Source organism: Papio anubis, chromosome X (genome assembly GCF_008728515.1).
Source record: "Papio anubis isolate 15944 chromosome X, Panubis1.0, whole genome shotgun sequence".
Classification (NCBI taxonomy): Eukaryota; Metazoa; Chordata; class Mammalia; order Primates; family Cercopithecidae; genus Papio; species Papio anubis.
Window position 1 is genome coordinate 79,173,410 of NC_044996.1, and position 72,089 is coordinate 79,245,498.

The 72,089-nt window shown below is 40.8% G+C and overlaps 1 protein-coding gene and 5 pseudogenes across 2 annotated transcripts; all 6 read right to left on the reverse strand.

Moving 5' to 3' along the window:
• Positions 1–1,787: 1,787 nt before the first annotated feature.
• LOC100998856 lies at positions 1,788–4,323 on the reverse strand (annotated as a pseudogene). Its single transcript, XR_001898520.3, has one exon. The product of XR_001898520.3 is annotated as a high mobility group protein B1 pseudogene (transcript).
• Positions 4,324–9,934: 5,611 nt separating this feature from the next.
• On the reverse strand, positions 9,935–12,816 carry LOC101002017 (annotated as a pseudogene).
• Positions 12,817–25,178: 12,362 nt separating this feature from the next.
• On the reverse strand, positions 25,179–26,351 carry LOC116271800 (annotated as a pseudogene).
• Positions 26,352–32,867: 6,516 nt separating this feature from the next.
• Positions 32,868–33,135, reverse strand: LOC108583710 (40S ribosomal protein S29). The gene is given in 2 exon segments (XM_017953887.3): positions 32,868–33,096; positions 33,099–33,135. Coding segments are annotated over 2 exon segments (168 nt in total). The 5' UTR covers positions 33,121–33,135; the 3' UTR covers positions 32,868–32,950.
• Positions 33,136–41,084: 7,949 nt separating this feature from the next.
• On the reverse strand, positions 41,085–44,836 carry LOC116271801 (annotated as a pseudogene).
• Positions 44,837–53,860: 9,024 nt separating this feature from the next.
• On the reverse strand, positions 53,861–57,263 carry LOC100998509 (annotated as a pseudogene).
• Positions 57,264–72,089: the final 14,826 nt, after the last annotated feature.

Genomic DNA, 72,089 nt, shown 5'->3' on the forward strand with positions numbered 1-72,089 from the left:
TCTCTCTCCAGTCCTCATTTTTGGTAAAAACAAATTATGATAAGACTGTGTGTGTTGTTTGTAGAATAAACTTTAGTCTTATACTTGGCCTGATTATTTGCATAAAATGCAGCAAAGCAAGAATGGTTATTTCTACATAGGCCTTTTAGATTGACCTTGATGGAACTCTGTTCCACAAGGAATCTCAGGTAAGACCTTTAAAGCCAAGCTCAGCCATGGGTTTGTATCCTCAAATACCTGTGAGTTAAGTGATCCTCTCCTCTTGAGGTCCTAAGATAAACTTGGAGCTCCTGGACTTGTTAGAAAGTGACATTCTTTACTGACCACAGGTTAAGAACACTGTGTGGGGACTATGTAGACAGTGTATGAGGCTGCTTTTCTCCAAGGGGCTCTTATTGGCTCTGCATGTCAAGCTTGATTCCTTAAAGGGAAGCACACCCTTTTAGTCAAAGCCTTGGTAAAATAACCAGATTTTCCAATTATGTCCTGTTGAAAAAGAAAAATGGATTCTTATTGCACTCACTGATGCAAACAACTATATTGCCATAAGCTAAGAGTACTCACAGATAGTTTCCGAATTCTAGATGAACCAGGCAGAGAAAAACAAACATGCTTGAAATTTTGTTCACAGGAATATACCTTATTCAATTATTAAAGGTAGTAAATAGTTCAAAATAAGTTTCCTTGACTCTGAAAATCAAAACAAGGATCAGCAGTATTCCAAGCAAAAGTCAAAAAGGTTGCTTTAACTTTCTAAGTGCAGTCTATTTAGTTAACTCTTGTTTTGCTTGATATTTGTGAACGTGTCAGTTCTTTATGAGTCCTGTACATTCTTTCTCTCTTCCAATGTTACAATCTTTAAGGATGTTAAAAACCTGCATTTGAGAACACCTGTTGAAGTCCTTAATATAACTTGAATATAAACTGTAAAATACCATATAATATCCTTTTTGAGTCTAATGTTTACAGATTTTGCAAGATTAATATTTTCAATCTTTCTGTAACTTGTTTAAACCTCTAGCTCTATCTTATCAAATTTAACATAATCCCTCATCCCAGGGCAAAATTTACATTTATCTGCTTTCTTATAATCTTTTACTGAAAAAAAAACCCCACATTTTACTTTTTTTATATGCCTTGCATATAAAACTGTTTGGTGATCTCAAATACATGTTGCACTGTTAACTTTTAACAACTTCTCTTTTTGGTGAAAAAACCTGGTTGGTAAGTGATTTTAAGTATGTACCAGGTGTGCATCCTAGGACCCAGACAGAAGTGCAGATAAAGTCTGACTTTTCAACATCTAGCTCCTTGTGTCCCAGGCCTTACTTATCTGTAAAGCAGGCAGTGTACAACCTTGAAACATTTAGCAAACCTAGTATCTAAGTTGTATGATTTATACCACCTTTTTGCATTTTGATGGCACTTTCATTTTACCAGTAATCCTTAAGACTATTTTTATTTCTTAAAGTCATGTGAACTGAAAAGCATTTGATTTAAGGCACTTATTTTTCTTTCTTTTTTTTTTTTATTATACTTTAAGTTCTAGGGTACATGTGCATAACGTGCAGGTTTGTTACATATGTATACTTGTGCCATGTTGGGGTGCTGCACCCATCAACTCGTCAGCACCCAAACTGGTGGAGGTGCCGGGGTATTTTTCTTTAAGCCAATCAATTAGAGCTCTTTTTATAGACATTACACACAACACATATACAGCAACATGAACAGACAAAAGATTCAGTACTTGTAAGTTTTTTTTTTTTGCCAGTTTCTTTCTTTTTTTTTTTTAAACCTCTGCAATTATTAGTTTATTAGTATCATCCAGGTCTCAGATGTTCAGTATTCCTCCTGAAATTACATAAACAAATGCAAATGGAAAGAATCCAAGTCAAAATTATATAACAAAACAGCACTCCATCACAAAAGCGTGTAAAATTACAAGAATGCTATTTTAAAATACTGACACTTTAAGAAAACGATAATCTCAAAAACCACAAAATTCCCAAATTGTTCCCTAAACTGCTAAGCAGATAATGACTAGTGAATGAGTTTGTTTTGTAAAGAAAAATCATTCAAATAAATTGAATAATTCATACTGAGATGCAAAGTTTCAGTGTCTTCTTTCCTCCTATCTACTTGGATTTATAAAGGGGCAAACCATAATATAGGAAAATATACCCTATTTTGAATGTGGCATCTTCATTTTAAAAGCTGGCCCAATTAATTAAAAATTCTTGTAATGGAAAGTCTCGTTTCCTGAGCAGTCCATATTTAGATAAATGGGAAAAGACATCTATAGCCAGCATTTTCATAGTCTTCACTGAGACTAATGTCAACAAAATATTTAATATGGCAGTCTTGTATTTTAAGCTCACGCTTTTGGGGATACATTCTCAGGTCGTCTTTAATGTGGGAACTGCAAAATATAACTGCCATTACATGGTAATGGGAGTTAAAGAATAGAGTCCTCATATAAATGTTAGAACATACTTTTCTATTAGTCCTTCAAGGACAGACTTTAAAAATGTTTGATTCTAATAATCCCATGCTTTGAGTAGATTGATTACTCTTCAGTTTGTAAATGTAAGTGGGCTATGTGAAATTTCTTAACTGATCAAGATTTTGGATGTTCAGTTATGGATGAAAACTATCTCAACTTAACTTTACCCCATTATGGTATGCAGGGTGTGTAGACAAAAGCTTTTTATTAGCTAACTATATGAAAGGATAAACGCTGTAATAATTCATATGATTCAAAATGGGCAAAAGCAAAACACTAGCTTCCCCTCAAGAAGAAAAATTTTAGACCTATGAAAAGCACAACAATACTAATAAAAATAATTGTATTTACTTAGAAGCATTCAGAATGTCAACTAAACAGCTGCAACTTTTTTTTTTTTTTTTTTTTTTGCAATTACAGAGTGGTATTCAGTTAACAGAACAACAATTATTTCGCATGAGCTGCGTCAGAGACAACCGAAGATGAAAAAACTACCATCCCCATATATAACTAATTTGTGCTGTGCACCAACAAGAACCTGCTTTAAATTTCCATGCCAATGTACAACCCCCATAATGTACCAGGCAAGGTTAGTGGCTATTGAAAATACCACCAGGAGAGGGCTATCTAAAGACACATTTGGTAGTGTGTTAACTATACAAAAAAAGACACTGTACAGTTTAAAAACAAACCTTACACAGCCTTACGTTTCAATTTTTTTCTTTAAAAGGGGTGAGTTGTGTACATGGGGGTTAAATGCTTTATAGACAAGAAAGAAACTGCGCTAGAACCAACTTATTCATCATCATCATCTTCTTCATCTTCATCTTCTTCACCTTCTCCTCCTCCTCATCCTCTTCATCCTCCTAATCTTCCTCCTCTTCCTTCTTTTTCTTGCTTTTTTCAGCCTTGACAACTCTCTATTTTGCTGCATCAGGCTTTCCTTTAGCTCGATATGCAGCAATATCCTTTTCGTATTTTTCCTTCAGCTTTGCAGCCTTCTTTTCATAAGACTGCTTGTCATCTGCAGCAGTGTTATTCCACATCTCTCCCAGAGTCTTTGCAACATCACCAATGGACAGGCCAGGATGTTCTCCTTTGATTTTTGGGCAATACTCAGAGCAGAACAGGAAGAAGGCTGAAGGAGGCCTCTTAGGTGCATTGGGATCCTTGAACTTCTGTTTTGTCTCCCCTTTGGGAGGGATATAGGTTTTCATTTCTCTTTCATAACGGGCCTTGTCCACCTTTGCCATATCTTCAAATTTTCCTTTCTCTTTAGCAGATATGGTCTTCCACCTCTCTGAGCACTTAGAAAACTCTGAGAAGTTGACTGAAGCATCTGGCTGCTGCTTCTTATGCTCTTCCCGACAAGTTTGCACAAAAAATGCCTATGATGACATTTTGCCTCTCGGCTTCTTAGGATCTCCTTTGCCCATGTTTAGTTATTTTTCCTCAGCTAGGCACAGAGTCGCCCAGTGCCCATCCGACTCTCACTTGCCCCGGCACTGTCTCTATGGAGCTCAATGTACTGCAATCTTATTTGCCATTTTTTTAATTGGATTACTGGCTTCAGGGTGGAGCCCTTGGATGAACAGGGCCAGGTAGCATGCATTAAGAGTGGTAAGACAAAAAAAATGGAGAAAAGTAATTCCGTTGACTGAGAAGAAAAGAGTTTTCCCAGAAAAACAAGATCCAATAAGAGAAAAACATAAAGACTTTAAAAATATACTTATAACTTGAATATCCACTTTTAATTAAGCTGAGCATGCTTTAAGAAAATCCTTTGAAATCCTTTGTTACTCGACTTTAGCCATGCCAAGCACTTAAGATTTTTGGCTTTTGAACTTTACAAAAAATAACATCACGGGTGAAACCGACAAGACTTAATTAGGTTATGACTTAATCACGAGCATACAAGGCATTTTCAAAGGGGTGATAGGCAGCTTTTGAAACTGTCATTGCAAAATTTTGACAGAGACAGTGAAAGAGATCTGCCCCAAACAACTCCATTTCATTTTCAGCCCCCAAGCTGTCCTTGCCCATCCCTGGGGGTAGGCTGAACCAACTTTGGGAGAAGCCTGGTTTACAGTTTATAGTCTAAAACAAAGATAATAAGAGCCCCTTTTTAAGATATACTCCCCTCTTTCCTGGGGACCAGACTAAGAAACTAAACTAGTCATAGAATTAGAAACCATGGCTTAGGAGTCATGCAGTTGGAGACTACAAGATTTTGACCCTCCCTAAACTGCTCTCAAGATCAGTGCTTAAGATATTTTGTAAGCCCTGCCCTTGATGGATTAGCTGGCACCACCCAGATTGACAAACTGGCTTATCTGATTTTGTGGAACTGACTTAGCACAAGAAAACGGCCACCATTGTAAAATGGCGGAGACTGAAAGAAAGCATTGCCACGTGGTTGCAGGTCATGTTCCCAAGGACATGAAATAAGATGGAGACCTGTAACCAAGTTTGTTACTGACCGTTTTGTTGGGCTGGCTCAAACAGCAGGCTTATGGGGTCCTGGTCCTGCATCGTAACCTAAGATACCCTTTTTTTTTTTTTGACAAAACCATACAGAAAGACCTTCAAAGCACACCAGATTGTCTACAGCTTAGGACCAACTTTACTTTCCATTGATTATAAATTTACAGAGAATAGAAACAATGATTCTTTTATCCCTTTTACTGGTTTGCACAGGGAGAGAGTAGCCAAAAGCCCAACTGGTAAGACATTTTTACCTTTTGCCAGCATGTCAGGCTTCTGGGCTCCCTTTCCCCTTGTTCAACTCTAAGCCAAGCATTTTAAGGTTTGGAAAATTAACTTTTTCTAGGTTGGAAGAACATTATAAAAGAGAAAAAAGTCATTTTATACCATAAAAGAAGGAAAAACACCATAGAAAGGAGTTCCAATTAGGGTTGTTAAGAGGTATTACCTCTCTTCCTATTGGGAATGGTGTTTCCCTTATTTTTTTGCCCTCCCTATTTTCTCTTTTCCCTTTTGGCCTACTATAGGAGACACATTGCTCATCTCCAAAATTATTTTCTGCTTGCAGAGCTGCCTGTTTTAGCTGCAGTTAGGGTTTGGCTTAGGAGCAGTGTAACATTCCTCCATGAGAGGTCAAATACCAGAGTTAAATTTTAGAAAACTTCTATATACCTATCAGGGTTGTCAGAAAATCAGCCTAAGTCTCCCTTTACTTGCCTAGGATTCTGCAATAAGAAGGGAACTTGAAGGGGCCCTAAATAAGGGAATCCTCAGATGGTTCCCCTGGAACTTGCTTCTCTAATTTGGGGGAATAATTTTCCCTGGGCCTGCCTGATATGATTACTAAAAGAGCTGGGTTGATTTTACAGTGCTTGAAAAGATTTAGTAGAAATGCCATGCCCTTGTGCAAAAAAGAAAAAAAAAAAAGAGCTTTTTCTTTAAAGTTCTGAGGTTAAGGAAGTTCCAGTGTTTCAGAGTGCACTCCAGAGGGGTGTAAGCTGAAGATAATTTATTACCCATTGTGGAAAAGTAAAAAGTTCCTCTTCAAAGTTTCCCTTCTTATTCAAGAATAAATAATAAATGTTAAAAATAATCTTTCTTTCTTTCTTTCTTTCTTTCTTTCTTTCTTTTCTTTTCTTTTCTTTTCTTTTCTTTTCTTTTCTTTTCTTTTCTTTCTTTTTTTTCTTTTTTGAGATGGAGTCTCACTCTATCACCCAGGCTGGAGTGCAGTGGTTTGATCTCAGCTCACTTCCACCTCTGTCACCCAGGTTCAAGCAATTCTCCTGCCTCAGCCTCCCAAGTATATGGGATTACAGGCACCTGGCACTGCGCCCAGGTAATTTTTGTATTTTTAGTAGAGATGGGGTTTCACCATCTTGGCCAGGCTGGTCTTGAACTCCTGACCTCGTGATCCACCCGCCTGGGCCTCCCAAAGTGCTGGCATGAGCCACCACACCCAGCAAAAATAATCATTTTCTTTAAAGACTAACTTCCTCCAAGCCTCCTTGCCTTCGTGCTAATAACTCTTTGTTAAGCTTTATCCTATGTAACTGTTCGATATAAGGGAATAAGCACATTCTAAGTCCTTGTACTTTAACAAAGATACTTGTTCTGGACATGCTCAGGCATATCCCAGCTCGCAGCCTATGCCCCTTCCTTATTTGGAAATGTTATTACTTTTCTAAATCCTTTCTCAAGCAACTTCCTCTTTTCCTTTTGTTCTCCATTGCCTTTACCTATTTAGGAAAGTTTTAAGTTGTTAGCCAATCGAGTTTAGCTTAGACTGTGAGGTCCAGCTCCAATCAATGGAAATAGGATGCAGCAGTAACGACCCAATGCATAAAGGATAAATATTCCTGCCTTTCTTTGTTCATTGTGCTCTTGTGACAAGATTGGTGATGAGCAACACCCTTTCTGCAGAAAGTAAAATTGCCTTGCTGAGAAAACTTTTTGTCTGAATCCTGATTTTTCCTTGAGGCACTGAGAAACAAGCATTTTGTTTCTAACACCCATTTAGGAAAAGAAGCAAGAATAGAAGCGTCCTCTTAGTCTCCTTTCTGTATGAGCCAGAGTGGAGAAGACAGGGAGCATCCTCCAAATGTCTCCCCTCCCTGGTTTCTGGATCCTGACACCATGTTAAATATGCCCCCCATGGTTGTAGGCATGGTCCTCCAAGCCATGGAACCGGATGAGCTAAGTGATGGGGCTAACCACGCTTACCCATGCAGCCTTAGTTTATCCACCTTGTGTGATTTCCCTTTGACTTTCTAGAACCTGTGTGATTTGCCTGGCTGTCTGAAAAATGGATCTCCAGAGAGACTGTGTCACTTTTGGGCAAGGCTCCTTTAGTGGAGGCAATGTGCTAGATTGCCTGCTATTACAGCCCATGCTAAAGCACTTACCCTTAAAAAAAATGGTTCCGGTTAACTTCTGAATTTAAAATTACCTTACTAATTAAGTACTGTTTTAATCAGAGACATAGTAGGTGCCTTAAAAGAACGTAGGAACCGAATGGCCATTTTTCTGCTGATGGGACAATAGTGGGAATAAAATCTGGCTGCGGAAGACTTTTTTTTTTTTTTTTTTTGAGACAGAGTCTTGCTCTGTCGCCTGAGTGCAGTGGCGTGTTCTTGGCTCACGGCAAGCACCACCTCCCGGGTTCACACCATTCTCCTGCCTCAGCCTCCCAAGTAGCTGGGACTACAGGCGCCCTCCACCGTGCCCAGCTAAGTTTTTTGTATTTTTAGTAGAGACGGGGTTTCACCGTGTTAGCCAGGATGGTCTCGATCTCCTGACCTCGTGATCTGCCTGCCTCATCCTCCCAAAGTGCTGGGATTACAGGCGTGAGCCACCGCGCCCGGTCCCTAGGCATCTTACTCCTAACTGCTAAAGGCAGAAACTTCCCATTTCCAGAAGAAGCATAGAGTCTGATTTTTAATGGTGTAAAAAGAAGCTGCAGTGTTACTATAAAAGAAAAAGGAAAAAAATGTGTCTCATCTAGAGGATTCCTATTTCCACCAGGTGGCGTTGTTAGCTTAGAAATACTATGTGCTTGCCAGAGACGCGGTAGCGAGTAACTTCACTGCAGAGGAATGGGGAAAACTGTTCCTAGAGGCATTTTCCTGATCTTGCCTAACAGGATTTCTTTCCTAGGCTGTAAAAATACCTGCACATTTAAATCAGAGAAAGAGTAAGACGCCACGGATAGAGAAGGAAGAAGAGTTTTGCAGCAGAATAGTTGAGGGTTCTCTGCCAACACCCGGAACAGGCTATTGGAGGCTGGGTCTGGTCCACAGGCCTGTGAATCATGCCAGGATGTCCCCTGGCCAGAAATTCACAGTTACCTCAGAACTTTTCCCAGCCTTACTCAATGGCGAGGTCTCCCCGTGAAAAGAAACTAGTTCAAAACATGGCCAACATTCCCAGTACTCATGGGTAATGGCGGGGGGGTTCTCCATGTTCTCACCAGCAAGCCTCACATCTGAGTCTGTAGTAGGGCAGCCAATGCTAAGTGTATGTACTAGGCTGATGCATGCCTGTTCCTAAGGAAATACAGATGCTTACTCATGACTTTTTAGATGAGTATATCTTTTTGGCTGCAGGCAGAGTAGGCTCTACATCTGAGAATATCACACAGAAAGTAGTTTGGGTTGATCTATTTGATTTTATTTTAATATAGAGGCCAAGAGCACCTTGTGAATGATGGAACAGATTTTAAGCTTGCTCTCATACTTACCGCTCCAACAAAGGCTGTACCTCAGTTTCCCGGCCAATGGATCAAAATGATATGGCTCCGATAACTGGAGGAACACCAGGGTCCTTAATCTTGTGTCAATTTAGATAAAATGACACAGACCCACGTGGAGTGGTTTTAAAGAGCGGAGAGTATAATAGGCAAGAAAGAAGGAAGGAAGAAGAAAACAGCTCCCCCGTACAGAGACAGAAGGTAGGGGGATTGGAACAAAGAGAAAAACCCCAAGTGTGACAGAAAAGTGGCTGCTTATATGAGGAGGCTGGAGGAGGTGGTGTCTGATTTGGATAGGGCTCAGGGGATTGGTTTGACCAAGCATGTCATTCAAGTAGCAGGAGAAAAAAACTGGCCCTTCCACCCTAGCCTTTTAATATGCAAATACAGGGCACCAGGATGTTTTACACATGTGTGGATATGTGGGGGTGGCCGTGTCGCCAGGCACATGTGGAGGCCAGGGCAAGAATAAGACTGCAGGAATTGCCATGTTTGGGTGGGCCAAGTTTCTGATGGCTGGTATTTGCATATCAAAGCTTGCTGGCCCGGCCTTTAAGAGTCAGGGCTTTCCGGCTAGATAAGAAACCATCTCACGAATTTCTGGAGTTGCTCTAAAAGAAACAAAAACTTCCCAAGGACCCCTTTTCCTATCTGCCTAAAATAATTTCTTTTTTTTTTTTTTTTTTTTTGAGACGGAGTCTCGCTTTGTCACCCAGGCTGGAGTGCAGTGGCCGGATCTCAGCTCACTGCAAGCTCCGCCTCCCGGGTTCACGCCATTCTCCTGCCTCAGCCTCCTGAGTAGCTGGGACTACAGGCGCCCACCACCTCGCCCGGCTAGTATTTTGTATTTTTTAGTAGAGACGGGGTTTCACCGTGTTAGCCAGGATGGTCTCGATCTCCTGACCTCGTGATCCGCCCGTCTCGGCCTCCCAAAGTGCTGGGATTACAGGCTTGAGCCACCGCGCCCGGCCCAATAATTTCTTAATAACTCTTTTTTTTTCGAGACGGAGTCTTCTTCTGTCACCCAGGCTGGAGTGCAGTGGCACGATCTCGGCTCACTGCAACCTCTGCCTCCTGGGTTCACACGATTCTCCTCCTCAGACTCCTGAGTAGCTGGGATTACAGGCACACACCACCACGCCGGACTAATTTTTTGTGTATTTTTAGTAGAGACAGGGTTTCACTATTTTGGCCAGACTGGTCTCGAACTCCTGACCTCGTGATCTGCCCACCTCGGCCTCCGAAAGTGCTGGGATTACAGGCGTGAGCCACCATGCCTGGCTCTTAGTAACTCTTATAACAAGAGTTATAATTTCCTACACATCCATCACTGTTGTAGAAGCCTCCATAGCCACCTCTACCACATCTGCTGCTGATGTCATGACCACCTCCACCACTGCAGCTGCTGCTTGTATGACTACTACTAAAGCCAGAACTGCCGGAACCACTACGTTGTCAATAGTCTCTGGCACCAAATGCTCCACTGAATCTTTTAGATCACGCGCGAATACCACCCTTGTAGTGATGTTTATCAGCTATGTTTTCCAATCAAGCAGGCACTTCTTGTTTAAATTCTACAAGAATATCCAGCAAATCCTTTGTAATATTCATATTTCTTTCATTAAAGAATGAGATGGCAAGGCCCTGGTTTCCCACACATCCTGTACAGCCAATACAAGGCACATATTCTTCAATATCACTTGGCAAATCAAAATTGAAGCATGTTTCACATTTGAAATGTCTAGTCTTCATGCTGCCACAGCTGTAGCCACTAGAATTGGACTTTTCCCCAAGGAAAACTGGTGAAGGGCCTCTGTCTTGATCTCTCTGTGATTGGTCTCCATGAATACTAGTACAAGGATATGTTTCATGGTATAAGAAATTCTCCAGAGAATCTGCTCCCTTTTTTGTCTCCACAAACTCTAAAGTCAGTGAATCCTTCCCTGGTGCATTTAAGAGATCAAGCAGAAATGACCGTTTATCTGGCTCTTCCACCCAAACTACTTCCACCCAAACTACTTCAGAGGTAGAGCCTACTCTGCCTACAGCCAAAAATATATATTCATCCAAAAAGTCATGAGCAAGCATCGTATTTCCTTAGGAAAAGTGGCACTAAACATCATGATGTGATGAATGCCCTTTGGTGGCATAGTATCTTGTTCAAGTATACAATGTATCTGAGGTCCAGATCCCGTATCCAACATCCTATCAACTTCATCCAACACTAAGTATTTGCAGAAGTCTAATCCAATCTTTCCTCTTTCCATCAAATCCACTAGACGTCCTGGCAAGGCTACTAACAAGTGGCATCCATGTTCCAAGACCTGAATTTGTTGACCAATATCAGCATCACCATAAACTACACAAGGATGAACTCTACACTGGTATGAAAATTTTCTGGCTTCCTCATATCTGTACAGTCAATTCTCTTGTTGGGGCTAAAACCCAGGAGATTGGGTATTGTTCATGGCACCCATACCTTCCATTTTCCTTCACAGCCTTCAAAGCTTTTCCTGGACCATCTACATATATCTGACTCAGTACGGGTAAAAGAAATGCTGCAATTTTCCCAGACCCTGCTTGGGCACAAGCCATTAAGTCTCTTTTTCCCCCAATAATAGGAATGGCATGTTTTTGCAGTGGAGTAGGATGAGTATAGTGAGTAAGCTCTGTAAGGTCCTCTGAGCTGGCCGCACCGTGGTCAAGCCATTGTGACATTCCCCCACCCTTGTGATAATATGCTTTGTGATATTCCCCATCCTTGTGAAGGTAGTTTCTAACATTCCTCCCCACCCTTGTGACAATACATGCTCCCCGCCCTTGTGAATGTACTTTGTAACATTCCTCCCTGCCCTTGTGAATGTATTTGTAACATCTATCCCCTGCCTGCAAAAAATTGCTTCTGACTCCACCGCCTATCCCAAACTTATAAGAATAAATGATAATCCCACCACCCTTTGCTGACTCCTTTCTCGGACTCAGCCCACTTGCACCCAAGTGAATAAACAGCCTTGTTGCTCACACTAAGCCTACTCAGGTGGTCTCTTATACGGACACGCATAATATTTGGTGCCAAAGACCCGGGACAGGGGAACTCCTTCGAGAGACTGGTCCCCTGTCCTCACGCTCCCTCTGTGAGGAGATCCACCTATGACCTCGGGTCATCAGACCAGCCAGCCCAAGGACCATCTCACCAATTCCAAATCAGTAAGCAGTTCTTCACACTCGGGTGAGCGGTTTTTTCGCTCTCTACCTAACCTCTCTCACCTCCCTTCAATCTCTTTCCTTTCAATTTCAGTTCCTCTCCCTTCCTGGTAGAGACAAAAAGGAGATACACTTTATCCGTGCATTCAAAAATTCCAATGTTGGTCATGGACTTGGGAAGACAGTCTTCCCTTGGTGTCTGATCACCATGGGGACACCTGCCTTGATCATTCACTCACATTCCCTTGGTGGCAGGTCAATTGTGGGGATGCCTCCTTTGGCTGCTCACCCACATTACAGCCCAGGACTCAGTCAGGGACGCCTACTGGAAGTCTGTAGCTGCCACCTCCATTTCTCCATGTCTCTACCTTCCTTTTTAAACTTACCTTCTCCACTATGGGTAACTTTCTGCCATCCATTCCTCCCTCTTCCCCCTTAGCCTGTGTTCTTAAAAACCTAAAACCCGTTCGACTAACACCTGACCTAAAACCTAAACATCTTATTTTTTCTGTAATACTGCTTGGCCCCAGTACGAACTCAACAATAGTTCCAAGTGGCCAGAGAATGGCACTTTCGATTTGTCTATCCTATAAGACCTAGATAATTTTTGTCAAAAAATGGGCAAATGGTCCAAGATGCCTTACGTCCAGGCATTTTTTTACACTTCATTCCCTCCCTAGTCTCTGCTCCCAATGCAACTTGTCCCAGATTTTCCTTCTTTCTCTCCCATCCGCTCCTCTGGTCTCCACCCCAAACTCAGAGTCCTCTGAATCCTCCTTTTCCACTGACCCCTCTTACCTCTCTTCTCCTCCCCTGGCCACTCCTCGCCAGGCTGAATCAGGTCCCAATTCTTCTATAGCCTCCACTCCCCTACCCTATAACCCTTCTATTACCTTCCCTCCTCACACCCGGTCAGGCTTACAGTTTCATTCCATGACTAGCTCTCCCCCACCTGCCCAACAATTTCCTCTTAGAGAGGTGGCTGGAGCTGAAGGCATAGTCAGGGTACATGTGCCTTTTTCTCTATCAGACCTTTCCCAAATCAGACAGCATTTAGGCTCTTTCTCATCAGACCCCAATAAATATATACAGGAATTTCAATATCTAACTCAGTCCTTCAATTTAACCTGGAGTGAGATAAATGTCATCCTGACCTCTACCCTCTACCCAGATAAATGAGAAAGAGTTTATTCTCTAGCCCAGTCCTATGCAGACACCTGCCAGCTTCATGAGCCAGGTCTCCAAGAGCGCACCAGGGCAGTTCCCTGAGAGGATCCCTGTTGGCAATACCACACAGACTCCCCAGGTATAGCTAGGTGAGATTACATGGTCTCCTGCCTAGTCTAGGGGCACAAAAAGGCAGCATACAAAGCTGTTAATTATGACAAGCTAAAGGAAACTACCCAAGGTAAAAATGAAAACCCAGCCCAGTTCATGGCCCGCTTAGCAGCTACCCTTAGATGCTTTACAGCCCTAGACCCAGAGGGTCCAGAAGGCCGCCTTATCCTTAATATGCATTTTATGACCCAATGCAATCCTGACATTAGAAAAAAACTCCAAAAGTTGGATTCTGGCCCTCAAATCCCACAATAGGATTTAATCAACCTGACCTTCAAGGTGTTCAATAACAGAAAAGCAGCTGCAAAGTGGCAACGTATCTCTGAGTTATAGCTGCTTGCCTCCACTGTAAGACAACCCACAACCACTTCTCCAGCATACAAAACCTTCAGAACATCTAAGCCGCAGCTTCCCGGGGCTCCTAACACACTGAAACCCCTGTGTGGGCCCCCACTGGAAGTCAGACTGTCTGACTCACATCGCTGCCACTCTTAAAGCTCTTGGAGCTCAAACCCAGCGTTCCTTGCCTGACTCCTTCCCAGATCTCCTTGGCTTAGCGGCTGAAAATTGATGCTGCCTGATTGCCTTGGAAGCCCTTGAACCATCACGGACGCCGAGCTTTGGGTAACTCTTACAGTGGAGGGTAAGTCCATATCCTGTTTAATCGATACAGGGGCTACCCCCTCCACATTACCTTCTTTTCAAGGGCCTGTTTCCTTTGCCCCCGTAACTGTTGTGGGTATTGACGGCCAGGCTTCTAGACCCCTTAAAACTCCCCAACTCTGGTGCCAACTTGGACAACATTCTTTTATGCACTCTTTTTTAGTTATCCCCACCTGCCCAGTTCCCTTACTAGGCCAAGACATTTTAATTAAATTATCTGCTTCCCTGACTATTCCTGGACTACAACTACACCTCATTGCTGTCCTTTTACCTGATTCAAGGCCTCCTTTGAATTCTCCTCTCATGTCTCCCTACCTTAATCCACAAGTATGGGATACCTCTACTCCCTCCTTGGTGACTAATCAGGCACCCCTTACCATCCCATTAAAACCTAATCACTCTTACCCCGCTCAACACCAGTACCCCATCCCACAACAGGCTTTAAGAGGACTAAAGCCTGTTATCACTCACCTGTTACAGCATGGCTTTTTAAAGCCTACAAATTCTCCTTACAACTCCCTTATCCTACTAGTCCAGAAAGCGGACAAATCTTACAGCTTGGTTCAGGATCTTTGCCTTATTAACCAAATTGTCTTACCTATCCATCCTGTGGTGCCAAACCCATGTACTCTCCTATCCTCAATACCTCCCTTCACAACTCATTATTCCATCCTTGACCTCAAAGATACTTTCCTCACTATTTTTGCACCCCTCATCCCAACCTCTTTTTGCTTTCACATGGACTGACCCTGACACCCACCAGTCTCAGCAACTCACCTGGACTGTACTGACACAAGGCTTCAGAGACAGCCCCCATTACTTTAGTCAAACTCTTTCTCATGATCTACTTTCTTTCCGTTCATCTGTTTCTCACCTTATTCAATATATGGACAACCTTCTCCTCTGCATCCCCTCTTATGAATCTTCCCAACAGGATACCCTCCTGCTCCTTCAACATATATTCTCAAAGCGGTATCATATATCCCCCTCTAAAGCCCAAATTTCTTCCCCATCCATTACCTATCTTGGCAGAGTCCTTCATCAAAACACACATGCTCTCCCTGCTAACTGTGTATGGCTAATCTCCAAAACCCCAACCACTTCTACAAAGCAACAACTCCTTTCCTTCCTAGGCGTGGTTGGATACTTTTGCCTTTGGATACCAGGTTTTGCAATCCAACTAAACCACTATATAAACTCACAAAGGGAAACCTGACTGACCCCATAGACCCTAAGTCCTTTCCCCACTCTTTTTTTGTTCCTTAAAGACAGCCCTAGAAACAGTCCCCACATTAGCACTCCCTAACTCATCCCAATCCTTCTTCTTACATACAGCTGAAATACAAGGCTGTGCGGTCAAGAGTTTTTACACAGGAACCAGGCCCACGACCTGTAGCCTTCCTATCCAAACAACTTAACCTCACGGTTCTAGGCTGGCCCTCATGTCTACATGCGGCACCAGCTGCCGCTTCAATACTTCTAGAGGCCCTCAAAATCACAACCCATGCCCCACTTACTCTCTACAGCTCTCATAAGTTTCAACATCTATTTTCCTAATCACGCTTGGCGCATATACTTTCCGCCCCCTAACTCCTCCAACTGTACTAACTATTCATTGAAACTCCCACAAAGTCTGTGTCCTGGCACAAACTTCAACCCATCCTCTCACCTTATACCTAGCACCAAATCTGAACTTCATGACTGTATCTCTCTAATCCATATGGCATCCTCCCCATTTCCCCATATTTCCCTCTTTCCTGTTCCTAATCCAGACCACACTTGGTTTATGATGGTAGTTCTTCAAGGCCCAATCATCAGTCACCAGCAAGGGCAGGCTATGCTGTAGTGTCTTCCACATCTGTCATTGAAGCTACTGCCCTGCCCCTTTCCACTACCTCTCAACAAGCCGAACTCATTGCTTTAAACTGGGCCCTTACCCTTGCAAAGGGACTACGTGTCAATATCTACACTGATTCCAAGTATGCCTTCCACATCCTATATCACCATGCTGTTATACGGGCAGAAAGAGGTTTTCTCACTACACAAGGGTCCTCCATCATCAACGCACCTTAATAAAAATCGTCCTTAAGACTGCTCTACTGCCCAAGGAAGCTGAAGTCATTCACTGCAAAGGGCATCAGAGGTCACCAGATCCCATTGCTTGAGGCAACACTTATGCTGATAGTACAGCAAAAGAAGCAGCTAGTATTCGCATATCTGTCCCTCACGGCCAGTTTTCTTCCTTCTCATCTATCACTCCCACCTATTCTCCCATTGAAACTCTTACCTGTCAGTCCCTTCCTACTCAAGGCAAGTGGTCCTTGGATCAAGGAAAATTCCTCCTTCCTGCCTCACAGGCTCATTCTATCTTATCATCCTTTCATAACCTCTTTCATGTGGGTTACAAGCCAATGGCCCATCTCTTAGAACCTCTCATTTCTTTTCCATCATGGAAATCCATCCTCAAGGAAATTACTTCTCAGTGTTTCATCTGCTACTCTACCACCCCTCAGGGATATCTCAGGCCCCCTCTCTTTCCTACACATCAAGCTAGAGGATTTGCCGCCACCCAAGACTGGCAGATTGACTTTACCCATATGCCCTGAGTCAAAAAACTAAGATATCTTTTGATCTGGGTAGATACATTCACTGGATGGGTAGAGGCCTTTCCCACAGGGTCTGAGAAGGCCACCACAGTCATTTCTTCCCTTCTGTCAGACATAATTCCTCTGTTTGGCCTTCTGACCTCTATACAGTCTGATAACGGACCGGCTGGCCTTCATTAGTCAGGTCACTCAAGCAGTCTCCCAGGCCCTTGGCATCCAGTGGAAACTTCATACCCCCTACCATCCTTAATCTTTGGGAAAGGTAGAAAGAACTAATGGTCTTTTAAAAACACACCTCACCAAGCTCAGCCTCCAACTTAAAAAAGACTGGACAGCACTTTTACCATTTGCCCTCCTTAGAATTAGAGCCTATCCTTGAGAAGCTACAGGGTATAGTCCATTTGAAAATTTACATGGACGTACCTTCTTGCTGGGCCCCAACCTCATGCCAGACACCAGCTCTCAAGGAGGACTATCTTCTGGTCCTCCAGCAGGCTAGACAGGAAATTCACCAGGCTGCTAATCTTTTCTTCCCTACTCCAGATTCCCAGCCATATGAAGACACCCTAGCTGGACAATCAGTTCTTGTTAAGAATCTGACCCCTCAAACTCTACAACCTCAATGGGCTGAACCCTATTTAGTCATCTATAGTACCCCAACTGCTGTCCGCCTGCAGGACCTTCCCTATTGGATTCACCGTTCCAGAATAAAGCTGTGTCCGCCAGCCAGCTTGATCTCTCCTCTTCCTCCTGGAAATCGCAGGTACTCTCCCCTACTTCCCTTAAACTCACTCGCATTTCTGAAGAACAGTAATAACCCTTATGAGCCTAATACATTCCTTCATTCTATTAGGTCTATTCATCCTTACCTTACTTTTTATAACAGGGCTTTATGCAGTCACCCCCACTACTTGGACTGTGCCCCAAAAACTTGTCATCCCTACTATCTTCAGTCTAGTCATACTTCCTATTCACCATTCTCAACTACTCATAAATGCCCTGCCCTTGTTTACACTGCCGGTTTACACTTTTCCTCCAAACCATCATAACTGATATCTCCTGGTTTTACCTCAAACCGCCACCCTTAACTCGCTCTGGGAGTGGATAGAAGATCTTCAGTGGAAAGGTACACAATTCTTCTATCCTGATGAAGTCCTTTTTTTTTTTTTTTACTTTTCTATTCACTAATCCTTGACCCCATTCTCCAGTCACTCTTACCTCTTCCTAGGTACCCCCAGCATACTATCAATCTCACCCACTCTCTCTTCACTGCCTCCAATCCTTCTCTAGCAAAGAATTGTTGGCTATGTGTTTCCCTTTCTTCCTGCTCTTACACAGCCATCCCGGCTCTACAGGCCGACTGGGCTACCTCTCCTGTCTCCCTGCACCTCCGAACCTCCTTTAATAGCCCTCATCTTTACCCGCCTGAGGAACTTCTTTACTTTCTAGACAGATTTGGTGAGAACTCCCTAGACATTTCGCACCAACAAGTTGCCACACTTCTCCGCATCTACTTGCAGCACCTTTCTCCTTATGTCAATTCCACCCCCCTCCCCCCGCCAATATTTGGACCCCTAATCACACAGACAACTATCCCTGTTGCTGCTCCTTTATGCATCTCCTGACAACAGCCTACTGGAATCCCTTTAGGCAACCTTCCACCTTCCAAATGTTCCTTTAGTCCTTATCTCCAGAACCCAGCCACACACATTACCAAACAGATGGGAGCATTCCAACTTCGCATTCCTGATAAGCCCTCTATCATTACTGACAAACTAAAAAAACATTGGCAGTCACTATTGTTTAGGAAGACACCTACCCTGCATCTCACTCCATCCTTGGCTACCCTTTCCCTGCTCATCTGACTCTCCTCCTGACCCCTCCTCTTGCTTGCTTTTACCCAGCCCCATCAATAGCAGTGAAAGGTTACTCGTAGACACTATGCGCTTTCTCATATACCATGAAAACCAAACCTCTCACTCTACACAATTGCACCATCAATCCCCATTACAACCTCTAACAGCTGCTGTCCTTGCTGGATCTCTAGGATTTGGAGTGCAGGACTCCTCTCAGTACACCATCTCACCTTTTCACTTTACATTTCCAGTTCTGCCTAACACAAGGTTGTTGGGAGCAAGCCCCGCAAAAACTGGCCATAAACAAAATCTCTGCAGCAATGTAACATGCCCATAATGGCCATAACGCCCAAGCTGGAAGATTGTGGGTTTATCGGAATGAGGGCAAGGAACACCTGACCCGCCCAGGGCGGAAAACCGCTTAAAGGCATTCTTAAGCCACAAACAAAAACCTGAGCGATCTGTGTCTTAAGGGCATGTTCCTGCTGCCATTAATTCAGCCCATCCCTTTGTTTCCCTTAAGGGATGCTTTTAGTTAATTTAATATCTATAGAAACAATGCTAATGACTGGTTTGCTGTTAATAAATATGTGGGTAAATCTCTGTTCAGGGCTCTCAGCTCTGAAGGCTGTGAGACCCCTGATTCCCCACTTCACATCTCTATATTTCTGTGTGTGTGTCTTTAATTCCTCTAGCACCGCTGGGTGAGGGTCTCCCCCACCGAGCTGGTCTTAGCAAGAGGCGTCCATTCATGGGGGCTGGAATCCAGGTCGAAGGGGTGCCGGAGCGATGGTTGGAATGGAAAACAAGCTGGAGGACACCCCAGTACTCTTAAAGCAATCCCCTGGTGAGTAAGAAGAGGAGCTCAGAAGCTTCAGGGTAACAATGGAGCAAGTTTGGGTCTGGTTCATTTCACCTTGGAACTTTTTCACACTGATAAGGAGAAGGAACAAGAGTATAGCGAAGTAACAGAAGAGGTTACAGAGCATGTTTATTTGCCAGCTGAAGCTAAAGCGGCAAAGGAAGGAGAGGTTCATCCCTACCCTTCTGCACCCCCTCATTATTATTTTGAAGAAAATGACCCCCCAGATCTTTCTTTTCCAGAGTACACTGGGCGAAAAGTAATTACCCCAGTTACTGTTCGAGCAGCGCCTCGAGCGACTGCTCTTAGTTTGATTCAGGCAGGAATTCAGCAAGCTAGACAAGAGGGTGATTTAGAGACTTGGCAGTTCCCTGTTAGAATACACACCCCAGATCAAGAGGGGAATATTATAGCTACATTTGAGCCTTTTCCTTTTAAATTACTCAAAGAATTAAAACAAGCAATAAGTCAGTATGGACCAGGTTCTCCTTTTGTAGTGGGACTGTTTAAGAATGTTACTGTTTCTAGTCGAATGATACCGACACCTACTGACTGGGACGCTCTGCTGGTAGTGCCGCAGTAGATTTATGCTGCACGAAAGCTGTGAGTCTTCTGCCTGGGGAACCCTCGCAAAAGGTCCCAACAGGAGTCTGTGGACCCTTGCCAGCAGGGACACTAGGATTACTTTTAGGAAGGTCTAGTGTAAGTTTAAAAGGCATACAAATACATACAGGAGTCATTGATTCAGATTACAATGGGGGAAATTCAAATTGTTGTATCTACTTCTGTTCCTGGAAAGCAGAGCCAGGAGAGCGCATAGCACAGCTCCTGATTGTGCCATATTTGGGAATGGGGAAAAGTGAAACTAAACTAAAGAAATGGGAGGATTTGGAAGCACAAATAAACAAGGCAAAGCAGATTATTGGGTAAATCAAATTACTGATAAACGTCCTACCTGTGAAATAACTATTCAAGGAAAGAAATTTAAAGGTTTGGTAGATATGGGAGCGGAAATTTCAATCATTTCTCTACAGCACTGGCTGTCCACGTGGCCAATTCAACCCACTCAATTTAACATAGTTGGAGTTGGTAAAGCTGCTGAAGTATATCAAAGTAGTTATATTTTGCATTGTGAGGGGCCTGATGGACAACCTGGGACCATTCAACCAATTATAACTTCTGTACCTATACATTTATGGGCAAGAGATTTATTACAACAATGGGGAGCACAAGTTCTAATTCCAGAACAATTATATAGCCCTCAAAGTCAACATACAATGCATGAAATGGGTTATGTCCCTGGTATGAGACCAGAAAAAAATTTGCAAGGTTTAAAAAAACCGCTTCAAGTGGAAAAACAGAGTTCCCACCAAAGATTAGGAAAAAAATTTTGATGGCGGCCATTGTTAAGCCTCCAGAACCTATACCTTTAAAATGGTTAACAGATAAGCCAATTTGGATAGAACAATGGCCACTAAGTAAAGAAAAACTGGAGGCTTTAGAGAAATTAGTTGCTGAACGATTAGAAAATGGGCACATAGCTCCAACATATTCTCCTTGGAATTCTCCAGTTTTTGTAATTAAGAAAAAAATCAGGTAAATGGAGAATGTTAACTGACTTAAGAGCCATCAATTCAGTTATACGACCTGTGGGAGCATTACAGGCAGGATTGCCTTCGCCTGCTATAATTCCAAAAAATTGGCCTTCAATAGTCATAGATTTAAAAGACTGTTTCTTTACTATCCCCTTAGCTGAGCAAGACTGTGAATGGTTTGCATTTACAATTCCTGCAGTAAACAACCTGCAGCCTGCTAACCATTATCATTGGAAAGTGTTGCCACAGTGCATGTTAAACAGTCCAACTATTTGCCAGAGGTATGTGGGATAAGCCATTGAACCTACTCGTCAAAACTTTTCACAGTGTTACATTATTCACTATATGGATGATATACTTTGTGCTGTCCCCACTCAAGAAATACCACTCCAATGTTATGATCACTTGCAAAATTCAATTTCTCATGCTGGTTTAATTACAGCTCCTGACAAAATTCAGACTACTACTCCTTACTCCTACTTGGGGACCTTAGTAAATGACACTACCATTGTCCCACAGAAAGTAACCATACATAGGGATAAATTAAAAACGTTAAATGATTTTCAAAAATTACTAGGGGATATTAATTGGATATGACCTGCTCTCTACCTATGCCATGAATAATCTGTTTTCTATCCTTAGAGGAAATCCTAATCTCACTAGCCCTTGGCAATTAACAAAGGAGGTGGAGGCAGAGTTACAACTGATTGAAAAAAAGTCCATAAAGCTCAGATAAATAGAATAGATTCAGAGAAGACTCTAGATTTGCTAATCTTTTCAACTCAGCATTCACCTACTGGTGTTATTGTCCAAGAACAGGACTTAGTAGAGTGACTTTTTCTTCCACATACTAATTCACGGACTCTAACTCCTTATTTAGATCAAATTGCTACTATGATAGGGATTGGGAGAACTGGATTGTTAAATTACATGGATATGATCCTGGAAAAATTATTGTCCCTCTCACAAAGGCACAAATACAGCAAGCTTTTATAAATAGTCTTGCCTGAACCCATTTAGCTGACTTTGTAGGTATTCTCGATAATCATTTCCTAAAATGAAGCTGGTTCAGGTTTTGAAATTTTTTTTTTTTTTTTTTTTTGAGGCGAGGTCGGCTCCTTAAGCCCAGGCTGGAGTGCAGTGGCCGGATCTCCAGCTCACTGCAAGCTCGCCTCCCGGTCCACGCCATTCTCCTGCCTCAGCCTCCCGAGTAGCTGGGACTACAGGCGCCCGCCGCCTCGCCCGGCTAGTTTTTTGTATTTCTTAGTAGAGACGGGGTTTCGCCGTGTTAGCCAGGATGGTCTCGATCTCCTGACCTCGTGATCCGCCCGTCTCGGCCTCCCAAAGTGCTGGGATTACAGGCTTGAGCCACCGCGCCCGGCCTAGGTTTTGAAATTAACTAATTGGATTCTCCCTAAAATAACTAAATTTAAACCAATTGAAGGTGCTGAGAATGTTTTTACAGATGGGTCTAGTAATGGTAAAGCTTCTTATTCTGGTTCAAAAAGTAAAGTTTTCCAGACTTCCTATACTTCAACTCAAAAAGTGGTGCTTGTAGCTGTAATTGAGGTATTGACTGCTTCTGATATGCCTATTAATGTGATTTCTGATTCTTCATACGTGATTCATTCCACACAGTTAATTGAAAATGCTCAGTTACAATTTCATATAGATGAACAACTGCTGACAAAAACAAAAAAGGAGGAGAAATAGGGATTACAGGACAGCCCATATACAATTTAATCTAGCATTATTTGGTGAAAAGATCCAATGACAAAAAGTTGGGAAATAGGTAAAATAATAACTTGCGGTAGAGGTTATGCTTGTATTTCTCCAGGCCAAAACCAACAGCCGATTTGGGTACTATCAAGACACCTGAAACCTTATTATGAGCCAGATGCCGAGGAAGAGACTGGGAGGATCCCGAGGACCCCCCAGTTGCAGACATGTTGAGACTGACGCTGAGGAGGACCCCTACTGTCATGGCCCACACCCGTCGAACACAGCCACCCACCTGGGGGCAGATCAAGAAGCTGTCACAGATGGCAAAAGAAAACCTGAGGAAAGTGGGACAACCAGTCACAATGAATAATTTAATGGTAGCTATGATAGCAGTTATCACCACTGCCGTGAGTATTCCTTCAATAAGGGCTGGTAATAATGCCTGGATGCAATCACTATGACACAGTTACACATGCTTTCTGATCTCAGTATTTACCATAATAAATCTGATCCTATAATTGAGGCATACCACCCTCAAAAACCTATTTGTAAACAGGATTGGACCCAGTTAGAAAAAATGAATGTACTTGTTTAGGAAGATTGCTCTGCAGAACAGGCAGAGGTGCTGCACAACGATTCCTATGGAATCATTATTGATCGGTTCCCTAAGGGGATGTTTAGCTTAAATTGCACCTCTCAGTCTGCGTGCCATGGCCATACTATGTTCAGATGATCTGAACAAATCAGATGGTAAAAATGATAAGTACAGCAAAAGTTCCTATTATCTGGAACCATGGCGGTATAGTGGCACCTCAACCTCAAATGATATGGCCCGCTGTAGGAGCTAAACATAAGGATTTGTGGAAACTATTTAATGCTCTTAATAAGATCAAAATTTGGGAAAGAATAAAAAAAAATCTAGAAGGACACTCTACAAACTTGTTTTTGGATATAGCAAAATTAAAAGAACAAATATTTAAAGCATCCCAGGCACACCTGACCTTAATGCCAGAAACTGGAGTGTTTAAAGGAGCTGCAGACAAATTAGCAGCTAGTAACCCATTTAAATGGATAAAAACACTTGGAAGCTCTGTGATTTCAATGATGATTGTGCTTTTAATCTATGTTGTTTGTCTTTGTATAGTCTGCAGATGTGGATCCCGACTCCTGCAAGAAGTAGCTCACCGTGACAAAGCTGCCCTTTTATCTTTTTGCAAATCAAAGAAGGGAGACATGTTAGGAGCAAGCCCCCCCAAAACTGGCCATAAACAAAACCTCTGCAGCAATGTAACATGTCCATAATGGCCATAACGCCCAAGCTGGAAGGTTGTGGGTTTATGGGAATGAGAGCAAGGAACACCTGGCCCGCCCAGGGCGGAAAACCACTTAAAGACATTCTTAAGCCACAAACAAAAGCCTGAGCGATCTGTGTCTTAAGGGCATGTTCCCCCTGCAATTAATTCGGCCCATCACTTCATTTCCCATAAGGGATACTTTTAGTTAATTTAATATCTATAGAAACAATGCTAATGACTGGTTTGCTGTTAATAAATATGTGGGTAAATCTCTGTTCAGGGCTCTCAGCTCTGAAGGCTGTGAGACCCCTGATTCCCCACTTCACACCTCTATATTTCTGTGTGTGTCTTTAATTCCTCTAGTGCCACTTGGGTAGGGTCTCCCCGACCGAGCTGGTCTCTTCTTTTTATGTGGCTCTTCCACGTACATGTGCCTACCTGCCAGCTAGATGGGCACATGTTCCCTAGTCTTCCTTACCCCCAAAATCCAGTTTGTAGATGGGAACGAACAACTGCCTGTCCTCCTCATGACATCAACATGACAAAAAACAGTCTTCCCACTAATCCCTTTACTTATGGGTCTAGGACTTTCTGCCTCCACTATTGCACTTTGAACTGGAATAGCAGGCATCTCAACCTCTGTCATAACATTCCACAGCCTCTTTAATGACTTCTCTGCTAGCATTACAGATATATCACAAACTTTATCTGTCCTCTAAGCCCAGGTTGACTCTTTAGCTGCAGTTGTCCTCCAGAACTGCCAAGGCCTCAATTTACTCACTGCTGGAAAAGGAGGACTTGGTATATTTCTTAATGAAGAGTGTTGTTTTCACTTAAATCAATCTGGCCTGGTATATGGTAACATCAAAAAACTCAAAGAGCTCAAAAACTCACTAATCAGGCAACTAATTATGCTGGACCCACCTGGTCACTCTCTAACTGGGTATCCTGGCTTCTTCCAATCATTAGTCCTGTAATACCTATCTTCCTCCTTCTCTTATTGGGCCTTATGTCTTCCGATTAATCCCTCAATTCCTACAAAACTGCATCCAGGCTATCACTAATCACTCTGTGTGACAAATGCTGCTTTTAACAACCCCACAATATCACCCCTTCCCCCAAAATCTTACTTCAGTCTAATCTCTCCCACTTTGGGTTCCCACACTGCCCCAATCCCACTTGAAGCAGCTCTGAGAAATGTTGCCCATCACCCGTCCATACTGCCCCCAAACTTTTCACCCAAAGTTTTCATTACTTTCTTATTTTATTTCTTCATTATTAACATAAAAAGACAGGAATATAAGGTCCTCTGAGCTGGCCGCACCATGGTCAAGCCATTGTGACATTCCCCCGCCCTTGTGATAATGTACTTTGTGATATTCCCCGTCCTTGTGAATGTACTTTGTAACATTTCTCCCCTGCCCTTGTGACAATACACCAGCCCCACCCTTGTGAATGTACTTTGTAACATTCCCCCCGCCCTTGTGAATGTACTTTGTAACATCTATCTGCTGCCCGCAAAAAATTGCTCCTGACTCAACCGCCTATCCCAAACCTGTAAGAACCAATGATAATCCCACCACCCTTTGCTGATTCCTTTCTCAGATTTAGCCCATTTGCACCCAAGTGAATAAACAGCCTTGTTGCTCACACTAAGCCTGCTCAAGTGGTCTCTTATACAGACGCAGGTAACAAGCTCAATGTTCCCCATGATAATTTCTCCCATGTCAACATTGCTGAAATTTTCAATATGTGGAAGACAGTTACTGCTGGTTGCCTCTATTGGTATGTCATCACATTTCTCAAAGTTAATCCCAGTGTTTCCTCCAGAAAAGAGTACCTACTCCAAGCATTCACTTGGTGGAAGCGGTTTTGACCAATAATCTTTATCTGACTTGTCACACCAATGACTGTGTCCACTCCGTTCAAATTTGCCAAAGCCAGTTCTGTCACCATGACTGCCAATACCATCATAGTCACTCCATCCAGGATCATCAAATCTTCCCCTTGATCCACTTCCATAATCACTGAAATAACCAGGCTTTCCTCTTGAATCTCGAGACCCAAAACTGCTATATGCATCCTTATCTTTGCTACAACTCCAACCTGAACTGTCTTTATCATAGAATCCTTTAGATGCTTCCTTGTTCCTTAAGTGAGGAGGTATATAGCACTCTTGGCTTGCTGTACTTCCTCCTCCACTCTGTTTATCAGAGGCGTTCAGGTCCAGATGAGCAAACTGCTCCTCCAGGTCGAGGGCATTTTCTATCACCATATGACTCATCCCTGAAAAGAAGTGGAAAATCAAGGTCGTCCACTGTAAGTATGAGACAAAATATCCTAGTTTGTTCATTTTTAAAAATTATTTATTTATTTTCCCCCACCCCCACACCACTGGGTTAGCTCAAAGGGCCAGTCTTCAAGCTTTGAAATTCTTTCTTCTGCTTGGTCTAGTCTAGTCTATTGATAAATTTTTCAATTGTATTTTGGTATTCTTTAAGTAAGGTTTTCAATTGCAGAAGCTCTGATTGATTTCTTTTGAAGGTGCTTATCTCTTCCTTCTTTTCCTGGATCTTGTTAGTAGTTTCTTTTTGTTGATTTTCAATCTCATCTTGAACATCTTTGAGTTTTCTTGGAATCCATGGGTTGAATTCTTTAGCCGACATTTCTGAGTTTCCATTTTAGTTGGGGGCCATTATTGGAGAACTAGTGTGATCTTCTGGTGGTGTCACAGCATTCACATTTTTCATGGTGCCAGAATTCTTGTGTGGGTTCTTTCTCCTTTGGAGATAACTGGCATTTCTAATTTTTGTAATTATTTTCCTATAGGTAAAATTCCCCCCCTTTCAATCTGTATATTATTGGGGTTTTTTTCTTCTTTCCCTTTCTCCTCCTTGACAGAGGGTGTGACTATAAAGTATGTTGGAGAGGGTCTTTTGGCTTTACGTCCATATTGCTACATACTTCTGTCAGCAGGTTTCATATTGGGCTGTGTAGTTCAACCTACATGCTGGTATATGGTGTTAAAGCAAACTAAATATGGCCTGAGAGGGACTCCATACTTCCATATTTGAGTCCTTGTGGATGAACTGTAACCTAGCTTAATAGGCAGACAAAATTGAAAACCTAACTTAGTAGTATGCATTTGTAACAATAGCTAAGTTTTAGCCAGTCCCAGTGGCCATACTTTAACCATTTATACACTGCTGAGTGTTCAAACTATGTTCAAAGAAGGCATATGTGGAGCTGTAACCAATCCAGCTGTTCTGTACCTCACTTCCAATTTCCGTATGTCATTTCCCTTTTTTTTTGTCTATAAATCTTCCACCATGTGGCTGCACTGGAGTCTTTGTGAATCTGCCTGATTCTAGGGACTGCCCAATTCATGAATTGTTCATTGCTAAATTAAACTTTTAAAAATATAATTCAGCTGAAGTTTTTCTTTTATCAATGGTTTTATGGTTCAGAGCTAGTGGTTGTGCAACAGATGGATATGTAACTAATCTTTGTTTACTGGGAGATGCTCTCTGTTGTTTCAGCTAATGGGCTGAAGCACGAAGTGCTCTGTGACATGTGCTTCCTGTTCTGTGGGGGTAGGGGGACACAGCTGGGCAGAGCTGGAACTTCTGGCTTACCCTCAAATACTCCTATGTTAAGTGCAGGCACCAGCCCTAGTGGAGGTGGCTAGGAGTAGGAGGAACTCCTAATGAAATGTGCTGAAGTTTTTGTGGGGGATTGTGGGGTGCTGCACAAGCCCCTTGTCCTAGATACACAAGAATATGAACTGTTGCCTTATCACAACCATGTTCCAGAGCTCATGACTCCTAGATGAGTCACACACTGTAGTCTATCTCTGGGTCACAGTGTGGTTGAGAGCCTCGGGGACTGCTTAATTTGTGACTCTCGGCTGGACGCGGTGGCTCAAGCCTGTAATCCCAGCACTTTGGGAGGCCCGAGGCGGGTGGATCCTGAGTCAGGAGATGAGGGCCATCCTGGCTAACACGGTGAAACCCACGTCTCTACTAAAAATACAAAAACCTAGCTAGGCCGAGGTGAGGCAGGCGTCTGTAGTCCCAGCTACTCGGGAGGCGAGGCAGGAGAAATTGGCATGAACCCAGGAGTGAACTTGCAGTGAGCCTGAGATCCCGCCACTGCACTCCAGTCTAGAGCGACAAGCAGGAACTCTGCATGCACCAACAAAAAAAATTGTGACTCTCCATGGGAGTGGTTTTGGAGCAGAACTTCATCACTCAGCCTAATTAATATAAATAGCTTCATAGCTTCCCTGTTCTCCAATGTGATTTCATTACTTCTTTGTGTAAAAGGGGGGTGAGTCTGCCTTTGGGCCTGTGTGTTGGTCATGGCAATATCAGCTGGTTGTGTCAGATGGACCTCAGGCTCGGAGGGAAGTGGTCAGATGTCAGCAGAATTTGAATGGGGTAGGAAGTTCTCTAACTCCTCAGTCCCTAGATTGCTGGCTGAACATCATGTATGAGTCCTGATGGAGCTAGGTTGTGGAGGTGGGGTTCCTCGGGTGCTGGTCGTGATGGTAAGGGGCAGGCTGGTCCCCGGGTCACTGGCTGAACTCAGGTAGGGTTAGGCAGAGCATTTAGGCAGTGAGAGCCTAAGGGAAGATCACAGGCTTGTGGGGGTAAGGATTTTAGTAGAGCTCTGGGCCACAGATGAAATAGTCATGTAGGGATTGAGTAGGTACACTGGAAGCCAGAAGGCATCAAACCCCATTTGGGAGGGGGCCCTGGTGGTGGTGGGTCACGCAGAAAGCATTCTGGCTGCCTCTGCAAGGTAGCTGCTGGTATGCTGGAGGCCTAAGGGCTCAGGCTTTTTGTTTCCTCCCCAGCCTGGGGGCAGTAAGGGTGGGGACTGTGGTGGCTGGCCACAGCAGAGGGCCTGTCAGTTGCCTCAGGGAGCTCCACCCCAGAAAAATGCAGAGCCACAGATGATCAGAGTGATCAAGTCGGGGCTGGGCATCTACCCTAGGGGCCCCAGCAGTGTGGGGCCCAAGCCGTTAAGGGCAAGGGGAGACTGCCTGCCGAAGAGCAGGGCGAGAGATGGTTCTTGTGTAAATAAGTCTGTCCTCTTTCTACATAAGGTAGATGCGCAGGTGCTATGTGGTGGAGGTGTCAGTGAAAGCAATCAGGCTCTTTGTTTCCTCCCTAGCCTGTGGGCAGCAAGGGAGGGTACCATGGCCGCAGCAATGGAAGAAGGCCTGTTTCTTCTGGGAGCTCCACCCCAGAGAAATGCTGGGCCAAGACTGGCCGGAGTGCTCAGGAGATGGTGGAATGGCTGCGCTGCAGGCCCCATTTGGGAGGCCCTGTCAGGTGAGGAGCCGCAGAGGTGGGGCCTGCAGTCCATCTGCTCCTCATCACTGTGGATGCAATCTCTATCCTAGGGGCATGTGAAAGAGCCCATCCTTCCTTGTTGGCAGGTCTATGCAAGCTGGTGCCTGGGTGCTCAGTGATCCAAGGTCCTTGGGGCTTCACATGACCTTGAGTGATGGCTCTGCCCAGACTCCAGGTGTCTCTTTGTGTCAGTCTGGAGGCCTGGGGTGTTGAGAGGATCTCCCACTCCTAGGATTGCTAAGGTTAGTGGAGGAATTGTGGATCCCTGGGGCTCTCCCTCACTCACCCTTTCCCTGTGGTAGTGAGCTTCCACTGCCTCTGCACCAGTTCCGGGTGGGTGGCTGCTCTGCTTCACTCCTCTCTGTTCTCCATGGGTCCCATTGCTTCCGTTATGAGTCCCTATGTGTTCTCATGGATGATCCATTTGAAGAACTAGTGTTTACTAGCCATTTTGTTTCCTCTTCTTGAGAGCAGAGTGCACTACCTGCTTCTAGTCAGCCATCTTTATTCTCTACTGTTAAATCCCACTTTTATCATTTTTGATATGAATACATAGATTTTTTTATTGTGGTAAAAAGCACGTAACATAAAATTTACGATCTTATTCGTTTTTAAGTGTAGAGTTCAGTGCTGTTAAGTATATTCACTTTTTTGTGAAATAAATATAAAGGCATAAATTTTAAATTTAATGTTTTGTTCTACTTATTCACTGAGTTGATTTATTATTTGAATTAGTTTTATCATTGATTCTTTGAAATTTTCCAGATGTACTATTATTATTAACCACATTTATATCTGTATTTCTTCTCTCTTCCTTGATTGCATTTGATAATACCTCTAATATAATGTTAAATTAGAGCAGAAATAGTGGGCATTTTTGTCTTGTTCTTGATCTTATTAGAAATGCTTTTAGTATTTCTCCATTTAGTTAGACACTGGATTTAGGACTAAGATATGAGTATTTTATTATGTTAAAAATATCGCTTATTTCTTATTATCTTGGATGTCTTTTTACTTTTAACATGGATGGGCGTTTTCTCCGATGGCTTTTGCAGTATCTGTGGAGATAGTAGTGATTTTCCTCTTAGATCTATTAATATTATTTATGATATAAATGAATTTCCTAATATTAAACCTACCTTGAAATTTTGCTATAAATCCAATTTGCTAGCAATGTATTATTTTCTTCACATCTTGTTAGATTCTGTTTACAAGTATCTTACGTAGTTTTCTTGCATTGACTTTTCTTACTGACATTGGTCTATAATTGTTTTAATGCTGTCCTTATCTAGCTTAAGTATGTGTTATACTTGGCACATGAAAGGAGTTACAATATATTTCTTCTTTTCCAAGAAGAAGTTTGATGTTTTGATAGAAGTCTCCTGTGAAACAATTGCACCTGTTGCTTTTTTTGTGAAGTAGTTTCTTAATGACTTTATTTCTTCTATGAAATTGTTCTGTTTAAACATTTTAACTCTAATGGATTCAATTTTGGCAGTCTGTATTTTATTAAAAGATTTTTGATTTTTTTCCAGGCTTTCACATTTATTTGCACGGAGGTCTAAAAAATATTGTAATTTTATTTTTTGTTGTTTCAATAGTTATTTCCTCCTGAATATTTCTTAGTTTGTTAGTGCATTCTCCCACTTCTCCTGAACAAATTATCTAGTGATTTGTCTGTTTTCTTAATCTTTTCAACAAACCAGGAATTTTGTTTATTAGTTTAATTAATTTATTTTAAAGGTCTCCTACCTTATTAATCTTTGCTTTTTTATTGATTAAAGTGTTTAGTTCAATGGATTTCCCTCTGAGCACTGCTTTACATACACCCCATAGATGCTGATATGTAGTGTTTTTTTTTTTTTTTTTTTTTTTTTTTTTTTTTTTTTTGAGACGGAGTCTCGCGCTGTGTCACCCAGGCTGGAGTGCAGTGGCGCGATCTCGGCTCACTGCAAGCTCCGCCTCCCAGGTTCAGGCCATTCTCCTGCCTCAGCCTCCGAGTAGCTGGGACTACAGGCGCCCGCCACCACGCCCGGCTAGTTTTTTTTGTATTTTTAGTAGAGACGGGGTTTCACCATGTTAGCCAGGATGGTCTCGATCTCCTGACCTCGTGATCCGCCCGCCTCCGCCTCCCAAAGTGCTGGGATTACAGGCTTGAGCCACCGCGCCCGGCCTGTAGTGTTTTTTTAAATTATAATTTCTTAACTTCTGTAACTGTATTTCCCCTTGCATACACTAGACTTGTTTAATGGGATGTTTTAAATTTCCAGGTGGAAGAGTCTTGGTGTTTTTGTTTTGTTTTTGTGAGTAATATCATGTTTTATTGCATTATCACCTGTATTGTTTATAATATTTATATTTTATAAAATTGCAGATTATTTTGGTGATCAATTGATCAATGTTTGTAAATGGATCATGAGCCCATATACTACTCTAATACTCATGCAAATATTCTCTATTAAGAGCAAGTATAGTTTTATATTCCTAACATTTACCCTAAGGATTATGTTGTCTATCTCTTTTCTCTCCTTAGTCATTTTTTTCCCCTAATTGATCTGTCATGAACTGAGAGTGATGTATTAAAGTCTCCAATTACTAACATATTCTGTCTATATTATTGACTCTCATTAGGTTTTACTTTATCAAGGTGGTTGCTGTTTTTGATGCATAGGCATTCATAAGTTATATACCTTGATTGTTAATTGTGGCTTGTAGCATTTAAGATTGACATTTGTTATGATTAATGTCTTTGGGCTTGAATTCTACTTTGTCTGATATCAGGTACTTATTACTACTTTCGTTTTGCTTCAATTTGTCTACTGTTTTCTTTTTCTTTTTTTTTTTTTTTTGAGACGGAGTCTCGCGCTGTGTCACCCAGGCTGGAGTGCAGTGGCGCGATCTCGGCTCACTGCAAGCTCCGCCTCCCAGGTTCACGCCATTCTCCTGCCTCAGCCTGCGAGTAGCTGGGACTACAGGCGCCCACCACCACGCCCGGCTAGTTTTTTGTATTTTTAGTAGAGACGGGGTTTCACCATGTTAGCCAGGATGGTCTCGATCTCCTGACCTCGTGATCCACCCGCCTCGGCCTCCCAAAGTGCTTGGATTACAGGCTTGAGCCACCGCGCCCAGCGTTGTCTACTGTTTTCTTGTTCATTACTGTATTTTTAGCCTCCTAAAACACTTCTTTCACGTATATTTCTTGCATATAATATGATTGGATCTTATTTTATAAGTCAAGTTATAGTGCTTTGTATTTTAGAAAGATAAGCCTATTTACATTATTGATATGACTTGTAGATTTAAATACAAATCTGTTATTTTATACTATGACTAACTTGGTGTATTTGCTATGTTTGTCTCTATGAAAGCTGTAGCCTGTGTTTTTAAATATATATGTTTTCATATTTGGAGGGTTTTTCTTTTTATCCTAATGATTAATTTTATATTTATGCCTTTCTTAATGCCTTAGTACTCTGTTTACTCATTTAAACTTTAGCAATTTTGTCTGTTTTGTCAAAGATCAGATGGTGGTATTTATGCCTTTCTTTATTTTTTGTACAAAGAACTATCATGGTTTTTCATTGAGTAGATGCCTTGGATAATCCTTTGAAGGAAGATCACTCATAAACGGAAGGGTTTTTTCAAATGTTTATTTTATGTACAAAGAACTCTCATGGTTTTCAGATGGCCTTGGATAATGCTTTGAAGGAAGATCATTTAGTCCAACTTAATGAAACCGATATCCTTCGCGTACTGACGGAAACACTGGCGGCACATATTGAGGCCATATTTCCGGATCAGACCGTGACGGTTTGAACACACGCGACAAGAGCGAGAACCCTGGCCGAATTTTCGCGGGTGCTCCAGTACAGCTGCTGGTGACCCATCTTGCTCTCCGAAGTGCAACGAGGTAAAAGGCTGTTTCTTTTTTTTAACCCTTTAATGCCTATTTGTTGCCTCTAATACAAAGAGCTTTTTCTAGTTTGTTCTTTTTCCCATCTTAGTGCTTTATTTCCACTTTGCCACAATGTATAAGATCTGTACATTAGTTTTATCACTGTTTATGTCTTGGTTTTATTCTTTTATATATATATATATATATACACACACACACATATTATATAAAATATATATATACACACACACACAAAATATTGAAATAGTCTCCATAGTATATGAAATATATTTTTTTGAACTTTATTGAGATATAATTGACAAACGAAATGGTGCAAATTTAAGGTTTCAATTTGATGATTAGATATATGTATATGTTGTGAGATGATTTCTGCACCCAAGTTAGCTACCATTCTATCACCTCACTCAGTTAACATATTTTTGTGTGTGTGGTATGAACATTTAAGGACTACTTTCTTAGCACATTTCAAGGGTACGGTACAATATTGTTAAGTATAGTCACCATGCTCTACATTTGTTCTCCAGAATTTATTCATCTTATAACTAAAAGTGTGTGCCTTTTGACCGACATCTCCCAATTTCCCCCATACCCAGCCTCTAGTAATCACCATTCTACACTGTTTCGCCAAGTTCCATTATTTTAGATTCCAAATATAAGTGAGATCATACCGTATTTGTCTTTCCCTGTCTGACATCTCTCACCTAGCATAATGCCCTTGAGACTCATCCATGTTGTCACAAATGGCAGGATTTCCTTCCTGTTTATGGCTGATTAATATCCCATTATACATATAGCCAAAACGTGGAAACAATCTAAATGTCTGTTGACAGGTGAATGGATAAGTAATTGTAACAATTCCTGTCAACAGACACAGGTTGTTTCCTTGTCTTGGCTATTGTGAATAATGCTGCAATAAACATGGGAGTGCAGATATCCCTTTGAGCTACTGATTTTGTCCAATAAATATATACCCAGAAGTAGGATTGCTGGATAATATGGTAGTTCTATTTTCAATTTTTTAAGGAAGCTCCATACTGTTATTCCTTAATGGTTGTGCCAGTTTATGTTCCAATCAACAATGCATAAGAATTCCATTTTATTCAGATTTTGCCAAAAATAGTTGTATCTTGTCTTTTTAATAAAGACCATCCTGACAGGCGTGAGGCAGTAGCTCATTATGGTTTTGATTTGCATTTTCCTGATGAATAGGATTGTTGAGCACCTTTTCATACACCTGTTGGCCATTTGTATGTCTTCCTTAGAAAATGACTGTTGAGGTAATTTGACCATTTAGAAATCAGATTATTGATTTTTTTTTTTTTGCCATTGAGTTATAGGAGTTACTTATGTTATGAGCATATTTACCCCTTATTAGATATAAGGTTTGAAAATATCCTCTTCTACTCTGTCAGTAGTCTTTTCATTTTTTTGAATGTTTCTCTTGCTGTGCAGAATCTTTTAAAGTTTGATGTATTCTCATTTATTTGTGTTCTTGTTGCTTGTGCTTTTGGTGTTGTATCCAAAAAATTATTGCCAAAATTAATGCCATGAAGGTTTCCCCCATGTTTGATTCCAGTAGTTTCATAGTTTTAAGTCTTATGTTTAAGCCTTTAATCCATTCCAAGTTAATTTTTGTGAGGAGTGTAAAATAGGGATCCTGTTTTATTTTTGCATGTGTATATCCAGCTCTCCTTAAACTGTTTATTGAAGAGACTTTCCTTTTCTTATTGTGTATTCTTGGAAATGTAAACTTAACTCAGATATTAGCTGATATAGTTAGTCTATTTCTGGGCTTTCAATTTTGTTGCATTGGTGTAGGTATCTGTATTTATGCCTGTGTTACATTGTTTGGATTTCTATAGCTTTGTAAAATAGTTTAAAATCAGTAAGTGCGATGCCTCCACCTTTGCTGTTCTTTCTCAATATGCATTAGTTGTTTGGGATCTTTATAGTTCCATATACATTTTAAGATTGTTTTTTCTATTTCTGTAAAAAATGTCACTCATATTTTGATAGAGATTGCAGTTGCATTTAATCTGCAGGTTGCTTTGGGTAGTATGGACATTTTAACAATATTAATTTTTCTGATCCATGATTGTGGGATATGTTGTGACTTCTTCCATTTCTTTCATTAATGAATGTTTTATGCTTTTCATTATGCAAATTGTTTGCCTTCTTGATTAAATTCATTCCTAGCCTTTTAATATTGATTTTGATGCTTTTTTTTTTTTGAGACGGAGTCTAGCTCTCACCCAGGCTGGAGTGCAGTGGCCGGATCTCAGCTCACTGCAAGCTCTGCCTCCTGGGTTCACACCATTCTCCTGCCTCAGCCTCCCGAGTAGCTGGGACCACAGGCGCCCGCCACCACGCCCGGCTAATTTTTTGTATTTTTAGTAGAGACAGGGTTTCACCGTGTTAGCCAGGATGGTCTCGATCTCCTGACCTCGTGATCCACCCACCTTGGCCTCCCAAAGTGCTGGGATTACAGGCGTGAGCCACTGCGCCCCGCCGATTTTGATGCCATTTTAAGTGGGATTGTTTTATTTATTTTTCTGATAGTTTGTTGTTAGTGTATAGGCAATTCTAATTTTTGAATGTTGATTTTGTATCCTGTATCTGTATTAAATTTGTTATTAATTCTAAAAGTTTTTGGTGGAGTCTTTAGTGTTTTCATATATCAGACCTGACATTTTCAAACAGAGCAATTTTACTTTCCTTTCCTATTTGGCTGTCTTTTTTCTAATTGATACATAATAGTTGTAATATTTTGGAGGTACATGTGATATTTTGATACATGCAAAAGTGTGTAATGATTAAATCAGGGTGATTGGTATATCCATTGCCTCAAATATTTATCTTTTTTTTACGGTTGAGAATATTCTAATTCTTCTTTTCTAGCTATTTTGGACTATGTAATAAATTATTGTTAACTAGAGTCACCCTACTGTACTATTGAATGCTGTATCTTATTTCTTCTATTTAATTGTATTTTTGTACTTATTAACCAACCTTTCTTCACTGCTCCCTCCCTCTATGCTTGCCTGACTCTGGAAGCCATCAATCAACTGTCTACCTCCAAGTGATCCTTTTGTTTTTTTTTTTAGCTCCTACATATGAACGAGAACATATGCTATTTGTCTTTCTGTGCCTAGTTTATTTCACTCAATATAGTGACCTCTTATTCCAAGATGCTGAAAATAATAATTTTATTCTTTTAGAGGGATGAATAATATTTCACTGTGTATATGTACCACATTTTCTTTATCCATTCATCCATTGATGAATACGTAGGTTGATTCCATACATTGGCTATTGTGAGTAGTGCCACAATAAACATGGAAGTACAAATATTTATTTGATACACTGATTTCCTTTCCTTTGGATAAATACCCAGTACTTGGATTGCTGTATCATATGGTAGTTTGAGTTTTTTGAGAAGTCTGCATATTGTTTTCCATAAAGGCTGCACTACTTTACACTCCTTCCAACAGTGTATAAGAGTTCCCTTTATTCATTATCCTTGCCAGCATTGCTAATTTTTGTCTTTCCGATAATAGCTTTTTTTTTTTTTTTTTGAGATGGAGTTTCATTCTTGTTGCCCAGACTGGAGTGCAATGGTGTGATCTTGGCTCACTGCAACCTCCGCCTCCCAGGTTCAAGCAATTCTCTTGCCTCAGCCTCCCGAGTAGCTGGGATTACAGGCATATACCACCACGCCCGGCTAATTTGTTGTAGTTTTAGTAGAGACTGGGTTTCTCCATGTTGGTCAGGCTGGTCTCGAAGTCCCAACCTCAGATGATCCGCCCACCTCGGCCTCCCAAAGTGCTGGGATTACAGGGGTGAGCCACCACTCCCAGCCTTGATAATAGCTATTCTCATTAAAGTGAGATGATATCTTATTATGATTTTGATTTGCATGTTCCTGATGATTATTGATGTTGCGCATTTTTTTTTCATATACCTGTTGGCCATCTGTATGTCTTCTTTCAAGAAATGTCAAAATCCTTTGCCCACTTCTTAATGGGATTATTTGTTTTTGTTTTGTTTTGTTTTGTTTGCTGTTGAGTTATTTAGGTTCCTTTTGTACTTTATGTTAGCCCCTTGTCAGATGAGTAGTTTGCAAATATTTTCTCCCATTCAACAGGTTGTCTGTTCACTCTGTTGATTGTTTACTTTGCTGTACTGAAGTTTTCTTAGTTTAATATAGTCCCATTTGTCTATTTTTATTTTTGTTGCCTGTGCTTTTGAGGTCTTAGTAATAAAATCTTTGCCTAGACAAATATCTGAAGTGTTTCTTCTAGGTTTTCTTCTAGTATTTCTATAGTTTGGGGTCTTTCATTTAAGTCTTTAATCCATTTTGAGTTGATTTTTGTATATGATGAGAGAGAGTAGTTTAGTTTCATTCTTTTGCTGTGGATATTTAGTTTCTTCAGCATCACTTATTGAAGAGAGTGTTATTTACTTGACACCTTTGACAAAAATCAGTTGGCTGTAAATATATGTGTTTATTTCTGGGTTCTCTTTTTTGTTTCATTGGTAGATGTGTTTGTTTTTATACCAATACCATGCTGTTTTGGTTAATATAGTCTTGTAATATATTCTAAGTCCAGTAGCATGATGCCTCCAACTTTGTTCTTTTAATTCAGGATTGCTTTGGCCATTTGAGATCTTTTTTGGTTTCATACAAATTTTAGAATTCTTTTTCTCTGTTTCTGTGAGAAAAATGTCACTGGTATTTTGATAGGGATTGCACTGAATCTATAATTACTTTTTGATTCATGAGCATAGGATATCTTTCCATTTGTTTCCTGTTTAATTTCTTTTACCAGTGTTTTTTAGTTTGTCTTGTAGAGGTCATTCATCTTCTTGGTTAAATTTATTCCTAGGTATTTTTTTCATCTATTGCAAGTCGAGTTGTTTTCTTGATTTTTTTTTTTCAACTAGATTGTTATTGGTATGTCAAAATGCTACTGACCTATGAGGTTGATTTTTGTATCTAGAAATGTTACTATACTTATTATCAGATCTAAGAGTTTTTGGTGGAGCCTTTAAATTTGTATAAATATAAGACCATGTAATCTGCAAAGATGGATAATTTGACTTCCTCTTTTCCAATTTGTATGACTTTTCTTTCTTTCTCTTGCCTGATTACTTTGGCTAGGACTTCCAGCACTATGTTGAATAGGAGTGCTGAAAGTGCGCACCCTTATCTAATTCCAATTTTTAGAAAAAAGACTTTCAGCTTTTCCCCATTTGGTATAATGATAGCTGTGGACTTGTCATATATGCCTTTATTATGTTGAGGTATGTTTCTTCCATGCCTAGTTTGCTGCATGTTTTTATCATGAAGGGATGTAGAATATTATCAAATGCTTTTTCTGTTTCTGTTTATATGATCATGTGCTTTTGTCTGTAATTCTATTGATGCAAATATCATGTTTATTGATTTGCATATCTCAAACCAATCTTTCATCCAATGAATGAATCCTACTTGATCATAATGAATTCGCTTTTTGCCATGCTGTTAGATTTGGTTTGCAAGCATTTTGCTAAGGATTTCTATGTTTATATTCATCCAGGGATATTGGCCTGTAATTTTCTTTTTTTCATTGTGTCTTTGCCAGGTTTTGGTTTCAGGGTAATGCTGTCTTCAGAGAATTAGTTAAGGAAGGGTCCTTCCTATTCTTTATTTTGGAATAGTTTCAGTAGAATTGGTACCAGCTCTTCTCTGTATGTCTGGTGGAATTTGGCTGTGAGTCCATCTGGTTCAGGGCTTTTTTTGGTTAGTAGGTTTTTTTATTACTGATTCAATTTGAGAACTTGATATTGGTCTGTTCAGCATTTCAATTTATTCCTGATTCAATCTTGGGAGATTTTGTGTTTTCAGGAATTTATTTATTTCCTCTAGGTTTTCTAGGTTGTGTGCATAGAGGTGTTCATAGTAGTTTCTGAGTATCTTTTATGTTTCTGTGGAGTAGGTTGTAATGCTAGCTTTTTCATTTCTGATTGTGCTTATTTGAATCTCCTCTCTTTTTCCTTTGTTAGTCTAACTAATGGTATTTATCCTTTTAAAGAGGAAACTTTTGGTTTTGTTGATCTTTTGTATGAATTTTTGGATCTCAATTTCCTTCAATTCTGCTCTGATTTTAGTTATTTCGTTTCTTCTGTTAGCTTTGGAGTTAATTTGTTCTTGGTTTTCTAGTTCCTCTAGAAACTAGAGGTTAGTTTACCAAAACTAGAGTTTCAGTTTAACTAACATTTTGATGTCAGATAATTGATTTGAGATTTTTTTTAGTTTCTCCATAGGTTATTGGGGTACAGGTGGTATTTGGTTACATGTGTAAATTCTTTAGTGGTGCTTTGTGAGATTTTGGTGCACTCATCTCCCAAGCAGTATACAACACACTCTATTTGTAGTCTTTTATCCCTTGCCCCTCTCCCACCCTTCCCCCCAAGTCCCCAAAGTCCATTGTATCATTCTTATGCCTTTGCATCAGATTGATTTTTTTTATGAGATATATATCTCTTCCTTCATTTTCTGGACTGCTTTAGAAGTTTCTTTGTGTTGATTTTCAACTTTGTCTTAGATCTCATTGAGCTTCTTTGCAATCCATTCTTTGAATTCTTTATCTGTCATTTCTGAGTGTCCATTTTGGTAGGGATAATTGCTGAAGAGCTAGTGAAGTTCTTTAGTTGCATCAATACATTCAGATTTTCCATGGTGCCAGCATTTTTTTTTTCTGATAATAAAATATTTACTAAGATATACTTTAGGGAATATAGTAAATATAAAATTCAGGATCACAATATGAAGCAATTTCAAATCCTCTCAAAGGTCAACACAGCCCTCAAAACTCTGCAGATGTAAAACCACTGTAGAGACACTAAAAGCAATTTGACTAGTACAGAAGTGGATTTTCATGAACATTTACAACTAGAGCATATGAATACCTTTCAAGTGCAAAAACACACCGCATTACGTTAATGCAGCAACAATGCATTCATTATTGTTCTCATTAGTCATTAGTAGTCAACTTGCATAAAACATCAGATAAAAGCACAATGGAGTTCACAAAGTGGCCTAAAAAAATTAACCTGTCCTTGCAAAACACACATTGTAATGGAAGAAGAGACGTTAAAAAAAGTATATGCACACTATAGAAGCTGTGCTCATTGCAAGGATCTCAAGTGTCATTTACTTTTCTGTAAAATAAAATTACAAGAACCAGGCACAATTAATATTTGGGAGGCAGTGTGTTGCTAAAATTTCATTTAACTGGTTATTCAATGATTTTTTAAATCCCCATAAATCTTTTCTGTCCTGAGGTAGTTGCAAAATAAATCATAACTTGGATATCATCTAGAGCTGGGGCTTTGACTTTTTATTCATTAAAACTAGTTGTTGAGGCTGGGCATGGTGGCTCATGCCTGTAATCCCAGCACTTTGGGAGGCCAAGCGGGCGGATCACGAGGTCAGGAGATTGAGATCATCCTGGCTAACACTGTGAAACCCCGTCTCTACTAAAAATACAAAAAAAAAATTAGCCGGCCGTGATGGCAGGCGCCTGCAGTCCCAGCTATTTGGGAAGCTGAGGCAGGAGATTGGCGTGAACCCGCGAGGTGGAGCTTGCAGTGAGCTGAGATCCCGCCACTGCACTCCAGCCTGGACGACAGAGCAAGACTCCGTCTCAAAAATAAATAAATAAATAAAATTAAAAAAAAAAACTAGTTGTTACAGGAACTACCTTTAGATATTTAAAAGACAGTTGAGAAATGGGCCTCTTACTACACACACAAGATGATGGCTGTGGGAAAGAGAAATAGCTGCTTCAGAACATGAGAGATACTGTCCACCATTCCACCCTCCCCACCCATTTTAGATTCTTTATTGTGCAAAAACCCACCATGAACAACATAGTGAAAGCAGACAGATCATCATCCTTTGCTGTAGCCAGGGAAGAAAAGGTCTAGTAGAGTCTGCAGAATCTCATGGGGAATTATGATGTAATTCTGGCCAAGATCATTCCAGTAAGCAGGGCAGGAGAAAACCTGTGCCTTAAAGGAGCGCTGTAGGCAATCTTTACAGACATTGTGGAAGCACTCCGTTGTCACAGGCTGCTAAACTAGCTTCTGGCAGCAAACACACATAAAAGAACGTTCCAATTTTTTCAGAAAATTTGGTCCTTCCACAAGATATGCAAGCATTTCATCCCACAGCTTCTGGTTTTGACAGTCTTCTCTGATGAGATGTTGCTGTTGAGGAGTTAGTTGAAAAGTCTCAATTGCTTCTGCAGAATCTGATGCTTTGTATACTTTGGAGGCACTTAGACATCTGGAATCAGCCTTTTTGTGGTTCCACTGGCCTGCTTCTTTGACTCTCCTTTAGTCTTCTTCCTTTCTTTATCTGAAGGGTAACCTGCTGGATACTGTAAATGGAGACATAATCTCCTTAACCATTCTATTCCTTCAGAGGTCCAAGGAGCAGGTTCAACATCATCTCTTCTTAAAAGATAGTGCCAAATCAAGAATTCATCACTTGATGAAATCTCTGGCCAGCATTTCACTACCTTATAAATGCCATCATATCTGTTGCCTTCTTCGGGAGTTTATTTGCTGATCTTCCTCCCTTTAAAACTGCATATCACTCTGACTGGCTTGCCAGCTCTCAAATTCCAAGACTCTGCTCCAATTCTATCACCAAGTGGAGCATCACAGTTTAGGGCCAATGCCCTGTTCATGTTTGTTAATGTTTGATCATCTGAAGGTGTGCCAATTCTTTTATTACCAACAAGCTTTTTACCACCACTTCCAGTGTACAAGAACTCATCACCTCAGTCGACTTTATCTGCAAATCCACCAGCCAAGACAAGAGAATAAGCCCCATCATTACTTCGACCATGCAGTCCACCAACATGGGGTCTGTGAACACCTACTTCACTCACTTGAACTCTAAATCTCCAAGTTGATCCAACAGGAATAGGTCCATAAGGATTAGAAGAGACGATAGTACATTTTCTCATATGACCAACACAAGTCATTCTCCTGCACCAGTCTCTCTGGCTTTCAGTACTAGCGGATGGCATCTTTGCTTTCTTTTCGCGCATCTTGAGTCTTTCACCAGCCTTTACAGCTTAACTGGAATCAGTTACAGGAAGAACAATACCAGTATTCCTCTTCTGGGACCTTATCCAAAGGTGTATTCAAGCAGTAAATGTGATAAGCCACATTACATTCATCACATAGAAACTGCATGTTGGGTTCATGTTTCCCACCACATACAAGAAAGAAGCAAGAATGGCATTTCTTATCTGGGTCTCCAGAACATAGGTCACAGTCAGGGTTATTTCTCCTTAAAAACTTTACATCTGCAAACAAAAGAGGATGGGCTCCAGGTTTCTCAATCTTGAAGATTTCATCTACAGATACTATCTTGCACTCATTTAATGTTCCTTCAGAACCCTCCCCTCCCCACCTAGGAAAATTTTCACACGAAGTTCTTTTTTGGGCCTAGAGATTGCCTTCAATGTGGTAATTTCTGCATCAAACCAGAATCCTCTTTGTCTAGGACTTTCTGTGTTATAATTAACCATTACCACATCACCAGTATTTAGTTCCTTTCATTTCGAAATGGTTCTAGCTCGTGGTCTAAGGTCCTTGATATTCATTTCTAGAGTACCACTTTCTGGGTATTCATCATACTGGATATGGCAAATAACGTCTTCACCAGCAGCGACAGAGTCTGAATTAGATGTAGAGAGTACATTGTCCAATTTATTTATGTTCTCTTTGATTTATGATTTATATTTCCATTAGTCCTTTTACAAGAACTGCCATTCTTCAGTGGAGTTTTGCCACGTGACTGTCCATCAGAAGCTCTAGTAATGCTATGTATGTGTGCTTCAAACCAAGCACCAAGGCCGACATCTCTGGTATCCACCAATTCATTTACTTTATATAGTTCGAAGCTAGGATCAATAAGATGGGCATGAGCTGTTGTAGATGGCTGACTGGAAGGTCCCACCCTTGGAGCTTTCTTGGCTTTAGGTGGACTATCAGAACAGGGTTTAACCTCAATCTGCATAGATGTTCCAGGAAGATGATTAGGGTCTGGATAACTAGCAGCTGAATTATATCATTCAGTCCAACATCCTAGTCAAATAAGGTATATCCATTTTCAAACTGCTTACCCCGGTAGAAGAGGTGCTGGCACTCGGGCCGCACATCGAACAGCGCCCACATCTGCTCGCGCTGCTCCTCAATCGTCGCTTTGTGAGACATGTTCTCAAAGGTGCACGTCTTGGAGCCGTCGATGATGCGAACCTGGATCCACATCTTGGCACTGGGAGAGGAGCCGGTCCCATTTGTCTCCCCCTGCGCTCAAGGCGCCACACCCCGCCCCGTCCACGCCGCTTAGCCTGTGGCTTCGGCCCTCCGTGGCAGGCGGGTGAGCGCACACACTGGACCGACCCGGAATGACGCCGGACCCAACAGGAGGTGGCAACTCTCAGTCCTCGTGCCAGGCCACCGAGCTGAGAGATAACCGGAACCACTCTCTGTTGCCTCAGGCAACGGCCTGATTCATGGAGTGCTCAGTGGTCTAAGTTCTCTGCTCAGCCCCAGGGGGATGGGGGCCAATATAGGTGGGGCTTGACTGGGCAGGTCTGCCCAAAGGTCCCCCAAGGGAAGGCAGAAGCACCAGTACTGAGGGAGAATCTAGTGGGTGGCCACCAAGCACTCAGAGCTGTGCCTGGGTGTGGAGCTGGGAAACCTCAGACCCAAGTTCTCTGGATGAGGATGGGTGCTGACCTAAATTCTTAATCCAGAAGTGTGGGTACCTCAGATTCCTGGATATCTGCCTGGGGGTGGAGCGGAGAGGGCCTCCCTGCACCCGGATCTCTGCACAGAAAGGGTGGGGCAACTCAGGCTACCAATATGGACAAGAAGATGCCTTGAATGCCTGGAGATATACCTTGGCCTGGAGCAGAGGGGGGCGTCCCTGCACCAGGATCTCTGCACAGAAAGTGTGGGGCGGGTCAGGATGCTGATCTAGGTGAGCAGGCGCTCTGAATGCCTAGAGATCTACCTGTGTGTGGAATGGAGAGAGTCCTACTTCACCATGATTTATGCCCAGGAAGAATAGGGTAGCTCAGGCTGCTGAACCAGATGCCTGGAGATCTGCCTGGGTGTGAATTGGAGAGAGCCCCCCATACCATGATCTCTGCACAGGAAGTGTGGAGCAACTCAGGCTGCTAGTCCAGGTGAGCAGGTGCTCCAAATGCCTGGAGATCTGCCTATGTGTGGATTTAGAGGATTCCACTGTACCACAATCTATGCACAAGAAGAGTGTGGCAGCTGAAGCTGCTGATCCAGACAAGGAGATTCTCCAAATACCTGGAGATCTGCCTGTGTATGGAGCCTAGAGGGCCCTACTGCACCACAATCTATGTCTATGTCCATGAAGGGTGGGACAACTCAGGCTGCTGATCCAGGCAAGTCAGTGCTCCAAATACCTGGATTTCTTCCTGAGGGTGGGGCAGAGAGGGCCCTGTTGTACCATAATCTCAGAGGAGTAGGCTGGGGTACCCAGCAGTAGCACATGCAGACCAGTTCTAGGTTGCCAGCCTGGGCCTAGCTGCAAGACTTATTGCCCAGGGGAAACCACAGCTGTAGCAGCTCTCCTCCTCCCCTAAGGCTGCCACAGGGAAGAGCACCCTTCCAGTGCCTACTGCTGAGGCACTTTCCTCAGTTCTGGCTTTGGAGGCCTGTACACCACTCCAGAGTAGGTGTTCCAATCTCTGGCCTGAGATTAAAAGGCCTGCATGACCATGCAGCTGCATCACCAAAGAATGGATAACTTTGTATGTATCCAGATTAAAAATGGCATCCTTTTCTTAGTACAGGGTCTAAGAAAATGTTGGCAGTTTTTCCTGGTGTCTTTCTCTCACAACATCTCCAAGCCTGTCTCCAAGTTAGCACCAGGGCTTGGGAGAAACAGTATGCTCAGTAGGCCTGGGTTGCTCAGGTCCCTACCGGAAAGGTGAGTCACAGAGAGCAGCTCTCTTCCTCTTTCACATACTCGGGTTTCACTCACTTTTATCAGCTGGGCACCATCATGGAGGCTGTTTGCCCATGTTCTCGTCTCTTGGGTCTTGCGTGTCCTTCACAGTTCTGGTAGATTCCTATTTTCCTTCTTGAATTAAAGCTCATGGAGTTTATCTTCATGCACTATTTTACTATTTCCAAGTGGCTAAAGCATGCTAAAAGCCTCTAATCTGTCATCTTGGAAAAACATCTGTGATTTCTTTTAAAGGCCCCTTGTTTCCTCTAAATCATGGTTTCCTTGTCAGCATGATGGAGTCAATATTATTAGCTCTGCCTACCTCTTTTTGGTGACCAAATAACGTAAGGAACATACAAGTCCCAATTAGAGGTATTCTTAGAACAGTAAAGTTCTGGTTAGCCCTTCTGAATGTTTGTCATTTGTGTTTATTTTTTCAAAAAGCCAACTTTTAGTTTCATTTTTTTTTGTTTTATTTTAGTATCAATTTAATTTATTTCTGCTCTGATCTTTATCATGTCTTCTACTAAATTTGAGTTTAGTTTATCCTTGCTTTTCTAGTTCTTTAGGTGCATTGTTAGGTTTTTTATTTGAAATCTCTTCACTCTTTTGATGTAGGCATTTATTTCTCTAAACTTCCCTTTTAGTACTACTGCTTTTGCTATATTCCATAGATTTTGCTATGTTGTGTTTCCGTTTTCATTTGTCTCAAGAGAATGTTTACTTTGATGTTTCTTTGTTTATTTACCCGCTGAACGAACCGTCCGTTACTGAGATTGGGCTATTGATGTCTCCTATTATTATTTTGTTGTATTTCTCCCTTTAAATTCATTGTTTGTCTTATATAATTGGGTGCTCCAGTGTTAGGTGTATATATATTTACAATTGATATATCCTCTTGTTGAATTGATTTATTTATCACTTAACCTTCTTGGTTTCTATTTATAGTTTTTGACTTGAAGTCTCTTTTATCTAAGTACAGCTAGTCATGTTCCTTTTTGGTTTCCATATACATGGAATATCTGTTTCCATCGCTTCATTTTCAGTCTTTATGTATCTTTTTAGGTGAAATGAGTTTCCTATGAGCAGTATATCATTGAGTCTTGTTTCTCTAGCTGTTTAGCCACTCTGTCTTTTATTGGAGAATTTAGTCCATTTACATCCAAAGTTATTTTTGATATGTAAAGTCCTACTAATGCCATCTTGTTCCTTGTTTTCTGGTTGTATTGTAACTCTCTCTTTCTTACTGTTTCCCTTTCAGGAAAAATTATTTTACTGGGTGATATGTTTTAATTATTTCCTTTTTATTTTTTGGTGTATCTAAAGCAAGTTTCTGCTTTGTGGTTAACATGGTATTTAAAAAATGTCTTATGGATGTAGCAAGTTATTCTAAACAGATGAGAACTTAATTTTAATTACAGACAAAAGAATAGAAAGAAGCAAACAAAGGAAAACTAAAAAAAAACACTGTACTCTAACTTCATCCTTATCACATTTTGACTTTTTATTGTCTCAGTCTACATCTAGTATTTACACTTTCCAGTGAATTTTTTTATCTTTGAGTGTTTTCTTTTGCATGTTACCATTCTTTTCTTTTCTTTTTAAAATTATACATTAAGTTCTAGGATATATGTGCAGGACGTGCAGGTTTGTTACATGGGTATCATGGTGGTTTGCTGCACCTATCAACCCATTATGTACATTACGTATTTCTCCTAATGCTATCCCACCCCTAGCCCCTCACCCCCTGACAGGCCGTGGTGTGTGATGTTCCCCTCCCTGTGTCCATGTGTTCTCATTGTTCAACTCCCATTTATGAGTGAGAACATGAGGTGTTTGGTTTTCTGTTCCTGTGTTAGTTTGCTGAGAATGATGGTTTCCAGCTTCATCCATGTCCCTGCAAAATACACGAACTCATCATTTTTCATGTCTGCATAGTGTTCCATGGTGTATACATGCCACATTTTCTTTATCCAGTCTATCATTGATGGGCATTTGGGTTGGTTCCAAGTCTTTGCTCTTGTGAACAGTGCTGCAATAAACATACATGTGCATGTGTCTTTATTCTAGAATGATTTATAATCCTTTGGGTATGTACCCAGTAATGGGGTTGCTGGGTCAAATGGTATTTCTGGTTCTTGATCCTTGAGGAATCACCACACTGTCTTCAACAATGGTTGAACTAATTTACACTCCCAAAAACAGTGTAAAAGCATTCCTATTTCTCCACATCCTCTCCACAGCATCTGTTGTTTCCTGACTTTTTAATGATCGCCATTCTAACTGGTGTGAGGTGGTATCTCATTGTGGTTTTTTATTTGCATTTCTCTAATGAACAGTGATGATGAGCTTTTTTTCATATGTTTGTTGGCTGCATAAATGCCTTCTTTTAAGAAGTGTCTGTTAATATCTTTTGCCAACTTTTTGATGGGGTTGTTTGTTTTTTTCTACTAAATTTGTTTAAGTTCTTTGTAGATTCTGGATGTTAGCTCTTTGTCAGATGGATAGATTGCAAAAATTTTCTCCTATTTTGTAGGTTGCCTGTTCACTCTGATCCTAGATTCTTTTGCTGTACAGAAACTCTTTAGTTTTATTAGATTGTATTTGTCAATTTTGGTTTTTGTCACCATTGCTTTTGGTGTTTTAGTCATGAAGTCTTTGTCCATGCCTTTGTTCTGAATGGTATTGCCTAGGTTTTCTTTTGGGTTTTTTTGGTTTTAGGTCTTCCATTTAAGTCTTTAATCTATCTTGAGTTAATTTTTGTATAAAGTGTAAGGAAGGGATCCAGTTTCAGTTTTCTGCATATAGCTAGCCAGCTTTCCTAACACCACTTATTAAATAGGGAATCCTTTCCCCATTGCTTGTTTTTGTCAGGTTTGTCAAAGATCAGATGGTTGTATATGGTGGCGTTATTTCTGAGGCCTCTGTTCTGTTCCATTAGTCTATGTATCTGTTCTGGTACCAGTACCATGCTGTTTTGGTTACTGTAGACTTGTGGTATAGTTTGAAGTCAGGTAGCATCATGCCTCCAGCTTTGTTCTTTTTGCTTAGGATTTTCTTGGTATATGGGCCCTTTTTTGGTTCCATATGAAATTTAAAGTAGTATTTTCTAATTCTGTGAAGAAAGTCATTGGTAGCTTGATAAGGATAGCATTGAATCAATAAATTATTTTGGTCAGTATGGCCATTTTCACAATATTGATTCTTCCTATCCATGACCATGGAATGTTTTTTCCATTTGTTTGTGTCCTCTCTTATTTCCTTGAGCAGTGGTTTGTAGTTCTCCTTGAAGAGATCCTTCACATTCTTTGTAAGTTTTATTCCTAGGTATTTTATTTTCTTTGTAGCAATTGTGAACGGGAATTCACTCATGATTTGGCTCTCTATTTGTCTATTATTGGTGGATAGAAATGTTTGTGATTTTTGCACATTGATCTTGTATTATGAGACTTCGCTGAAGTTGTTTATCAGCTTAAGGAATTTTTGGACCGAGACAATGGGGTTTTCTAATTATACAATCATGTCATCTGCAAAGAGTGACAATTTGACTTCCACTCTTCCTATTTATTTTTTTCTCTTGCCTGATTGCCCTGGCCAGAACTTACAATACCATGTTGAATAGGAATGGTGAAAGAGAGCATCCTTGTCTTGTGCTGGTTTTCAAAGGGAATGCTTGCAGCTTTTGCCCATTCAGTATGATATTGGCTTTGGGTTTGTCATAAATAGCTCTTATTATTTTGAGATATGTTCCATCACTACCTAGTTTATTGAGAGTTTTTAGGATGAAGTGGTGTTGAATTTTATCAAAGGCCTTTTCCGCATCTATTGAGATAATCATGTAGTTTTTGCCATTGGTTCTGTTTATGTGATGGATTACATTTATTGATTTGCATATGTTGAACCAGCCTTGCATCCCAGGGATGAAGCCGAGTTGATCGTGGTGGATAAGATTTTTGATGTACTTCTGGATTCGATTTGCTAGTATTTTATTGAGGATTTTCGCATCGATGTTCATCAGGGATATTGGCCTGAAATTTTCTTTGTTTGTTGTGTCTCTGCCAGGTTTTGGCATCAGGATGATGCTGGCCTCATAAAATGAGTTAAGGAGGAGTCCTTCTTTTTCTATTGTTTGGAATGGTTTCAGAAGGAATAGTACCAGCACCTCTTTGTACCTCTGGTAGAATTTGGCTTTGAATCTGTCTAGTCCTGGACTTTTTTTGTTGGTAGGCTATTAATTACGGCCTCAATTTCAGAACTTGTTTTTGGTCTATTCTGGAATTTGACTTCTTCCTGGTTTAGTCTTAGGAGAGTGTATGTGTCCAGGAATTTATCCATTTCTTCTAGATTTTCTAGTTTATTTGCATAGAGGTGTTTACAGTATTCTCTGATGGTAGTTTGTTTATCTGTGGGATCAGTGGTGGTATCCCCTTTATCATTTTTCATTGTGTCTCTTTGATTCTTCTCTCTTTTCTTCTTTATTAGCCTGGATAGCAGTCTATCAATTTTGTTAATCTTTTCAAAACACAGTTCCTGGATTCATCGAGTTTTTGAAGGCTATTTTTTGTGTCTCTATCTCCTTCAGTTCTGCTCTGATCTTAGTTATTTCTTGTCTTCTTCTAGCTTTTGAAATTGTTTGATCTTGCTTCTCTGGTTCTTTTAATTATGGTATTGGGGTGTCGATTTTAGATCTTTCCTGTTTTCCCCTGTGGGAAGTTAGTGCTATAAATTTCCCTCCTAACACTGCTTTAGCTGTGTCCCAGAGATTCTGGTATGTTGTGTCTTTGTTCTCATTGGTTTCAAAGAACTTATTTATTTCTGCATTATTTTCGTTATTTACCCAGTAGTCATTGTTGTTCAGTTTCTATGTAATTGTGCAGTTTTGAGTGAGTTTCTTAATTCTGAGTTCTAATTTGATTGCACTGTGGTCTGTGACACTGTATGTTATGATTTCTGTTCTTTTGCATTTGCTGAGGAGTGTTTTACTTCCAATTATGTGTTCAATTTTAGAATAAGTGTAATGTGGTGCTGTGAAGAATGTATATTCTGATGATTTGGGGTGGAGAGTTCATTAGATGTCTATTAGGTCTGCTTGGTTCAGAGCTGAGTTCAAGTCCTGAATATCCATGATAATTATCTGTGTCATTGATCTGTCTAATATTGACAGTGTGGTGTTAAAGTCTCCCACTATTATTGTGTGGGAGTCTAAGTCTCTTTGTAGGTCTCTAAGAACTTGCTTTATAAATCTGGGTGCTCCTGTATTGGGTGTATATATATTTAGGATAGTTAGCTCTTCTTGTTGCATTGATCCATTTACTATTATGTAATGCTCTTCTTTGTCTTTTTCCATCTTTGTTGGTTTAAAGTCTGTTTTATCAGAGACTAGGATTGCAACCCCAGCTTTTTTTGCTTTCCATTTTGTTTTCTCCATCCCTTTATTTTGAGCCTATGTGTTTCTTTGCACATGAGATGGGTTTCCTAAATACAGCACACCAATGGGTCTTGACTCTTTATCCAATTTGCCCGTTTGTGTCTCTTAATTGGGGCATTTAGCCCATTTATATTTAAGGTTAATCTTGTTATGTGTGAATTTGATCCTGTCATTATGATGCTAGCTGGTTATTTTGTCCATTAGTTGATGCAGTTTCTTCATAGTGTCGATGGTCTTTATAATTTGGTATGTTTTTGCAGTGGCTGGTACCAGTTTTTCCTTTCCATATTTAGTGCTTCCTTCAGGAGCTCTTGTAAGGCAGGCCTGCTGGTGACAAAACCTCTCAGCATTTGCTTGTCTGTAAAGGATTTTATTTCTCATTCGCTAAGAAGCTTAGTTTGGCTGGATATGAAATTCTGGCTGAAAAATCTTTTCTTTAAGAATGTTGAATATTGGCCCCCCACTCTTCTGGTTTGTAGAGTTTCTGCAGCGAGATCCGCCACTAGTCTGATGGGCTTCCCTTTGTGGGTAACTTGACCTTTCTCCCTGGTAGCCCTTAACATTTTTTCCTGCATTTCAACCTTGGTGAACTTGATGATTATGTGTCTTGGAGTTGCTCTTCTCAATGAATATCTTTGTGGTGTTCTTTGTATTTCCTCAATTTCAATGTTGGCCTGTCTTGCTAGGTTGGGGAAGTTCTCCTGGATAATATCCTGAAGAGTGTTTCCACCTTGGTTCCATTCTTCTTGTGACTTTCAGGTACACCAATCAAACATAGGTTTGGTCTTTTCACATAGTCCCATATTTCTTGGATGCTTTGTTCATTCCTTTTTATTCTTTATTCTCTAATCTTGTCTTCACACTTTATTTCATTAAGTTGATCTTCAGTCTCTTATACTTTTTCTTCTGCTTGATTGATTCAGCTATTGATACCTGTGTGTGCTTCACGAAGTTCTGGTGCAGTGTTTTTTAGCTCCATCAGGTCATTTGTTCTTCTCTAAACTGGTTATTCTAGTTAGCAATTCCTCTAACTTTTTTTAAGGTTCTTAGCTTCCTTGCATTGGGTTAAAACAGAAGAGTTTGTTATTATCCACCTTCTGAAGCCTACTTCTGTCAATTCATCAAACTCATTCTCTGTGCCGTTTTGTTTCCTTGCTGGTGAGGAGTTGTGATCCTTTGGAGGAGAAGAGGCATTCGGGTTTCTGGAATTTTCAGCCTTTTTGTGCTGGTTTTTCCTCATCTTTGTGGATTTATCTACCTTTATTCTTTGATGTTGGTGACCCTCAGGTGGGATTTCTGTGTGGGCATCTTTTCTGTTGATGTTGATGCTATTCCTTTTTGTTTGATGCTATTCCTTTTTGTTTGTTAGTTTTCCTTTTAACAGTCAGGCCCCTCTGCTGCAGGTCTGCTGGAGTTTGCTGGAGATTCACTCCAGATCCTGTTTGCCTGGGTATCACCAGCCGAGGCTGCAGAGCAGCAAAGATTGCTGCCTGTTCCTTCCTCTGGAAGCTTCTTCCTAGAGGGGTACTTGCCAGATGCCAGCCAGACCTCTCCTGTTTGAGGTGTCTGTTGACCCCTGCTGGGAGGTGTCTCCCTGTCAGGAGGCATGGGGGTCAGGGACCCACTTGAGGAAGCAGTCTGTCTGTTAGCAGAGCTCGAGTGCTGTACTGGGAGATCCGCTACTCTCTTCAGAGACTGCAGGCAGGAACGTTTAAGTATGTTGAAGCTGCACCCACAGCTGCCCCTTCCCCCAGGTACTCTGTCCCAGGGAGATGGGGGTTTTATCTATAAGCCCCTGACTGCGGCTGCTGCCTTTCTTTCAGAGATGCCTTGCCCAGGGAGGAGGAATCTAGAGAGGGAGTCTGGCTACAACAGCTTTGCCGACCTGCTGGGCTCCGCCCAACTTGAACTTCCTGCTGGCTTTGTTTACACCATAAGGGGAAAACCACCTACTTAAGCCTCAGTAATGGTGGATGCCCCTCCCCCCCAAGCTCAAGCATCTGAGGTCGACTTCAGACTGCTGTGCTGGAAGCGAGAATTTCAGGCCAGTGGATCTTAGCTTGCTGGGGTCTGTGGGGGTGGGACCTGCTGAGCTAGACCACTTGGCTCCCTGGCATCAGCCTTCTTTCCAGAAGAGTGAACAGTTCATTCTCACTGGCATTCCAGGCACCACCAGGGTATGGAAAAAAAAAAGAAAAAAAAAGAAAAAAAAATAAACTTCTGCAGCTAGCTCAGTGTCTGCCCAAATGGCCACCCAGTTTTGTGCTTGAAACCCAGTGCCCTAGTGGTGTAGGCACCCGAGGGAATCTCCTGGTCTATGCGTTGCAAAGACCATGGGAAAATCATAGTATCTGAGCCTGAGTGCACTGTTCCTCACGACATGGCCCCTCCTGGCTTTCCTTGGCTAGGGGAGGGAGTTCCCCAACCCCTTGTGCTTCCTGGGTGAGGCAACACTTCATCCTGCTTCAGCTTGCCCTCCGTGGGCTGCACCCACTGTCTAACCAGTCCCAATGAGATGAACTGGTTATGTAAGTGGGAAATGCAGAAATCACCCACCTTCTGTGTTGATCTCGCTGGGAACTGCAGACCAGAGCTGTTGCTGTTTGGCCATTTTCGCATTCTTTTCTTTTTACATGAAGATCTTTCTTTAACACTGTTTGTAGAACCTGTCTAGTTCTACAAAGTTCTAGTGAATTTCCTCAGTTTTGTTTGTCTGGGAAAGACATTATCTGTCTTTCATGTTTGAAGGAAAGCTTTATTGGGTGCAATATATTCTTAGTGTCAGTTTTTTTCTTCAGCATTTCAAATATGTCATCCTGCTCTTTCCTGCTTTGCATGATTTCCACTGAGAAGGCTGTTTCCCTACAAATTAAAGCTTCATTATATGTTATTTCCCTATTTTCTCTTGATGCTTTTAGGATTTTCTCTTTGTCCTCAACCTTTGAGAGTCTGACTAATTTTTGTTTTAGTATAGTCTTGTTTTTCTTGAATCTGTTTAGGTGTTTATGAACTTCCTGTGCCTGGATATTTATATCTTTGTCTAGGTTTGGAAAGTTTGGTGTTTTTTCTTTAAAAAAAAAAAAAGACATTTATTCAGCATCATGATCAGGCTATTACATTTAGCAATCAACAGCATGGGTGCAAAAAACAAAAAAAATCTACATTAAAAACTTTTGTTCAAATGCTTTACATTTTCCACAGAACAGAAACCAAAATAACCTGTATACAATTAGTCACAAATACAGTCCTTGAGTTTTTTTCCCCATACACATGAGTATTTGTCTAAAACACAACTTCTTTGTAGCAGCTAGGTCCTGCCATCACTGTGCTTGGCTGAGTTCACAAATCTTGTAACCTGTAGCTTCCCTGTCACTTCTCTGGCTCTCCTCTCCTGCTAAGATTTTTTCCTAATTAAAATCTTCTGCCACTGCCATAGCCACTGCTGCTACTGGAACTGCCACAGCCACCTTGGTTCTGTGGTTTGGCAAAGTATTGGTCTCTGCCACCATAGGGGCCAGAGCTTCTGCCTCCAAAGTTTCCTCCTTTCATGGGTCCAAAATTTGAAGACTGATTGTTGTAATTGCCAGAATCATTGTAGCTTCCAACTCCTCCAAATTTGCTTCCATCATTACCAAATCCATTATAGTCATTCCCACTGCCACTATATCCACCACCACTATGGCTGCCACCAAAGCCACCATGACCACTGAAGTTTCCTCTATGACCAAAGTTGTCATTCCCACCAAAATAACCTCCAGGACCACCACCAAAGTTTACAGAACCACTTTGACCTCTTTGACTGGATGAAGCACTAGCCATCTCTTGCTTTGACAGGGCTTTCCTAACTTCACAGTTGTGGTCACTCACAGTACGTTATTTCTGAATGACATTCTTATCCACGGAGTCATGGTCATCAAAGGTTATAATAGCAAAGCCCCTTTTCTTGCCACTGCCTCAGTCAGTCATGATTTCAATCGCTTCAATTTATCCATACTGTTCAAAATAATCTCTTAGGTGATGTTCTTCAGTGTCTTCTTTAAGGCCACCAACAAATATCTTTTTCACAGTTAGGTGGGCACCTGGTCTTTGAGAATCTTCTTTTGAGACAGCTCTCTTTGGTTCCACAACTCTTCCATCCACCTTGTGTGGCCTTGCATTCATGGCTGCATCCACCTCCTCCACAGTGGCATATGTAACAAACCCAAAGCCCCTGGAGTACTTGGTGTTTGGATCTCTCATTACCACACAGTCCATGAGTGTTCCCCATTGCTCAAAATGGCTCCTCAGGCTCTTTCCGGTTGTTTCAAAGCTCAACCCTCCAATGAAACATTTCCTCAGCTGTTTGGGCTCTTTAGGAGACTCTGACTTCGACATGACAGCAGGGAGAAGAGAGACTTTAACGGTACTTCTTCAGCGTCGTCTACAGGCAGAAAGGCGAATAAACTACATATTTATTGCTCTTTCTCAACTCCCTCTTGAATGTCAATATTTCTTAAATTTGCTTTTTTTTTTTAGGTTAATCCACATATCTTGTAAGCATTCTTCATTTCTTTTTGTTCCTGTTTCTTCTATGACTGTTTTCAAGTATGCTGTCTTTGAATTTATTCCTTTTTTTTTTTTTTTGCTTGATTTATTCTGCTACTGAGAGACTCATATGCTTTTTTCAGTTCTGTAAATGTATTTCCAAGTCCCAGCATTTCCGTTTGATTTTTAAAATTTCAATCTTTTTGTTTAATTTACCTGAAAAACTTCTGAATTGTTTAATGGTTAATCTTGGAGTTTGTTGAGTTTCCTTAGATGTGCTGTTTTGAATTGTTCATCTAAAAGCTCACACATTGCCGTCTCACCAGGGTCAATCACTGGCTCCTTGCTTTGTCCATTTGGGGAAGCTATGCTTTCATGTTTGCTTTTATTTTTTCTAGACTTGTATCTATGAAAGATTAGTGATTTACTCCAGTCTTTGCTGGCTGGCTTGCTTTGGTATTTCTATGGTATGTTTGTTTACAAGCTCTTTGAAGTTTGCCTGTTGAGCACCCTTAATCCTAGATCATTGCCTACTTATCGGCACTAGATAGCACCTTAAGCCCAGGATTGCCTCAATTCTTGGTCACGTTTGGAGAACTGCCCATCCAAGATAAAGGGGTTTCCAAAGGGAATAGCCTGGTTGTGTGGGAAGGCTGGCTACAAGTTCTTGCTCAGAGTACCCATGATGCATGCCTCCTCCAGCATGGTGCTGCTGAAAGCCACTCTTATTTGGCATCCCTTTTGGTTCAGATAAAGAGCAGAATTTTTCATGTTGGGGTTGCTAGTCACATCTCCCTTCTTTATCTCTAGCTTCCCTCAAAATGTTTCCTCCCTATAGGCACTTACAATATTTTTGTGGGTTGAGACACAAACAGTTTTCCTGTGAGAGTACAAGATAGTGTGGAAGCTGACTCTCTGCCTCAGTCTGACTTTTTCTAGTGTAGAAACTGTGAGTCCAGGGGGAATTGTCCATGCACAGTGCCCAGCAGATTTGGGGAGAGTCCATTCATCTTAGTGTCCACTTGAAGTTCTTTTTACTTCTCTGTGGTCCTGGGGAAATCCCAGCGTCAGATTTTAGTTCTTGATATTTCTGGTTGAAATCTTGATGCTAGATATTGTTTGTTTGTTTGTTTTGGGTTTTGGTGGTTTTTTTTTTTTTTTTTTTTTTCTGTCTTTGGAGATGAGTGAAGACATATTGCTTCTATTCTATTCTGCCATTTTGGTAATATCACTCCCTTTATGTCTTCCATTTATTTTATTTGTCTAATTGCTCTGGCTAGACTTTTCAGTACTATGATGAACAAAAGTGGTGAGAGTGGGTATCTTTGTCTTTCTTCTGGTCTTAGAGAAAAATCACTCAACTTTTCACCACTGAGTATAATACTAGCTGTGGGCTTGTCATAGATGACCTTAATTATGTTGAGGTATAGTGCTTTTATACCAAATTTGTTGAATTTTAATCATGAAAGTAGTTGGATTTTGTCAAATGCTTTATCTGCATCTATTGAGATGATAAGATTGTATACTTTATTCTGTTAATTTGGTGTATAGCATTTATTGATTTGTACATGTTAAACCATCACTGCATCCCAAAGATGAATCCCAGTTGATTGTGGTATATGATCTTTTAAATGTGCTGTTGAATTTAGCTTGCTAGTATTTGGTTGGAGATTTTTGCATCTATGTTCATCAGAGATATATGTGTGTAAATTTCTATTCTTTTGGAGTCCATATCTGCCTTTGGTATTAGGGTACTGCTGGCCTCATAAAATGAGTTTGGACCTGTTCTTTCTTCTTCAGTTTTTTGGGAGAGTTTGAGAAGTGTTGGCATTAATTACTCTTCAAATATTTGATAGAGTTCACTATTGAAGCCATCTTATTCTGGTGTTTTCATTGTTGGGAGGTTTTATTACTGATTTAATTTCCTTGCTCATTATTGATTGTTCCATATTTGCTATATTTCCATGAGTCAGTCTTGGTAGGTTGTATGTTTCTAGGAATTTATCCATTTCTTCTAGGTTATCCAATTGTTGGAATATGATTTTTCACAGCATTGTCTTATGATCGTTTGTATTTCTGTGGCATTAGTTTTTGTTTTTTTTTTTTTTTTAATTTATTTATTATTATTATACTTTAAGTTGTAGGGTACATGTGCATAACGTGCAGGTTTGTTACATATGTATACTTGTGCCATGTTGGTCTGTTGCACCCATCAACTCGTCATTTACATCAGGTATAACTCCCAATGCAATCCCTCCCCCCTCCCCCCTCCCCATGATAGGCCCCGGTGTGTGATGTTCCCCTTCCTGAGTCCAAGTGATCTCATTGTTCAGTTCCCACCTATGAGTGAGAACATGCGGTGTTTGGTTTTCTGTTCTTGTGATAGTTTGCTAAGAATGATGGTTTCCAGCTGCATCCATGTCCCTACAAAGGACGCAAACTCATCCTTTTTTATGGCTGCATAGTATTCCATGGTGTATATGTGGCTGTGGCATTAGTTTTAATGCCTTCTTTTTAATTTATAATTTTATTTTTGAGACTGAGTCTTTCTCCATCGCCCAGGCTGAAGTGCAGTGGTGTGATCTCAGCTCACTGCATCCTCTGCTTCCCAGGTTCAAGCGATTCTCCTGCCTCAGCCTCCCAAGTAGCTGGGATTACAGGTGCACACCACCACACCTGGCTAATTTTTTTGTATTTTTAGTAGAGACAGTGTTTCATCGTGTTGACCAGGCTGGTCTCAAACTCCCGACCTTGTGATCTGCCCGCCTCAGCTTCCCAAAGTGCTGGGATTACAAGCATGAGCCACTGTGCCTGGCCTTTAATTTATAATTTTATTTATTTGTGTCCACTCTCATTTTTTTCATGGCTAGTCTTGCTAAAGATTTGTCATTTTTTTTAACAAAACAACTTTTATTTTCATTAATTGTTTCTATTTTGTTCTACTGTTTTATTTATTTCTGCTCTGTTCTTTATTATTCCTTTACTTCTACTAGCTTTGCACTTAGGTTGTTCTTTTCTAGTTCTTTGAGGTGTGACATTAGGTTGTTTATTTGTAATCTTTTTTCTTTTTTGATGTAGAAGTCTACTGCTATAAACTTCCGTCTTAGAACTGCTTTTGCTGGTCACATAAGTTTTGTATTCTGTATTTCCATTTTCCTTTGTCTCAAGATGTTATAAATTTTCTTAAAATTATCTCTTTGACCTGTTGGTTGTTCAAAAGTATGTTGTTGAATTTTCGCATATAAGCATTTGCCCATTTATGATGGGAGTATATTCTGAGAAATATGTTATTAGGTGATCCCATCATTGTGCAAACATTATAAAGTGTGCTATACAAACCTAGATGGTATAGCTTACAGTATTTTTAGGCTATAATGTATAGCCTATTACTGCTAGGCTACAAACCTATGCAGCATGTTACTGTACTGAATACTGTAGGCAATTGTAACAATGGTATTGTGTTTCTAAACATAGAAAAGGTAATGTGTTGATCTATGTCATTATAACAGCTACAACATCAAAAAGTGATAGGAATTTTATGGCTGCATTACAATCTTATGTGGCTGCCATTGTATATGCAGTTCATTGTTGAACAAAATATCATTATGTGTTGTATGAATATATTTGTGAGTGATATAGTTTGGATATTTGTCCCCACCAAAGCACGTTGAAAATTAATTTATAATTTTATTTATTTGTGTCCATTCTCACTTTTTTTCAAGTGAAAATCACCAAGTGAATGGATCATGGTAGTAGATTTCTCTTAAATGGTTTAGCACCATTGGCTTGGTGCTGTCCTCATGATAGTGAATGACCTTTCATAAGATGCAGTTGTTTAATGAGAACGCATGGACACAGGGTGGGGAACATCACACACTGGGGCCTGCTGGGGGGTGGGGGAAGGGGGGAGGGATAACATTAAGAGATATACCTAATGTAAATGACGAGTTAATGGGTGCAGCACACCAACATGGCACATGCATACATATGTAACAAACCTGCACATTGTGCACATGTACCCTAGAACTTAAAGTAAAAAAAAAAAAAAAAGATACAGTTGTTGAAAAAGTATGTGGCATGTGGCTCACACCTGTAATCTTAGCACTTTGGGAGGCCAAGGTGGGAGGATCATCTGAGGTTGGGAGTTCGAGACCAGCCTGACCAACATGGAGAAACCCTGTCTCTACTAAGAATACAAAATTAGCCAGGCATGGTGGTGCATGACTGTAATCCCAGCTACTCGGGAAGCTGAGGTAGGACAGTCACTTGAACCCAAGAGGCGGAGGTTGCAGTGAGCCATGATTACACCATTGCACTCCAGACTGGGCAACAAGAGTGAAACTCTGTCTCAAAAAAAAAAAAAAAAAAAAAGAAAGAAAAAAGGAAAAGTGTGTGGCACCTTCCCCACCCTTTGCTCCTGCTTTCACCATGTGATGTGCCTTCCCCTGTTTTGCTTTTAGTTATGATTGTAAGAAGCCAACTCCTCACAAGAAGCCAAGCAGATGCTGGCACCATGCTTCTTGTACAGCCTGCAGAACTGTGAGTCAATTAAACTTCTTTTCTTTATACATTACCCAGTCTCAGGTATTTCTTTATAGCAATTCAAGAACAGCCTAACACAGAAAATTGGTTTTCAGGATTGGGACATTGCTATAAAAATATGGAATAAGCTTTGGAACTGGATAACAGGCAGAGATTTGAAGAGTTTGGAGGCCTCAGAAGAAGATAGGAAGATGAAGGAAAGTTTGGAACTTCTTAGAGACTGTTTAAATGGCTGTGACCAAAATGCTTATAGTGATATAGACAGTGAAGTCTAGGCTGATGAGGTCTTATATGGAAATAAGGAATTTATTGGGAACTGGAGCAAAGGTCACCCTTGTTATACCTTAGCAAAGAACTTGGCTATATTGTGTCCATGCCCTGGAGATCTGTGGAAGCTTAAACTTAAGAGTGACAACCTAGGATATCTGATGGAGGGAATTTCTAAGCAGCAAAGTATTCAATAAGTGGCATGGCTACTCCTAACGGCATATACTCAGATGCAAGAGCAAATAAATGACTTAAGTTTGGAATGTATATTTAAAGATAAAGCAGAGTGTTAAAGATTGGAAAATTTGCAGGATAGCCATGTGGCAAATAAAGAAAATGATTTTTGGGGAGAGGAATCCAAGCAGGCTGCAGAGCACCCACTTGCTAGAAAGATTTGCCTGACTAAAAGGAATCCAGGCGCTGATAGCCAAGACAATAGAAAAAAAGGCCTCAATGACATTTCAGAGATCTTTAATGCAGCCCCTCCCATCATGGGCCCAGAGGCCTAGGAGGACTGAATGGTTTCATTGGCCAGGCCCAGGGCACCACTGCCCTGCACCACCCAGTGGTATGATTTCTTTTTTAAATTTGTTGTACATTGTTTTATATTTTATTGTTCTGTCAATTTTAGAGTATGTGCTCTGTGGCAATGAGAAGAATGTATATTCTGTTGTTTTGGGTGGAAACTTCTGTAGATGTCTATTAGGTCCATCTGGTTAAATATTGAGTTCAGGTCCTGAATATCTGTATTAATTTTCTGCCTTGATGATCTGTCTAATGCTGTCAGTGGGGTGTGGAAGTCTTCTAGTATTACTGTGTGGTCATCTAAGTCTCTTTGTAGGTCTCTAAGAACTTGTTTTTTGAATCTGGGTGCTCCTGTGTTGGGGGCATATATATTTAGGATAGTTTGATTTCTTGTTCAATTGAAACCCTTACCAGTATACAATGCTCTTCTTTTTCTTTTTTGATCTTTATTGGTGTAAAGTCTGTTTTGTCTGAAATTAGGATAGCAACTCCTACTTTTTTTCTATTTGCCATTTGCTTGGTAGATTTTTCTCCATCCCTTTATTTTGTGCCTATTTGTGTCATTGCATGTGAGATGGGTCTCTTGGTGACAGCATACCATTGGATCTTGTTTCTTTATTCAGTTTGCCATTCTGTGCCTTTTAATTGGGGCATTTAGCCCATTTTCATTCAATGTTAGTATTAATGTGTGCAGATTTGTTCCTTTCACTATGTTGTTAGCTGGTTATTATGCAGACTTGTTTTTGTGATGCTTTATAATGTCATTGGTCTGTGTACTTAAGTGTGTTTTTGTTGTGGCATGGCTGCTAATGGTTTTTCCTTTCCATATTTCACACTCCTTTTAGGACCTCTTGAAAGGCAGATCTGTCGGTAACAAATTTCCTTAGCATATACTTGTCTGAAAAGGATCTCATTTTTCTTTCAGTCATGAAACTTAGTTTGGTTGCCTCTGGAACTCCTTTCCAGGGAAACTTGGAGCCACTACCAGTGGGTATGGTCAGCTGTGGGTGGGGTGGCTGATCTGTGGTCCTGATCCAGGGACCCTAAAGAGTAGGTGGTAGGGGCTCACAGGGAAGAGGTACTGGCTCCCTCTTTGTGTAGTGGCTGTGGTGTTCTGGAGGTTCCAACATAGTGACTAGGTCCTCTGTTCCTTCCCCACCCTAGGGCTGTTAGGGTGGTACCAGTGCAGCTGCAATGGTGGCGGAGTTGTGGGTTGTTTCTGGGATTTTCTCCTCAGAGAACTGAAGAGTTGCCTTTAACCGAAGTATTCATGTGGGAGCAGGGTAGATGTTCTGCAGTCCCAGGTTGGAAGGCCCTGCCTAGTAAGGAGAAGCAGAATTGGGGACCCATGTAGAAAACGGTCTTGCCACTTTTTCTGTGGAGTGGCTGCATCAGCTGGTGATATGCACCAGTCTCTAGTCACTGCTCACTCCCTGGAGCCTGAAGGGAATAGTGGTGAGGACTGTGAGACAGCAAAAATGGTGGCCTGCTTCTCTCTGTGGGAGCTCTGTCCCAGGGAAGTGCAGAGTTGCTGCTAGCCTGAGAGCCCCGACAGGGGGTGGCTGGAGTCCCTGGTTAGAAGGTCCTGCCCAGTGAGGAGAAGCAGGATGAGGGATCTGTACACTAACAGTCTGTCTATTTTTCTGTTGGGTGGCTGCATTTTGCTTAGGATCTGTGACAGTCCATAGCCACTACACAGTCTCCAGAGCCTGAAGACAACAGTAGTGAGGGTTGCAAGACAGCACAAATGATGGCTTGCCTCTCCCTGTGGGTGTTCCATCCCAGAGAAGTTCAGAGTTGCTACTGGCCTGAGAGCTCTAGTAGTAGGTGGCTGGAGTCCTGGACCAGTGGGCCTTACCCTCCGAGGTGCAGTGGAGGCAAGGCCTGCAGTCTTTCGCTGTTCAGCCCCATGTATTTGGTGCATTTCCTGAGGGCACACGAGGGAGCCTGACTTCTTCCATTGCTGGAGATGCAGCCACCAATACCAGGATGCCTGGGGATCCAAGGCTTCTAGGATTCCACATGTACCTGAACAGTGGTGCTGCCCAGACTCCATGTAGCTCTGCATATCAGTGTAAAGGCCCCAGTGGGGTGGGTTCATGAGGGCTCATGAAGGTTGCAAAGGTCTGTGGGAAAAGTATGGATCTCCAGGGACTTTCACTCACTCGCCATTTTCCTGTGCTGGGAAAACCTCCTCTGGCTCGATGCTACTCCCAGGTGGGCAGTCATCTTGTCTCACTCCTCTCCATTCTCTGTGGGTTGAGTTGTTTCTTTGTCTTCCTGGATGTTTCAGTTGAAGATCTAGTATTTACTCACTACTTTTTCTTCTCTCCATGAAAGTGGTGCACACTAGTTGCTTCTAGTTAGCCATCTTGGCCCTGTCCCCAGTAATATTACTTTTACAAAAATATGTTTCAGAGCTCATCCTGCTAAGTTAATTATCCTAGTTATCTTGTGACTCATTTTGTATCAGTTATCTGTTGCTGCATAACAAAGTACCACAAATTTAGCAACTTAAAACAACATACATACATTCATTATCTCCCAGCTGTTGTGACTTAGCAGTGTGGGGCCAGCTTAGGTGGATGCTCTGACTAGTTCTCATAGGCTGCAATTAAGGTGTTGCCCAGGACTGAGTACTCATCTGGAGACTTGATTAGGTCCCAAATATGTGAGAACATGTGATATTTGTCTTTTTGTGTCTGGTTTATTTGCCTTAACATAAGGTCCTCTAGTTCCAGTCATGTTTCTGTAAATGACATGATTTTATTCTTTTTTTTTTTTTTTTTTTGAGACGGAGTCTCACGCTGTGTCACCCAGGCTGGAGTGCAGTGGCGCGATCTCGGCTCACTGCAAGCTCCGCCTCCCAGGTTCAGGCCATTCTCCTGCCTCAGCCTCCGAGTAGCTGGGACTACAAGCGCCCGCCACCACGCCCGGCTAGTTTTTTGTATTTTTAGTAGAGACGGGGTTTCACCATGTTAGCCAGGATGGTCTCGATCTCCTGACCTCGTGATCCGCCCGCCTCGGCCTCCCAAAGTGCTGGGATTACAGGCTTGAGCCACCGCGCCCGGCCGATTTTATTCTTTTTTATGGCCAATTAGTATTTCATTGTGTGTGTGTGTATGTGTATATTTTTTCTTTATCCATTCACAATTAATGGACACTGCAGTTGATTACATATCTTCATCATTGTGAATAGTGCTGCAGTAAAAATGTGAGAGTGGGTATCCATTTGATGTATTGATTTTATTTTTTCCTTTGGCTGGATGACCAGTAGTGAGATTGCTGAATTGAATGGTAATTCTATTTTTAGTTTTTAAAGAAATCTCCATATTGTTTTCTATAGTGGCTATAATAGTTTACATTCTCACCATCAGTGTATTCCCTTTTCTCCACATTCCCACCAATATCTGTTATTTTTTGTCTTTTTAGTAATAGCCATTCTTTTCAGCTCTAAACAGTATTAGTAGTATTTGTGATTACCTCAGTGGCTTAGTGTACATTTATTAATGGAGGCTGTGGTGAAGTTCTAGTATGCCTCATGGGCCAGTCTTCAGGTGCCAGTAGTGTCAGTGGTGAGTTGAACATGCCTGTCTTTGGGCCTCAGGGTGGCATATGCTGGCGTCTGTGTATGTGGGTTCAGGTGGGCTGATTCCTGGTCCTCTTAGTGGCTTGCTCATTTGCTGGTAGTAACAATGATAATCTGGGCATGTTGGTGGCTTCTTGAGTCTCTGGTGAATGGGCATGGGGTGCACAATGGCAGTAGTGATGGTGCAGTAACCTATTTGAACCCAAGTAGTTTATGATGGTGTTGGCAGTGGCTGTGACAGGTTGGGTGGATTAGTCACCTGGCCCATTGGTGGTGCATGTGGGTGGGTGTCAGCTGTGATGGTATTGGTAGGTTTTGTTGGCCCAACTTTGTACACCAGGAGGCGTGTTCAGGTACCAGTGTTGGCAGTCTTGGCTAGGTGGTTTCCATGCCCCTGATAGCATGCTTGAATACTAGTAAGTTAGGACTGGATGAGTGGACTTCTTCTCAGGCTCCCTGGTAGTCCATTCAAGTGCTGGCTTTGATTGGTAGGAACAGGATGGTCCCCCAGCTGCCAGAAGGATACTCAGGTGTAGGCAGCAGTGTCTGCATTGTGGGCCTTCCACTGGGGAGGGTGAGGCTATTCTTAGTGAGATCAATGTAGGGAGGTAGCTGTGGGATGCATGGTTTCCTTGCATTTTGATCCCACAGCATCCCACAGTAGCATTGGTGGAATTTATCGTCATAGCATGTGAAAGTGCCCAGTCTCCCCTCTCCCAATTTGGCCTGGTAGCTGCAGTGGCATTGTCAGCCCTAGCCCCAGAGCAGAACACAGCCTTTTGGAGTATATAGGCTCTCAGAGTGGTGCTGGCTGTGGGCCTGCAATCAGGAAGGGCATAATCCTTTCCAGCTGGAGCAGTGTAGGCAGGAGAGTGTGGTTTGTTTGTGCTTTGGTCTCACAGCAGCCCACAGCCATGGTGGCGGAATTTGTACTTGCATCATGTGAAAGTGCCTGGCTTCCCTCCTTTTCCTCCTTGGCTCAGCAGTGGAAGCAGCAGCAGCAGCAGCCCTGGACCCAGGGCAGAATGCAGCCCTTTTGAGTCTAGGCTCTCATAATGGTGCTAGCTGTGGGCCTGTGATCAGGGAGGGTGAGGCCCTTCTCAGCAGGAGCAGCATAGGTGGACAACAGTTGGGAGTGTGGTTTGCTTGCGCTTTGGTCCCATAGCAGCTTGCAGCAGTGGTGGTGGAATTTGTGTTTGCAATGAGTAAAAATGCTTGCCCTCTCCTCTCCCTCCTTGGCCTGGAGCAGCAGCAGTGGCATCAATCCCAGGGCAGCACACAGTCTCTTGGGGGCTTAGCTCTCAGAATGGCACCAAGCTGCAGCTGCTTGGGGCTCAGAAGCCTTTGGGACTTAGTTATCTCTCTGGAGAAATGCTTTTGCACAATCTCTAGGAATCTCCTTAGTCTCTAGGTCTGCATGGGTCAAGTAGTTCTCCTATAACTAGGATTATGATAGTCTGTATTGGGAATGTGGAGCCCTGGGGGACTCCCACTTACCCCTTCCTCATGTTGGCATGCCTCTCCCAGGTCCCAGCCCATTCTGGCTGAGCAGGCTGCCTAGATTCCCTCTCCTTTGCTTTCAGTTCTTCCTGTCATTTCTCCCTTGAATTCCAATGTTATCTCTTAGATTATCTATTTGAAGTGTGAATACCTACTTGCTATTTTGGTTCTTCTCTGAGGAGGCATATTCTAGCTGCATCTGTTGGCTGTCTTGAACCAAACTTCAGTATTTTCATTTGTTATTTGTACTGCCATTACTCACTGAGTTTATTACCTCTTGGGCATCTTTCAACATAGTCTTTGCTTATGAGATATGCGTTGTAAGTTCAGTAAACTCTCTTTTCATGTTTATTTTGTTTATATCTGAGTTTAGTTTTTAAATTTCTGATGCAAAGTAGTGTTTTTTATACTCTCAAGTGCTTGTTTGAGTGTACTTATTTATGAACTGTTAACTTACAGTTTCTTTGTTCCATGTTTGTTTGTTATGGAGTATTTCATTTGATATGGGTAAAATTTTATTGCCTGATATTTTGCAATACATTTGTATGGACTTGCTGAGCTTCCTTTTGTTAATTTTGGTATTGTCATGTTTGAGGGGATTTGGAGTTGAAGCATGAAATTGTCTGTCAATACAACACAGTCCAGGCACATGTTCAAGGTTTTGTTTCTTTGTTTGCTATAAAAGTGTAAGGGGTTGTAAATTCTCCAGTTTTATAGTTCTGTTTTTTCTTGCAGAATCCTGAATTTGGGGCAGGGCTGGGGATGGGGGCAGTTTGTAAATCCTCCAGTTTTATGGTTTTTTTTTTTTTTTTTCACAGAAGCCTTATTTTCCCCCTTTTCCTTTTTCTACTTTTCACCACCCAGTTGCTGTAGGATTCTTCTGTTTTCCTTTGATATCTTTTGTCATTACCCAGAACCTATACATTTTGAAGAGTGCTGGCTTATTGTGCCTTTTAATGTGCTTCTACTTTTTAAAATCATCTTTTAAAGGCACACATCCTTTAAAATATCATCCCTATAGTCAATATTCTGATCTTCCCAGATAGTCTTCCAGTATTTTCAGAATTGTGTTGGACAATCCTTTTGGCAGTTAATCTAGGTCACCTATAGCCCCCTTATTGGCCTCTCTCTTCTGTATTATGTACAGTTTTTCATGATTTTCCTTTGCTTGCCACAAATCCTTCATGAGGGTAGGAATGGGGTGAAGGTAAGCAAGATCATATACTTTGATTTGATAATGTGCTTATCATTATTCACAATTATTTGCAGTTTTGGCATTCTTTGTCTTCAAGTTATGTTGAAACATGCTTTGGCTTAGGATTTAACTTTTCCCTGTGTTATTTCATATACCTTGGAGAAGAAATTTTGGGAGGTAGGTCACTATGCATTTATCTATGTCTTTGTAAACCCAGAAATATCTGCTGAGATTATGATATAGACTACATTAAATTTATACATCAATTTTAAAAAAAAGGTATCTTCTTAATGTTGAATCTTCCAATTCATGTGCATTATATATATATAATTTACTTTATCTCATCAATGTTTGTCAGTTTTAGTGTTCAGGTGTTGGAGTCTTTCTTTAATTTATTTCTAAAAATTACATTCTTCTGATGTTATTGTGAATGGAATTTTTTCTTAATATTTTTTGACTTGTTCATTGCTATTATATAATTATACAATCTATTTTTGTATGTTAATCATGGGTTTCTGTGACCTTGTTTAAACTTGCTTATTAGTTTTGGTAGTTCTAGTAATTTTTTGGTAAGTTCCTTGGGATACTTTTTTCAACAACCACTTGTCCAACAGAATCTTGGGATTTTTTCTGAACATATAAGATTCTACCACATGAGAATAAATACAATTTTACTTGTTTTTCCAGTCTGTATGGCGTTAGTTTCTCTTTTTTGGCATGACTGTCTTGGCTGAAACTTTCAGTTGACCATAAAGGGCAAGAGTGAACATCTTTTCTTTTACTAATCTTATGGAGAAATTTCTTAGACTTTCACCATTAAGTGTGATTTTAATGGTGGGTGTTTAATAGATGATTTTACCAGTATAAGAATGCTTTCTTCTATTCTTGTTTTTGAGAATTTTTATCATGACTGAGAATTAGATTTTTGTCAAATGATTTTTCTTCATCTATAAAGAAGCTGATGTGGTTTTTGCATTGTATTCTGTTGCAGTATATTACATGAATTTTTTTGTTTGTTAAATCAACTGTGTTTGTTAAATCAAAAGACTCCTTTTTTACAATATAGAAATGTTTTATACACTTCTAAATTTTATTTGCTGATATTTTATTAAGATTTCTTAAATTAAAATGTATTAGAAATATTGTTTTATACTTTTATCTTTTTTGTTATGTCTTTGTCTGATAGTATTATCAGAGCAATATAAACCTTATAAAATGAGGTGACACAAACAACTTAAACTAGAACCACCATTCAACCCACCAATCCCATTACAGGGTACACACAGAAAGAAAAATAAATTATTGTACCAGAAAGACACATGCACTTGTATGTTCATTGCAGCACTATTCACAATAGCAGACATGAAATCAATACAGGTGCCCATCAGCGGTGGATTTGATAAAGAAGATGTGGTACATATACACCATGGAATACTAGGCAGGCATAAAATGAATGAAATCATGTCCTTTGCAGCAGCATGAATGCAGCTAGAGGCCATTATCCTAAGCCAATTAATGCAGGACCAGAAAACCAAATACCATGTATTTTCACTTATAAGTGGAAGCTAAGCATTGGGTACACATAGACATAAAGATGGGAGCAATTGACACTGGGGACTACTTGGTGGAAGAAAATGAGGAGGGCAAGGGCTAAAAAACAACGTATTGGATACTATGCTCACTACATGGGTGATGGGATCATTTACACCCCAAACCTCAGCATCACATAATATACCCATGTAACAAACCTACACACATACCCCTTGAATCTAAAATAAAAGTTGAAATTATAAAATAAAAAAATAACATGAGGTGACAAATGTTTATTTTATTATTTCAATATGATTATTGTATTTCTTTTTTGAGTTTTAAAAAATATTATTTATTATTTATATCAATACCTTTTGGGGTACAAGCAGTTTTTGTTACATGGATGAATTATATAGTGGCGAATTCTGATTTTTAGTGCACTTGTGTGAGTAGTGTACATTGCAACTAATGTGTGGTTTTTTTCTCTAGTCCCCCTCCCAATCTTCCCCTTCTGAATCTCTGAAGTCCATTATATTACTCTGTATGCTTTGCATACTCATAGCTTAGCTCCCATTTATAAGTGAGAACATACAATTTTTGGTTTTCTACTCCTGTGTTACTTCACTTAGAATAATACCCTCCAGCTCCATCCAACTTGCTGCAAAAGACATTATTTTATTCATTTTCATGGCTGAGTAGTATTTCATGGTGTATGCATACCTTATTTTCTTGATCCACTCATTAGTCGATAGGCACTTAGGTTGGTTCCACATCTTCACAGTTGTGAATGGTGCTGCTATAAACATACATGTGCAAATGTCTTTTTCATATAAAGACTTCTTTTCATCTGGGTAGATACCCAGTAATGGGATGTCTGGATCAGATGGTAGATCTACTGTTGGCTCTTTAAAAAATCTCCATACCATTTTCCATAGAGGTTGTACTAATTTACATTCCCACCAGCAGTGTATAAGTGTTCTTTTTTCCCCACATCCATGTCAACATCTGTAATTTTTTGACTTATTCATAATGGCCATTCTTGCAGGAGCAAGGTGGTATCTTATTGTGGTTTTAATTTGAATTTTTCAAATGATTAGTGATGTTGAGCATTTTTTCATATGTTTTTTGGCCATCTGTATATCTTCTTTTGTGAAATATCTATTCATGTCCTTTGCTCACTTTTAAAAGGGATTATTTGTTTTAAAAATGTTATTATGAACTCATATATTCAAACACAGTTACTATATTTCCACCCATTGCCTTTATTATTATTATTTTATTTTTTTAGATTTAGGGGTACAAGTGCAGTTGTGTTACATATTATGTGGTGATAAAGTCTAGGTTTATATACATACATACATACATATTATGTGGTGATAAAGTCTAAGTTTCAAGGGAACTCAAGAGCCAACTTCAAGAGGTTTCCACCAGACAAATATGGTACAATTTGAGCATCAATAATGTCTTGTTTTTTGACTTTTAAGTAATGGCCACTTTAACTGGGATGATTGGATTTAAAATGATATATATATACTCACACACACACACACACACACCCCCCATGGAATACTACTCAACCATACAAAAAGAACAAAATCATGTGTTTTACAGCAATACAGCTAGAACTGGAGGCATTATCCTAAGTGCAATTACTCAGAAACAGAAAGTCAAAATCCACATGTTCTCACTTAAAACTTGGAGCTAAACAATGTGTACATGTGGACATACAGAGTGGAATAACAGACGTTGGAGACTACAAAAGGTGGGATGGTTGGGAATGAGGTGAGGGATTAAATACTACCTAATGGGTACAATGTACACTATCTGGGTGATGAGTACACTGTATTTCTTTTAAATAATAGACTCCACCAGAGATGCCACCTAGGCCTGGGCTTTCATTGTGAGAAGCTTTTAAGTTTGGAATTCAATTTTTTATTTGACCGAGGCCTATTCATATTGTCTATTTTTTAGAGACAATTAGTAATTTGTGTCTTTTTTTTTTTTTTTTTTTTTGAGGCGGAGTCTCGCTCTGTTGCCAGGCTGGAGTGCAGTGGCGCAATCTCGGCTCACTGCAAGCTCCGCCTCCTGGGTTCACGCCATTCTCCTGCCTCAGCCTCCCGAGTAGCTGGGACTACAGGCGCCTGCCACCACGCCCGGCTTATTTTTTGTTATTTTTCGGTAGAGACGGGGTTTCACTGTGTTAGCCAGGATGGTCTCGATCTCCTGACCTCGTGATCCACCCGTCTCGGCCTCCCAAAGTGCTGAGATTACAGGCTTGAGCCACCGCGCCCGGCCCCATCATAAACTTTTATCAATTTTGTTGATCTTCTCCAAGAATCAAGATTAGTTTTAAGTATTTTTTCTATATATTTCTGTTTTAAATTTTACTCATTTATTTTTTGTTATTTATTGTTTTCTTCCTCCTACTTATTTTGTGTTTGGTGTGATGCTATATTTTTGTGTTTTTTTTTTTGTTGTTGTTGTCTGTTTGTTTTTTAGATGGAGTTTCACTGTCACCCAAGCTAGAGTGCAGTGGCACTATCTCAGCTCACTGAAGCCTCTGCCTCCTGTGTTCCAGCGATTCTCCTGCCTCAGCCTCCTGGGTAGCTGGGATTACAGGCATGCACCACCATGCCTGGCTAATTTTTGTATTTTTAGTAGAGATGGTGTTTCACCATGTTGGCCAGGCTGGTCTCAAACTGCTGACCTTAGGTGATCTACGCACCTCAGCCTCCCAAAGTGCTAGGATTACAGGCATGAGCCACTGCACCCAGCCTGTTTTCATATTCTTAAAATCTTAGAATATTGATTGTAGATTTTCCTTCTTTAAAAATTTTAGTTTTATTTTTCGTAAGGTGGAGCAAGATGGCAGAATAAAGGCTCCACTGATCATTTCACCTACAAGGACACCAATTTAGCAACTATCTACACAGAAAAAAAACACCTTCATAAGAACTAAAAATCAAGTGAGCACTCATAGTACCTGGTTTTAACCTCATATTGCTGAAAGAGGCACTGAAAAGATAGCAAAAAACAGACCTGACTGGAGTCACCGACTCCACTCTTTCCCCCACCCTGTCACAGTGCGGCATGGTACAGAGAGCATCTCTGAGCACTGGGGGCAGGAGAACACAGCTGTGAGGCATTGAACTCAGTACTATACTGTTAGAGTAGAAAGGAAATAAAACTGAAAATCAGTAACGAGAGATTTTGGAAACTATACAAATATATGGAAATTAAATAATATGCTCCCGAAAGACCAGCAGGTCAATGAAGAAATTAAGAAGGAAATTGAAAAATTTCTTCAAACAAATGATAATGAATACCCAATATACCAAAACCCATGGGATACAGCAAAAGCAGTACTAAGGAGGAGGTTTGTATTTATAAGTGCCTACATCAAAAAAAGAGGAAAAACTTCAAATATCTTATAAATCCTGTCAAAAATTAAAAGTGAAGTTTTAAACAAAAATTACAATATTAATTACAAAATTACAAATTACAATATTACAGTAATATTTGGTTATGTATCTATATGGACATCTTCACCTGAGACTTTTTACTGTTATAAAGCTTTGTGTTACTGTCAAGTATCTTTTTATTTTAACTTGAAGGACTTTCTTTTGCATTTCTCATAGAGCAGGTCTAATGACAATGAATTCCTGCAGCTTTTATTTATCTGGGAATGTCTTAATTTCTACCTCATTTTCATTTTTAAAGTATAGTGTTGATGGTTGTAGAACTCTCATTAGACAGATTTTTTCTTTTAATACTTTAAGAAC